At 37.5% G+C, this 72,089-nt stretch overlaps 2 protein-coding genes, 1 non-coding gene and 1 pseudogene across 3 annotated transcripts; 1 reads left to right on the forward strand and 3 right to left on the reverse strand.

Annotated features, from left to right (window-relative positions):
- Positions 1-10,032: 10,032 nt before the first annotated feature.
- LOC148586367 (uncharacterized) lies at positions 10,033-28,384 on the reverse strand (annotated as a pseudogene).
- LOC132180152 (small nucleolar RNA R71) lies at positions 25,346-25,452 on the forward strand. Its single transcript, XR_009440046.1, has one exon. It is a non-coding gene; the product is annotated as a small nucleolar RNA R71 (small nucleolar RNA).
- A 15,224-nt stretch (positions 28,385-43,608) lies between the features above and the next one.
- BRL2 (BRI1-like 2) lies at positions 43,609-47,322 on the reverse strand. Its single transcript, XM_059592537.2, has one exon. It carries the CDS (start codon positions 47,225-47,227, stop codon positions 43,820-43,822), a length of 3,408 nt encoding a protein of 1,135 aa, XP_059448520.1. The 5' UTR covers positions 47,228-47,322; the 3' UTR covers positions 43,609-43,819.
- A 21,345-nt stretch (positions 47,323-68,667) lies between these two features.
- LOC148586368 (uncharacterized) lies at positions 68,668-69,165 on the reverse strand. Its single transcript, XM_088515591.1, has one exon. It carries the CDS (start codon positions 69,163-69,165, stop codon positions 68,668-68,670), a length of 498 nt encoding a protein of 165 aa, XP_088371717.1.
- Positions 69,166-72,089: the final 2,924 nt, after the last annotated feature.

Genomic DNA, 72,089 nt, shown 5'->3' on the forward strand with positions numbered 1-72,089 from the left:
GGGCACTTGAGCCACAATCTGGGGAGTGTTAAGTTCTAAACTATTCAAATTTTCAGCCCTTAACTTGCATGTTTTAATCCCTTGGTTTTAGTTAATTAGGTCATTTTAATTCTGTTTTGTGTTTTCCATACTTTTGAAAGCTTTTGGAAGAAAATGAAGTAAATCTGGAAGATTTAGGCTCAAAGAGAGAAGAAGGGAAAAATGAGAGCCCCTGACACTGCGATCAAGCGCAGTGCTTGAGAAGACACAGCACGAAGCAGGCCACGAGCGATCGAGCGCATAACAAAAGAGGATCGATCGTAGACCTATGATCGAGCGTACACGGGTTGCGATCGATCACACCTGTGCGTAGGAGACATATCAAGTGGCGGCCAGAGTGTCTTTCTTTCCATATTAGGGTTTTCCAACTCCTAATTGTAATAGGTTTTGAAACCCTACGAAATCCCTAGGTTTACTAGTTTGTCAAGGACTTCTAAAGCCTATAAATAGACCCTTATAAAATAAGGAAGCTTTCAAAAGGAGAAGAATAGGAGCTCTTCAAGTTCAAGTCTCGGGTTTATTCTTTTCTTTTATTTTATGAAGATGTTTAACATCAATTTTATGTGTAGCTAAATTATTTAGTAGGGCTAGATTGAAGCCCTAGTTATGTTTTGTTAATATTCACTATTGGTGCCTTTGTGATGATCTTGTTATGATATCTAACTTGGTTAATACCTAGTTTCATGAATTCCTCATATGTGTGTGCCTGATCAACATGTGCATGTGGTATAGACTAGTTATTTAAATCAATTTGGATGACCGAGTCCTGGGTTTAACATAAGTGACAAAAGAATCCACACCGCGATTCTTGGGTTAATCAACATGGGGAACCGGGAGTATACACCGATGCCCTAGGCCTCATGTGTTTGTCGATTTCCATAGAACATATATTCTTTTCTAAAGAACAACTTAGTATATACCATGCTGAATCCTTTAGGAAAGAAAAGAGTTAGAGTATACACCCACGCCTAACTCGTTGCTTAGGGAAATCTATAGCTTAAGGAGTATACACCCATGCCCTTAGATACACATAACTTGATCAAAACATTGGCATATTGATATATTAACTTAATATAATTAGTGGCGGATATCAAAGCCCTACCTTTTTATTATTATCAATTCAAATCTAATCCTTGTTTTATTTTACTTTGGGAATTTAATGTAGACAAGATTCAGTAGTCCTCATGGGAATGACTCTGTATTTGCACACTATACTACTATGTTGACCTCGTGCACTTGCGGGTAAAACATCCAGTTATTTGCCTATTAGTTTAGGTGGGTAATTGTGGAACAACAAGTGTTGGGCGCCATTGCTGGGGACTACGGCGAATTTTGTTTAAATTTATTGTCCTTTAGTTGTGTTATTTTAATTTTCAATTTTAAATTTAGTTGTTATTAAAAATCAAAAAGATTTTTCATTTTCCCTAACTTTTCTGTTTTCTGTTTTAGGTTTCGGATTAGCATTCTATGATTGCGATCAATCGTCAGCCAAGTACGATCAAATGCACCATCCTGCGATCGAGCACAGTTCCAAGGAGCATCTGGACTAGCAGTACTGAAGCTGCCCGACTGAAGAAGCAATTCAGTTGATGCAAAGTTGTCAATCTCAAGCCTCAACCGTTATTCCACTCAATCCTGAAATTGAGCGGACAATTCGACAATGACCTAGAGACAAAGAAGAAGAGGAAGAAATTGAGATGGAAGATTTACAGAAGAATCCAATTGGACCAAGACCATTAGAGGCAAATCCACCATGGGTGAAGAGACCGATGAAGCAGGCATTCATTCCAGCAAATCTCCATCAACCCTCATGCATAGCATATCAACCGGAGGTGGAAAGCAGCTATTATATTTCTACTCAAATCCTTAATGCATTGACTCACTTCAGAGGCACAACTACTGAGGATCCCAACTTACATCTTAAAGAATTCGTTGATTTATGCAAGTTGCAGCATGTCGAAGGCCTAACTCCAGAGGGACTCAGGTTTGTCCTCTTTCCCTTCTCTTTGAAAGATAATGATAAACTGTGGTACAATTCCTTGCCTACAGATTCTATCCATACTTGGGAAGAATTAACCACCAAGTTTCTGAAGAAGTTTTTCCCAGCCCAGAAGACAAAACAACTTAAAAGGGAACTTCAAATGTTCCAACAACGAGATGGAGATATGTTCTTTGAGGCCTGCGATCACTTCAATTTCTTGCTTCTAAAGTGCCCACATCACAACATCCCTCAAGATGAGCTACAACAAATTTTCTATGAAGGATTAGATGATACTAACAAAGGGATGGTTGATTCAGCGTGTGGAGGAACACTATGGAGAAGAGTAGTGAGGAAGCAATAGAACTTTTTGAGACATTAAGTGAGCATTCCCAGCAATTCTACTCAAGAGGAAGGAGAGGGGTCAAAAGCAAGGGCATGTATGAAGTAAACCTTAGGGGGGGATCGCCCAATCAGATGGCTGCTGTAGAAAAGAAGTTGGACATGAATGTCAAGGCCATGACTGCTCAGAAAATATCACCTCTGCAACAGGACACACCAATCCAGGTATGTGCTATTTGTTCTCATCTAGATCACACTACTGAGATGTGTCCATTATCTTCATTTGCATAGGAAGAAGAGGTGAATTATGTGGGACAAAACAATTACCCCCACAAGAACAATCCATACTCCAATACTTACAATCCAAAATGGCGCAACCATCCAAATTTCTCTTGGAGTAATAATCAAGGACAGTAGAAAGGGCCCCAACAAGCAAGCCAACCAACTCAAGAGTCAAAGATGAACCAATTGGAGAATATGATACACAACTTGGTGACTTCACAACAGCAATTCACGGCTGATCAAAAACAATTCAATACAAAGACTGATCAAGCCATTCAAAGACTGGAAGTGCAAATGGACCAGATGGCAAAGGAGTTGAGTGAGAGGAAGTAGGGAGAATTTCCAGCTCAAACTATACATAACCCAGGGAGTCACCAGCAGCTGAAAGCAGCCACAGTTCTTAGAGGTCCTGTTCCTGCACCACCAAGGGCACTTCAGCCAAATTCTGAAGAGCTCAAGTGCAGTTCTTCACACTAGAAGACATTACAGTCACAAGTAGAAGTGTTTGAGCAATCCAGGAGCTCAAGCACATCTACTCAAAACAATGGTACTGGGGCCACTGAAGGTGGTACAATTTTCTCTCTTGTTTTTCATCATATCAATTTGTTTACTTTACATGTGTCTCGATTATCTTTTGTGTTTCGTTTTCATTATTGACCTTTATTTTTTTAAAAAATAAATAATAAATAATAAATAATAAAAAACAAAAAATAAATAGTTTCTGTTACTACGATCGATTGCAACAAGTATGCGATCGAGCGTAGTAACCGAATGTTGGCTCTACACATTCTGTAAGTGCGATCGAACGCACCTTAGGTGCGATCGAGCGCACATCACTCACACACGCACACTCCTGGCCGAATGCGATCGATCGCACCAAGTGTGCGATCGAGCGCACTCGGATAGAATAGCACATGACCCATTTTAGGTCAGTTTCCCCCTAATCCCCCTCATAATCACCCGACGCCGTACAAGCTACCCAAACACCCAACTCCGGCCACCTCCAATACTACCACACTACCACCATTTTCCACCACTTTAACCACCACCGACGCACCGCACCACCTCTTGCACGGCCCCACTTGGCCCCACAGCCATCAGCCGTACGCACCTCTTCCCATCAACAACCCAACTCCGACCACCCCCATCTTCACTTCCCTTTTCAATTTTTAGCATAGTGTGGGTGTTGATCCACCCACATTGTCGCTCTGTGTTGGTTTTTGTGTTTTTGCAGGGGGTTTTGAGTGGTGTTGTAACGACCTAGATTTTAAAACTCTTATTTAAATAATATTAAATAGATTAAAAATATAATCGATAAATTAGAACAATGATATGTGGATTAATGATATTAAATAACTATTTAGTGTTAAAGGTATATTACATTGATTTCTGACCTCTTATGTATATTACTTCAATTCTAAAAATTTAGCTTCACTAATATGTTTATGGGCATAATCAAACCCAATCTAGTGAATAAATTATTTATATCGGTGTTTAGCGAAGTCATAAATTAATTTGAAGCTTTTCAGTTTTTTAGCCTAAAAAGCAGTGTCTTAATTTTCATACTGTCTAAATGAGATTAAAACTGCTAAAGAAAGATACCAAGGCTAGCCACCTTTATTGAAAGCTTAAAGTCTTCTAGTAATGATGATTATAGTAGATATCATGATTATAATGATTTAATAAGACAAGTGGCCAAGTGGGAATGCAAATAGTTAAAGCCTAAGTTGAATTAGAAACTTTGTGTAGGCCAAAAATAGACTTAAACGAACTCGGATGAAGTCGAACCAAAAATATAAAATGTTTGTCTTGGAGCCCTCTATCTACTCTCAAAATTTCATGTCAATCGGAGTATGTTTGGACATTGAAAAATGGATCGGAATACACTGCCCTCATTTTGGACGAAAATTCTAATTAGTATAGAGCATGAAATATGGACTAGGTTCATTCTTTTGGTTAAATCCATCTCAACCCTTAGATCAAATGTGTAAAAATAAATCTTAACCATTCATTCTCTTATAAATAGAGCCTTAGCTAAATTCACTTTCACTTAAGTTTTTACAATCTTAGAACAAGTAAAATTGTTTGCTCCTCTTTTCATTTTACTTCTTAGTTCTAGTCAAAAACCATATAGCCTAAAATCTTTCTTGTAGTATTCAAATGTTTTTCTAAACTAGCTACCTAGAGAAGATTTAGTGGAGTTTTACTTCTAAAGGATTATTGGGTAAGTGTTTCTTGTATAAATATCATGATTTATTGCTTTTATTACTTGTCCTCATTTAATTGTTTAAAGACCCAATAAGCGTATAATGTAAAATAAAGTAATGGATACAAGTGAATTAATAATAAAGAGTTAGTGGACAAAATCAATTAAGGACTTATAATATTATCTATATATTATTTACTTTACAGTATTTACATTCAGTCATTTCTTTTATGTCATTTAAATTTCTGTTCATATTTCAAGCGGTAAGGACCATTTGATGCCATCCCCGAAATATGCATTATTTACATTCAGTTATTTCTTTTATGTCATTTAAATTTCTGTTCATATTTCTGGCGGTAAGGACCATTTGATGTCATCCCCGAAATATGCATTATTTACATTCAGTTATTTCTTTTATGTCATTTAAATTTTTGTTCATATTTCTGGCGGTAAGGACCATTTGATGTCATCCCCGAAATATGCATTATTTACATTCAGTTATTTCTTTTATGTCATTTAAATTTCTGTTCATATTTCTGGCGGTAAGGACCATTTGATGTCATCCCCGAAATATGCATTATTTACATTCAGTTATTTCTTTTATGTCATTTAAATTTTAATTCATATTTTTGGCGGTCATCCCCAGAATATGAATTCAGTATTTACATTCAGTCATTTCTTTTATTGTCATTTAAATTTTGATTCATACTTTGGTAGGTACGGACCATTGGTCTCATCTCCAAAATATGAGTCATGTTTTATATATATTATTTATAATACTTGTTTGTATTTAGTGATACTGGCCATTAGCCTCGTCACCAAAAATGAATTCAGGCATAAAGCTTGTTATAAGTAATTATCTTAGATTAATATAATAAAATGAGTAAGTAAAGATGAAGTGACGGATAATAAATAAATATAAAAAGATTAGGGTCTTTAAACAATGATATTATTGGAGAATGAACTAAGTATTGTTTGTATGTATGTATTATATGCAGAAGTGGAGCAGAATACTACACTAAGGAGAGTAAGTATGGATATACTTACTGAGTACTAGCTTTGTTTTATTGTTATAGGAATTCTTATTTTGTCTTATTGATATAATTTTGCAATACAACTGCTGCATAATGTGTCTAATAAAATGGGCTGATAAGATAGCCACCTTAAGAACAAGCTGGGTGGATTGCCGCGAGGAACTGTCGGTATCTCAGTGGATGGGGATATATAACCGTCCAACAGGCCTAATATATAACTAAGCTGGGGCGGTGTAGTTGCCAGCACCAAACAGGTAAACCTCTAAAGTGTGAGGGACATAACGGACGTAAGCGGGCTGAGAGCTCATGAGAAGAGGTCTGAAGAAAGATTATCATAAAACACAAACTAATCTGTCATTACGCTGCATTCACAACTCATTCATTATTATATATTTTAGTCTTTAATCTTATTTGTTCAAACTAGTCTTTTTAGTCTTTATATCTAGGAAAATAGATTACTCACTTGTTTGCCTATGTAAATATGATAACGTCATCTTTACATAGATCTTGATGCAGGGATAGAAAGTGAGGACGATGGCCCTTTTACTGGTTTTGATGGTTGATAGACCATCTGCTGCAGGATTTATGCTTACTCTATGGAGCAAGTCTCATTTATGTTAATCGCTTTTATTATGTATGGTGATGTGTGTAAACTTAATAGATATTACTATGTTAATTTAGGTGCCGTCTGTGGTATATATTTGGTACACCTAGTGTGTACATATGTTGTAATGAAAACCATGTTTCTATTTTATTTAATAATATATCACCTCGAGGTATTTCAGTCAGCTCAACTGTGTTGTGTAAGTTATTCCTAGGTCATAGAAAAAGAAAAAAATATACATACTCCACTGTAAGATTGTATTTTCTAAAGTTGCAGCGTCACGACTTCAATATTTGCTAGTTCAAATATCGGGGCGTTATAGGTGTTGCCTTCTGTTGCAAAGTTGACCATCTCCAGTGCACACCAACTGTTTGATAAAAGTCCCCACTCAAGTTCAAAATGCCTAGAACCTGTGCTTCATCCTCCCGGGGGTCCGAGGCCCAAGCTATTTTTCCTCTGCCCACTTTTGAAGAGCAAGAGCTACTGTTTGAGACTACCTTCGCCATTCGCGAAGACTTTCAAAACCATGAGGCGACTCAATGGGCGATTGCCGAGTTTAAGCGAAGGGGACTCAAGAAGCTATTCAAATCGGTCACCTCCACCGCCTACCGGAAGTTGGTCATTCAATTCTATGACAAACTTTCCCACGACTGTAACAATTCGGCTGCTCTCTCTTCAAAGGTGCAAGGCCAAGCTATTGATGTGACTAGTGTTGTGCAAATTTATTTAACTCGCAAGTTCACAAATCAATTGTAGTTAATGGATTGCAAGTGCGAGATCGAACCCATAGGGAATTGTATTCTTGAAAGCAATTTTAAATCTAAATTAATTAAACCCTAGTCTAGTTCCAAATTTTTGAGAGATTTTTTTGTTTGAATGAAAAAGCAAAAGCATGAGCAATTTAAAGTGATTGAAATCTTATAACGAAGCACTAAGGTTTTGGAATCCGCACCCACAAATTCATAACAACATAATTTCATGATCTATAATATTCCCCAAAGTTCTCACATATAAATCTTAAGTTTGTTTGACTATTGCTTCAAAGAATTAATCAAAAGATCTCATGTGTCCATTCATAACCCAAATCACAAAAAAAATCCAATATTCGATCAAATCATTAATTGTATCCGTAAATCACAAGAAAATATCCAATCTTTATCAAAACATCAATTGTATCCAGAGAATAAATCACAAGGGAAATCCAATTTTTAACAAAGAAAACCAAGCAATCAATTGTATTGAATAATCTTAAATCATCAAGTGTATCCTTGAATCATAAAAGATATCCAAGAGTTATTCAATCCAATTGATTAGAAGTAAAACAATAGAGCAATTAAACCATTAAATTGGGAAATATTACATACATGAAACAAAGTTGCTAATCATAAGTGAGGCTTCATCTTCAACCTTAGTTGAAGGTTTAGCCTCTCATGTTATTGAAAGACAAAACAAAATTGATTGAATTCATAATGTAAAATCGAGTACTTACAAATAAGAATCACAAAATAGAGATCCAAAAGCTAGGAAAACCTTAAACTCTCTTCTTTCTCCTCTGCAATCTTCAAATTCGTAGCCCCCCCCCCCCCCCCCCCCCCCCAACTAATCTGATAATTCCCTATTTATAGACCTAAAACTTAGGGTTTACAAGTTGAAATCGGATACAATTCGTCCAGGTTTGTACCATTTAATTGCAGGACGATTTTGGAATAGTAAACGTCCGAATTAGGAAAACCATATTTCACAATGAATTGTATTATTTTGAGTTAGCTTTCCAACACCACTTGAATCACCTCAATCGAATATGTGAGTGAAAAGTTATGATCAAAATACTGAGACGTGTAGAATCTGAATTTGAATCCAATTCGAAATTTTATCCAATCTTATCCTTAATCCGATTTACCCATTTCTTGGATTTGGTTCAACTTAACCACATCATCTAGGTCTTCTCAAAGTATGTTTTCTTCCAAAAAGTAGTTTTTCTTCAACACCTACAAAATACTAAAAACATAAAACTAACACAGAACATCAGATAATAACACAACTAAAGGATTAACACAAGTAAATTAAGGGGTCCAAATATGCAATACTTGGCACACATCAAACACCCCCAAACTTAACTTTTGCTAGTCCCTTAGCAAAACAAAATGAAAAATAGAATGAAAACAAAACAAAACAAAACATAAATCCTCTTTCGTGGGAGAGACGATTGCATTTAGCATATGCAACAAGCCTTTTAAACCCCTAGGCATCCCTAGAGGACGAGTGAAGTCTTGTGAGGGCTTAACATGAATGATACCCACAAACATTGTAGTACTATGTTGTTAACAAGAAAGAAGTTTCACATAAACCATGGTTCTTATTCATGAGCAAACTTAAAAAAAAACAAACACCATCATCACTGTCAAAAGGAAATCCAGAATCAAATCACTTATAAATGGACAATTTAGACCTCATATGTTCTGAAAAGTGTAAAGTGTAATTAGGATACAATCATGAAGCTTCCAGCTTAAACTCAAGACAAGTTCCATAAAATTTGTAAAAAACTCTATCAAATGAAACAACCAAGGCAAGATATGCATTTTTTTTTTCTTTTTTTATTTTTTTACAGGCTCTGCAATGTCTAACTCCCTTAAGCTTTCTAATTGACTCATGTAACAAGTGTTAAGCCAATGACTCCCAAGCCAGGTGGCTTTAGGGCACTAGATATAGAACATCCCTAAGGGCTTATTAACTTAAGTCAAAAAGGCTACGAAGTCAGATTAGCCATATCATAAATCAACACTGAGTTTTACACCTTTTGACGAGAACACTCAATGCTTAATGAGGCAAGAGGTTCGGTTACTCAGCGGAAAACTCAACATGATCTTTCTTTTCTTTTTCCTTCTCTTTATTTATTTATTTATTATTATTATTAGTTTTATATATCTTGCAAGCCAATGGTTATTTATCAATAGGACATCCCACAAATCTCAAAGAGAACAAGCTTAAGCTCAAACATCATACCTCACAGAAAACATGATAATGTGCTCATAAAAATTTATCTCAAAACAAGTGAAAACTCTTTTACCCAAAAATAAGTCAAAGGACTCAGACTCCAAATGACATAATGATGTGTTCAACCCTTTAAGCAAGCTAATGAAATGCAAACCATAGTCACAGTTTAACTCAAACTTGACAAAAACATAGCATAATTTTTTTTTTTTTTCAATTTTTTTTTTCTTGTTAACACAAAAAGACAAATAAAAATAAACAAATAAAAAAATAAATAAATAGACAAAGTGTTTTTCCATACCCCCAAACTTGAATCACACATTGTCCTCAATGTAGGCAGAAACACAATACCAAGAGGTATAAGGAACCAGAGTGAGCAAAGAGACGACCCCCCAAACTTACTCGTAATAACACCCGTCCTGAAAAACACAAAAATAAAACAAAAATGAAGATAGACGAAACAACACAAAAAATGACTAAAAATACCAAAGAAAAAGGAATGCCTCCCATAAGTGCTAAGTTTACAGTCTTTAGCCAGACTTTTCACCGCTGATGATTAGGTAGACAACGTAGGATCTTCCAAAGGCAATTCCTCACTCTCCGAAATTTCCAGTTCCAAGAACAGCTTCAACCGCTGACCATTGACCTTGTGAGTACTTCCATTCTTAGGATCCTCGATTTTGATGGCTCCATGAGTAGAAACTGCACACACTATGAATGGTCCAGTCCATCGGGATTTGAGCTTTCCTGGAAACAGATGCAGACGTGAGTTGTAAAGGAGGACTTTCTGACCAACTTCAAATGATCTTCTCAAGATGTTTTGGTTATGAATCTTCTTCATCTGAGCTTTGTATAGCTTGGCACAATCGTAGGCATCATTCCTCAATTCTTCTAATTCATCTAGCTGTAGCTTCCTTTGATCACCAGCCTTGGTGAGACTGAAATTCAGCTGCTTTATAGCCCAATAAGCCCGGTGCTCTAATTCCACAGGGAGGTGACAAGCCTTGCCATACACGAGTCGGTAAGGAGACATGCCAATTGGAGTCTTGAATGCAGTCCGGTATGCCCACAGAGCGTCATTGAGTCGAAGAGACCAGTCCTTCCTCGTCGGGTTCACCATTTTTTCTAATATCCTCTTGATTTCTCTGTTGGATATTGTTGTGCAAATTTATTTAACTCGCAAGTGCACGAATCAATTGTAGTTTAATGGATTGCAAGTACGAGATCGATCCCACAGAGAATTGTATTTTTGAAAGAGCAATTTATATCTAAACTAATTAAATCCTAATCTAGTTCCGAAACGGTTTTGATTTTTGAGTTTTGAAAATTAAAGGATAAACATAAACTAAATAAAATAAGTAAATCTAAGGATAAAGGTACTAAGGTTTGGGAATTCACACTCACCAAATCATAACAACATACTTTATGTTCATCAATATGAATCCGAAGTTCTCACAAATTAAATCATAGATATGTTTTACTATGCTTCAAAGAATTAATCAAAACCATCCCATGTATCCATTCATTGACCAAATCACAAAAGGAATCCAAATTAAATTGAAACACCAGATGTATCCGTAGAACAAATCACAAGGGATATCCAATTTTTATGAGTTAAAAGCCAAGCAATCAATCATATGAAATTATCTCAAATCATCAAATGTATCCATGAATCACAAAAGATATCCAAGAATCACTCCATACAATTGATTAGAAGTAAAACAATTGAAATATAAAACCCAATAAAATCAGAATAATAAAAACTTACATAAAAGTATTGATGTTCTTCATCGGTGAGGCTTCATCCCCAACCTTAGTTGGGAATTTAGCTCCACATAAAAATAAAATCTAAACCTAAACCTAAACCTAAAGAAAAAACTAAACAAAAGAATTTTGCTCTCTGGGATTGTGTATATTTTCTTGAATGCAAAGAAGTCTATTTATAAGCTTAGGGAAGTCCTAGAAGCCCAAGTAAACTTAGATAATTCGGAGGTCTGTCTCCCAGTCAAAATAGAAGTCTGAAATCGGAATAGGATTCGTCCAGATTTGTGTCTCTTAATTGCGGGGCGATTTTGACATAGAAACTGTACGAATTAAGAAAATCCTATTTCACAACAAATTGTAGTATTTTGAGCTAGCTTTCTAATGCCGTTTGAATCACTTCAATCCGATATTTGACCAGAGAGTTATGGTCAAAATACTAAGATGTGTGCAGAATCTGAATTTGAATTTGAATCCGATCCGAAATCTTATCCAATCTGAACTTTAATCTGATTTAACCTTTTCTTGGATTTGGTTAGACTTAACCACATCATCTAGGTCTTCTCAAAATATGATTTCTTCCAAAATTCGTATTTTTCCCTTTAAAGCTGTAGTTTTTCTTCAATGACCTACAAAATACTAAAAACACAAAACTAACACAAAATATTAAATAACGACACAGCTAAAGGATTAACTAATGTAAATAAAGGGGTCCAAATATGCAATATTTGGCACTTATCAGATATCTCAACTTGCCCACTTGTTTGAGGATGATAAGGAGTTGCAACTTTATGTGTAACAATCCTAAGTCCCTTTAGAGTATTTTTAGTTGACTCATAGATTTTTTTTTTAAAAAAAAGGGTTGGCTTAGGTTAACAATGAGAATGGACAAATTAAAAATATATAATAATAATAATAATAATAATAATAATGATAGTAATAATAAGTAAATAAAATAAAAGAGTAATATATATATATATATGGAAAGCCTAGGCACCGACTTAAAAAAAAAATAAAAAAAAATAAAAACCCTAAGCTCCTCAAAACCTATTTTCTATCTCTTTTCTAAAGCCTATATAATGGTATGGGACAAACTCTTGCCGCACATCAAGAAAGGAAGAGAGAAAGGAAGAAAAAAAAAAAGAAGAAGAATCTCCCTGCCCTGTTGTGCGTCAGGTATGGTTTTTGCCTCACATATTGTTTCTTTCTTCTTCTTATATATATATATATATATACTTAATGGAGAGCATTAGTGTTTTGTCAAATTTAGTGTCTTCTTGCCTTGGGTGCCGTGTGGTCTTGTAGTGGGAAAGAGAGGTTTGTTTTCTTCTTGTTTTACTCCTCACGTGCAAATAGTGCAACTATATATATATATATATATATATATATATATATATATATATATGGTCATTTGAAGAATTTATAAATATATATACATGAGTACTTTAAAGTATATATATATATATAATGATTTGAAGGATTTCAAATATATGTACATCTGAATGTTTCAAAATATATATATATACATAGCATGCTAACGGACGTGTATATATATATATATGGTATTCAAGTTATTCACCTATATATATAGATGGGGTAGTGGGCAGTATATATATATATATAGTATGGAAGAACTTAAAGTATATATACGTAAAGGAGTACTACTAAATAAAATAAATTCTGAAAATTTTATGAGAAAATATACCTAAATACTTAAGTAAGTTCATTCTCAATTTATTAGCAAGCCAACTCATAATAGTAGTAGAATGTTTTGTTGTGACGTGTATGAGGGTAGTAATGTGTCTGTATTTCCTTCAGGAGATTAGTTAGCAGTCAGAGGAAAATTTTACTGCAGTCAAGAGGTAAGTGAATTTATTATCCCTTCCATAAAAATTATCATGTCATGCTATTTATGCAATTTTGTTTTCAATTGCAAATGATTATTTTGTTTATATTATGGAATTTTGCTATATGCATGACAAGTTTGAGAAAAAGAAATATTGTGAAAATAGTGATGTTTATAAAGAGAATTTTGAGACAATGATCATAAACCCTCCTACATGTTGCCCTAGAAAAGTACAAGCAATGAGAAAAGAATGTTATAAAATCAGAGCACATGTAGGGAGGAGTGTATTTTTGGCCCAAGAGAAACAAGAGAAAAGCTCGGTACCGATGCTAAGGATGGAGGCGCAACCGCTGAAGGAGGCTCTGCCAGAAGGTGGTTCCATCATAGTTTTATTTTTGCCATGCTGAGTGCACCCAGAGTTAATCAGCTGGCCAGGGGACGGGGCTGCGGCCACAGTATCTCATCCCAGGTCGCAAGGACCGCGCAACCCTAGTATATGGGGGTAACAGTATACATGGGCCCTAGTATGAGATAAAAACTCATAAATTTTATTGATGAAAATATATTTTAATTGCTTTCTGTTTTCTTTAAAAATATACTGGGAATATATGTAGTTATGAGTTCCATTTTTCAAAACGGGACAAGGAGTAAAACTGCTCATGGTTGTGGATTTCACTTACTGGGCCCCCTTTGGGCTCATCAGTTTTTATTTCTTGTTTCAGGTGGTGACCAGGCTGCACTAGGAGGCCGGAATGGGGGCGGGCGTATTTAGGATTTCTTATGATTTCATATTAGTCAAGTTAATAAGTGCGTTGGCACAGTTTTCTTTCAGAAATTGATAGATTTATTTTAATAAGGATATCTATCTCGTTGTGAGACATATTTCTGTTAAACAAGAATATTTCAGTTTAGTTATCATTTTTTAGACATGATATTCTAGACTTTCATGCATTCATTGTTATACTAGTATTGTTTAGTTGATAAACCTTATGGATCTTTGCGAGTAAGAAAATCATTAACAAACCTAACCCTAACGGGCTGGGGATGTTACAATTTTGGTATCAGAGCAAAGGTTATAAGGTTCTGTAGACTTTAAGAATTAGAACTATTGATAGAAGTAGTGGGGTAATGGGAAGCCACATTCCGGCCAAGTAGAGTCTGTCTTTGTAGTCACTTATAGATAGTACATGAATACATTCTAATTGCTTATTATTTTCTTCTCTTTTGCCTCGGTCGTAGAGCAATGGCACCCCCGACTCGCAGCCGTACTAACAACATCGAGGAGGGTCATACCGAGGGCAACGAGGCTAGGAACGGAGGAAACACCACTGCCAACCAGCAACCGGAAGCTTTGACTGCGTTGGCAGCGCAACTTGTGAGCTTACTGGCAATGGGTACCAATACCAAGGGAGGAACATCCAGTGAAGGGCAGCAAGGGTGTACTTTCGGAAACTTTAATCGGCAACGCCCTCCTGTTTTTGATGGACAACCCGATGCAATAGCTGCCGAAAACTGGGTCTTACAAATAGAGAAGCTGATGGATGTGATGAACTGCACCGAAGAACAGAGGGTCAAGTATGCTACCTTCTACCTCACTGAGGGAGCTGAACGGTGGTGGACCACTCAGAAGGAACACCTGCAACAACAACTAGGAGCAATCATTCCCTGGATGGACTTCAAGGAGGCGTTCTTGGAGCGATTCTTTCCTCAAACTACTCGACAGGCCAAGGCCCAGGAATTTACAGATTTGATTCAAGGATCAATGACGGTGGAGCAATATGCTGCCAAGTTCATTGAACTTTCTCGCTTTGCGCCTTACTTGGTGTCCACAGAAGAGCTCACAGCAAGAAAGTTTGAACGAGGGTTACAGCCGCGCATCATGAATCAGATTGTGGGATTCGAGATTTGCAAATTGACAGACTTGATCAACAAGGCGGCAGTAATTGAGCGGACACAGAGAATGAACTCGGAATACTTTAATCAGAAGAAGAGAACTGCACCGCAAGGAAACCGCTCAGGGGGACAATCATTCCATGCCAATAAGAGGAGACTTAACCAACCAGTAGAGAGGAGTTACACACCTCAGCAATTCCATAACCAAAGAGGGGGCGAGCAACGCCCTTCCTGCCAGAAGTGCGGTAGGATGCATAGTGGGAATTGCCTCTACGGGCAATCAGGCTGCTTTAAGTGCGGGAAACCTGGACATATCGCGAGAGACTGTAGGACTCCTGCCAACTACCAAGCCAATCAGAACCGCTCAGAGGGACAGAGAACCACGGCACCTGCTCGGGTATATGCTTTGACACCAAGCGATGCAGCGGCGTCAAACGACGTAGTAACAGGTACTCTTCCTATTTCGTCTGGTATAGCTTCTGTTCTTTTTGATTCAGGGGCAACACACTCGTTTGTGTCGTATTTCTTTGTTAAAGCCTGTTGTCTGGAGTCTGAAGCCTTAGATGTAAATTTAGCAGTTGCTACACCGATAGGGAGTACAATTTTATGCACCTTAGTAGTTAAGGATTGTCCTATTTTAGTTGAAGGCCATGTCATGCTCGCGAATCTCGTTATCTTTGAGATGAGCGGGTTTGATATTATTTTAGGCATGGATTGGCTATCCATGTATCATGCTTGCGTGGACTGCTTCCACAAGGAGATCGTGTTTAGACCACCAGGAGCGGCAGAGTTCAAGATTCGGGGGAATCAGAATACCGGCACAGTCAAATTGATATCTGCACTACGGGCGACCAAACTACTGAGAAGTGGGTGTTCAGGATACTTGGCTTGCGTGACAGAAGAAAAATCAGGATGCAAGCTTGAGGAAATATCTATAGTACGAGAATTTGCGGACGTTTTTCCAGAAGAGTTGCCAGGGATACCGCCGGGCAGGGAGATCGAATTCACCATTGACTTATTACCAAACACTGCACCCATATCCAAGGCTCCGTACAGAATGGCACCGTTGGAGCTCAAGGAACTCAAGGATCAGTTACAAGAACTTCTGGACAAGGGTTTTATCCGCCCTAGTGTTTCTCCATGGGGAGCACCGGTCCTATTCGTGAAGAAAAAGGATGGGTCGATGAGACTATGTATCGACTATCGGGAACTGAATAAGGTGACAATCAAGAATAGATACCCATTACCGAGGATTGATGACCTCTTTGACCAGCTCCAAGGGTCACAGGTATTCTCAAAAATTGACCTTCGTTCCGGCTATCACCAACTCAAGATTCAAGAGAAGGATGTACAAAAGACGGCGTTCCGAACAAGGTATGGGCATTATGAATTCTTAGTCATGCCTTTTGGGTTAACTAATGCTCCAGCAGCTTTCATGGATATGATGAATCGGATTTTTCGAGAGCTTGTCGATCGGTGTGTGGTGGTATTTATCGACGACATCTTAATCTACTCAAAGAGTCGGGAGGAGCATGAAGAGCATTTGCGGACGGTGTTGAGCGTCTTGAGGAAACACCAACTCTACGCGAAATTCAAGAAATGTGAATTCTGGTTGGACAATGTGGCGTTCTTGGGACACGTTGTTACCAAAGATGGAATTGCAGTAGACCCAGGGAAAGTGGAGGCGGTGGTCAATTGGGTGAGGCCGTCGAATGCCCATGAGGTGCGAAGTTTTATGGGTCTTACCGGCTATTATAGGAGGTTCGTCGAAGGGTTTTCTCGGTTGGCAGCACCATTGACCAGACTTACAAGGAAGAACGAAAAATTTCAGTGGTCGGAGGAGTGTGAACAAAGTTTCCAAGAATTGAAGCAACGTTTAGTCACCGCACCGGTCCTCACTCTCCCATCAGGATCGGATGGATTTGTAATTTATAGTGATGCCTCACACAAAGGGTTGGGTTGCGTACTAATGCAGAGAGGGAAAGTAATCGCCTATGCCTCGAGACAGTTGAAGACTTACGAGCGCAATTATCCGACTCATGACCTTGAGCTTGCTGCGGTAGTCTTTGCTCTTAAGATATGGCGACACTACTTATACGGGGAGCGTTGTGAAATCTACACAGATCATAAAAGCCTGAAATACTTCTTCACCCAGAAAGAGCTCAATATGCGCCAAAGACGTTGGCTGGAACTCCTAAAGGACTACGATTGTACGATCAACTACCACCCAGGGAAGGCGAATGTAGTTGCTGATGCTCTCAGTAGAAAAACTATTGTTGGGAGTGTATCTGCCATGTTCACCATGCAAAAGGAACTACTCCTTGACTTGGAGAGGGCCGGAGTAGAGATGATGGTGGGAGAAATCCAGTCTTACATGAGTAGCCTAAGCTTGGAGCCAACCTTAATGGAGCAAATTAGAACCGCCCAGTTATCAGATAACGAAATTATTAGAAGTCGTGAAGAAGTTGAAAAAGGGGTACAATCGGATTTTCACATTGGTGGAGATGGGATATTAAAGTTTCGCAACCGAGTGTGCATTCCCAAGGACGCAGAACTGAAGAGAGTCATCTTGTCAGAAGCCCATCAGTCCCTATATACAGTCCATCCAGGTAACACCAAGATGTATCGGGATTTACGTAGAAATTATTGGTGGAAAGGAATGAAGAAGGATGTCGCACGGTATGTAGAACAATGCCTCACTTGTCAGCAAGTTAAGGCAGAGCACCAGAGACCTGCGGGACCTTTGCAACCCCTACCTATTCCTGAGTGGAAATGGGAACGTATTTCGATGGATTTTGTGTCAGGCTTTCCTCGAGCTCCTAGTGGCCAAGATGCAGTATGGGTCATTGTTGATCGGTTGACTAAGACTGCGCACTTCCTACCCATCAAGATGACTTACAGTATGGATCGACTTGCCGAGCTTTACATCAAGGAGATCGTACGATTACATGGGATTCCTGTGTCGATTGTGTCGGATCGTGATCCAAGATTCACCTCTAGATTTTGGAGGAGTTTACAGGAAGCATTGGGAACAAAGCTAACCTTCAGCACAGCATTTCACCCTCAAACAGACGGACAGACTGAACGGACAATTCAAACCTTAGAAGACATGTTGCGATTATGTGTTTTGGACTTCAAAGGAAGTTGGATCCAGTACATTCCATTGATAGAGTTCGCTTACAACAACAGCTATCACACTAGCATTGAGATGGCACCCTATGAAGCCTTATACGGGAGGCGGTGTAGGTCGCCATTATACTGGGATGAAGTAGGAGAGAGAAAATTACTCGGACCAGAGATCATTCAAGACACCTGTGAGAAGATAGCAGTGATTAAGCAGAGATTAGCAGCAGCTCAGAGTCGACAGAAGAGCTACGCCGATGTTAGACGACGAGAACTGGAATTCGAAGTCGGCACAAAGGTCTTTCTCAAGGTCGCCCCTATGAAAGGAGTAATGAGGTTCGGAAGAAGAGGAAAGCTGAGCCCCAGATTTGTGGGCCCCTTCGAGATTCTCGAGAAGATTGGCACGGTGGCATATCGCTTGGCACTACCACCAAACTTAACAGGAATTCACAATGTATTTCATATATCCATGCTAAGGAAGTACGTACCAGATCCCACACATGTATTGGAAAGCGAGCCCCTGCAGATTCAATCCAACATGACTTATGAGGAGACACCGACAAGAATACTGGATAGAAGGGAACAAGTCCTCAGGAACAAGACTATCTCTTTAGTGAAAGTCTTATGGAGTAACCACTCCGTGGAAGAAGCTTCATGGGAATTGGAAGAGAGCATGCGGGAGAAGTACCCGTATCTGTTTGAGTGAAAGCTGACAGGCCTTGAGGCAACTCTAACACATCAGGTACTTCCTATGGTTAGTGGATTAGTTGTTCACCAAATTCCGGGGACGGAATTTTTATAAGGGGGGAGGATTGTAACAATCCTAAGTCCCTTTAGAGTATTTTTAGTTGACTCGTAGATTTTTTTTAAAAAAAAAGGGTTGGCTTAGGTTAACAATGAGAATGGACAAATTAAAAATATATAATAATATTAATAATAATAATAATAATGATAGTAATAATAAGTAAATAAAATAAAAGAGTAATATATATATATATATATGGAAAGCCTAGGCACCGACTTAAAAAAAAAAATAAAAAAAATAAAAACCCTAAGCTCCTCAAAACCTATTTTCTATCTCTTTTCTAAAGCCTATATAATGGTATGGGACAAACTCTTGCCGCACATCAAGAAAGGAAGAGAGAAAGGAAGAAAAAAAAAAGAAGAAGAATCTCCCTGCCCTGTTGTGCGTCAGGTATGGTTTTTGCCTCACATATTGTTTCTTTCTTCTTCTTATATATATATATATATATATATATATATACTTAATGGAGAGCATTAGTGTTTTGTCAAATTTAGTGTCTTCTTGCCTTGGGTGCCGTGTGGTCTTGTAGTGGGAAAGAGAGGTTTGTTTTCTTCTTGTTTTACTCCTCACGTGCAAATAGTGCAACTATATATATATATATATATATATATATATATATATATATATATATATATATATATATATATATATATATATGGTCATTTGAAGAATTTATAAATATATATACATGAGTACTTTAAAGTATATATATATATATAATGATTTGAAGGATTTCAAATATATGTACATCTGAATGTTTCAAAATATATATATATACATAGCATGCTAACGGACGTGTATATATATATATATGGTATTCAAGTTATTCACCTATATATATAGATGGGGTAGTGGGCAGTATATATATATATATAGTATGGAAGAACTTAAAGTATATATACGTAAAGGAGTACTACTAAATAAAATAAATTCTGAAAATTTTATGAGAAAATATACCTAAATACCTAAGTAAGTTCATTCTCAATTTATTAGCAAGCCAACTCATAATAGTAGTAGAATGTTTTGTTGTGACGTGTATGAGGGTAGTAATGTGTCTGTATTTCCTTCAGGAGATTAGTTAGCAGTCAGAGGAAAATTTTACTGCAGTCAAGAGGTAAGTGAATTTATTATCCCTTCCATAAAAATTATCATGTCATGCTATTTATGCAATTTTGTTTTCAATTGCAAATGATTATTTTGTTTATATTATGGAATTTTGCTATATGCATGACAAGTTTGAGAAAAAGAAATATTGTGAAAATAGTGATGTTTATAAAGAGAATTTTGAGACAATGATCATAAACCCTCCTACATGTTGCCCTAGAAAAGTACAAGCAATGAGAAAAGAATGTTATAAAATCAGAGCACATGTAGGGAGGAGTGTATTTTTGGCCCAAGAGAAACAAGAGAAAAGCTCGGTACCGATGCTAAGGATGGAGGCGCAACCGCTGAAGGAGGCTCTGCCAGAAGGTGGTTCCATCATAGTTTTATTTTTGCCATGCTGAGTGCACCCAGAGTTAATCGGCTGGCCAGGGGACGGGGCTGCGGCCACAGTATCTCATCCCAGGTCGCAAGGACCGCGCAACCCTAGTATATGGGGGTAACAGTATACATGGGCCCTAGTATGAGATAAAAACTCATAAATTTTATTGATGAAAATATATTTTAATTGCTTTCTGTTTTCTTTAAAAATATACTGGGAATATATGTAGTTATGAGTTCCATTTTTCAAAACGGGACAAGGAGTAAAACTGCTCATGGTTGTGGATTTCACTTACTGGGCCCCCTTTGGGCTCATCAGTTTTTATTTCTTGTTTCAGGTGGTGACCAGGCTGCACTAGGAGGCCGGAATGGGGGCGGGCGTATTTAAGATTTCTTATGATTTCATATTAGTCAAGTTAATAAGTGCGTTGGCACGGTTTTCTTTCAGAAATTGATAGATTTATTTTAATAAGGATATCTATCTCGTTGTGAGACATATTTCTGTTAAACAAGAATATTTCAGTTTAGTTATCATTTTTTAGACATGATATTCTAGACTTTCATGCATTCATTGTTATACTAGTATTGTTTAGTTGATAAACCTTATGGATCTTTGCGAGTAAGAAAATCATTAACAAACCTAACCCTAACGGGCTGGGGATGTTACATTATGAGTAATACCATACTTCTTCATGAGTTGCTCAAAATATCGGTTGCAGAAATGCTTCCCCCCATCACTGATGATGGCACGTGGTGTCCCAAAACGTGCGAACACATTTTCCTTCAAAAATTGCAACACGACTCTGTGATCATTAGTCTTGCAGGCAATAGCCTCCACCCACTTGGAAACATAATCCACCGCCACAAGGATGAAAAGATACCCATAAGAATTAGGGAAGGGACCCATGAAATCAATGCCTCAAACATCAAACAGCTCCACAATAAGGATCGGGTTCAGCGGCATCATATTCCTTCTTCCAATGCTCCCCAACTTCTGGCATCTAGCACAGGTTGAACAGTAGGCATAGGCATCACGAAAAATGGAGGGCCAATAGAATCCACTTTGAAGAATCTTCGCCGCGGTCTTTTTAGAACTGAAGTGGCCTCCACATGCATGATCATGGCAAAAAGATAGGACATTTTGCTGGTCATTTTCAGGAATGCATCTCCTTATAATCTGATCTGGGCAGTATTTGAACAGGTAAGGATCATCCCGAAGGAAGTACTTCGCCCCAGCCAAGAATTTTGATTTGGCTTGCCTAGTCCAATGTGATGGCATTTGGGCAGTGACAAGGTAGTTCACTATGTCTGCGACCCATGGTGCAGGATTTTGAGAGATGTGCATAAGTTGTTCATCAGGGAATGTCTCAGCAATCGGCACAGCATTTTCGTTGAAGCCCACAACCAGCCTGGATAGATGGTCAACTACCACATTCTCGGAACCCTTCTTGTCCCGAATATCAATATCAAACTCTTGCAGCAACAGAATCCACCAGATGAGATGAGATTTAGCATCTTTCTTTGGCAATAGATATTTCAACGCAGCATGATCCGAGTAGACTAAGACTTTAGATCCTAACAAGTAAGATCTAAATTTATCCAGAGCAAACACTACAGCTAACAACTCCTTTTCAGTAGTGGAGTAGTTGAGTTGTGCATCATTTAGAGTCTTGCTGGCATAGTATATGACATGCGGAATCTTCTCTACTCGCTGACCCAAAACGGCTCCCACAGCATAATCGGAGGCATCACACATTATCTCAAACGGAACCCCCCAATTAGGTGGCTGAATGATTGGTGTAGAAGTTAAGATCTTTTTCAGAATCTCAAAGGCTGTCTGGCACTTGTCATTGAAATCAAAAGGAACATCTTTTGCCAATAGATTACATATAGGTCTTGCTATCTTGCTGAAGTCCTTGATGAATCTTCTGTAGAACCCAGCATGTCCCAGAAATGACCGAACCTCCTTAACTGTCCGCGGGGGCGGAAGGTTAGATATCAGATCAACCTTAGCTCTATCAACCTCAATACCTTTGTGGGAAATTACATGCCCAAAACAATTCCTTGTTTCACCATGAAGTGGCATTTTTCCCAATTCAGAACCAAATTCTTCTCCTTGCACCGTACTAGTACCAATGTGAGATGATGTAGACATTCCCCAAATGATGAACCAAAGACCGAGAAGTCGTCCATGAAGATCTCCAGGTGACGTTCAACCATATCTGAAAAGATGCTGATTATGCATCGCTGAAAAGTGGCGGGTGCATTGCACAATCCAAACGGCATACGGCGATAGGCAAACGTACCGAACGGACAAGTGAAAGTAGTCTTCTCTTGATCTTCGGGGTCCAGTGGAATTTGGTTGTAGCCGGAGTAACCATCAAGGAAACAGTAGTACTCATGGCCTGCCAATCTCTCCAACATCTGATCGATGAAAGGTAGAGGAAAATGGTCTTTTCTTGTCACGACATTTAACTTCCTGTAGTCAATGCACACTCTCCATCCTGACTGCACACGAGTGGGGACCAACTCATTTTCCTTGTTCTTGATAACTGTAATCCCTGCCTTCTTCGGCACCACATGAATGGGACTCACCCATTTGCTGTCAGAGATTGGGGATATGATTCCCGCATCCAGAAGTTTAATTACGTCCGCTCGAACTACCTCTTGCATGGCCGGATTCAACCGTCTCTATGGCTCGCGAGAAGTTTTAGCATTTTCTTCCAGATGAATCTTATGCATCACTACTGCAGGGCTGATTCCTTTGATATCTTCTATTGACCACCCGATTGCTTCTTTATGCTCTCTTAAAACTTCTAGCAGCTCATGTTCCTGATCACTATCCAAGTCGGCAGCAATGATCACAGGCAAAGATTCTATAGGATCCAGATACTTGTACTTCAGGGTGTCTGGTAGAGGCTTCAACTCTCGCTTGACAGGCTCAGCTGCTAATGAAGATGGATTAGGGGACGATGTCAAAGTAATTTCTGTAGTCTTCGTCTCTATCTCAGGAGTTAAGTCTAACAAGGCGTCAGCTTGTTCCAATAAAGTGTCCAGTGCCATGTCACTTCGCAGTGCAATCAGGCATTCTCCCAAGGGGTTTTCAATATCTGGTTCATTGACAGTTTTCTCTACTATCTCCTCAATTAAGCATGTGCTTCTGACCTCCTCATACTCAAATGGCTGCTTGCTGATATCAAAGATGTTCAGTTCCACTGTCATGTTTCCAAATGATATCTTCATGACTCCCGTTCTACAGTTGATTAGGGCATTAGCCGTAGCTAAAAAGGGACGCCCTAATATGATTGGAACTTGAATTTCTGCATTTTCCGTCTCTGTATCTAAGTTGATGAAGTCCACAGGGTAGTAGAACTTATCAACTTGGATCAGCACGTCTTCAATAATTCCCCTTGGAACCTTCACAGATCTGTCAGCCAACTGAAGTGTAATTGAAGTGGATTTCAACTCTCCCAATCCCAACTGAACATATAATGAATATGGCAGTAGATTTACACTGGCCCCCAAATCCAACAGAGCTTTCTCAACTCGATTGTCACCAATCTTGCAAGTAGTGGTAGGACATCCAGGGTCCTTATACTTTACAGGCATCTTGTATTGCAAGATAGAGCTGACCTGCTCAGTCAGGAAAGCTTTCTTGGGGACGTTCCTCTTTCTCTTGATGGTGACCAAATCCTTCAGAAATTTGGCATAAGAAGGCACTTGCTGGATGGCATCTAGGAATGGAATGTTTATCTGCACTTGCTTGATCACTTCCAAATATCATCGAACTTCGAGCTCTTCTTTGGCGGTTTCAGTCTTTCTGGATACGGAGCTTTGGGTATATACTTTTTGGAAGGATCCTTAGTAATCGGAATGGCAATGTCCGGTCCTGTGTCTTCCGCAGGCTTGTCCAGGTTTTCCTTCTCTTCTGCAGCCTTAGTGGCCTCTTCAGGCATGACCACTTGATTATCCACCTGTTTGCCTGACCTCAGAGTGGTGATGGCTTGTACATGCTCCTGACCATGCATAGTGGCGGAGGAACTTCCAATCACAAATTGCCCTTTTGGGTTAGGCACGGGTTGACTAGGGAACTTCCCTCTTTCTCTTTCCCCCACCTGATTTGCTATCTGGCCAACTTGTCCTTCTACCTTGATCATGGCCTGCTTAAGTTCTTGTATGTCTCTGCTATTATCCATGTTGGAATTCCTCAGCTCCTGTATGGCTTGATTGGTGAAACCTTTTAGCTCTTGTATAGCTTGGGAGTTGGAATTCTTGAGCTCTTGTATAGCTTGGGAGTTGGACCGGTCGACTTTTTCTATTAATGTTTTCATCATGTCTTCCAGTGATGACTGTGGTGCAGGCACTTGAGTGGTAGACTGATAAACAGGGGTTTGAGCTTGTTGAGATGAGCTGAGCTGATTCTGAGCTTGAGTGGTATCTCTTTGGTTCAATGGCTGATTATGCTTCCAAGAGAAATTGGGGTGATTCCGCCACCCTGGATTGTAAGTTTCGGAAAACAGTCCAGTGGTGGGTTTTTTGTACTCATTGAAGGCATTGACTTGCTCAGTTGGGTACTCTGTTGACAGAGTTGGGCAGTTTTGAGTGAAGTGCGTTTGACTATCACATAACCCGCATGCATCAACGTGGTAAGTATCTGCTGCATTCACTGGTTTGTTTAAGACCATAGTGTCAAACTGACGCCTGAGAACCTTGAACTCCTCCCTTAATTCAGCATCGTTCCTCACCTCATAGATGGTTACTGTCTTGGGAGCGGGTTGTTGTCTGTCCCAACTATCTTGAAAATCCCATTGTTGTGCTCGTTCAGCCATTTCATCCAAAGTTTTATAAGCTTCATCCCCAGTAAGACTTAAGAATTCTCTACCATTCATCGTCTCAAGCGAGTTTCGCTCACTTGGTGTTAGTCCCCTGTAGAAAATTTGAACTAGCACCTCATTCTCAAACCCGTGGGGTGGGCATTTTATAGTAAGCTCTTTAAACTTCTCCCAGCTATCGGTGAATCTTTCCCCTTCTTTTTGTCTGAAATTGGTGATCTGTAGACGGAGGGCATTGATTTTGGAAATTGGGAAGAACTTGTGGTAAAACTTGCTTTGCAACATATCCCAAGAAGTGATAGATCCAGGTCTATTGCTGAGTAGCCAGGATTTCGCCCTATCATGTAGGGACAGAGGGAATAACCGAAGGCGCACCGCTTCTGCTGGGACATTTTGCGTATTAACAATGTCGCAAATTTCCAAAAAAATCCTCAGATGAACATATGGATCCTCATTCTCTAATCCTCTAAATGCAGGAAGGTGACCTATTGTACTTGGCTTCAGCTCGAAGCGAGTAGCTGGCAACACTATACATGACGGTGTGTTGGTAATGTTGGGTACGAACAGCTCCCTAAGGGATCTAGGTTGATTTCGTTCTCCCATCTTAACAGACTTTTCCGAATCAGACTCGGAACTTTGAGAATTGGTGGGTGAGTTTGGTGGCTGTCTTAGATTCTCTCTCGCCGTTCTTTCAATTTCAGGAACAAAAGTGTTTAGCTCCAAATTTAAAGATCTACGACCTAACATGCAAAAAGGAACTAACAAACTAACAAACTAACAAACTAACAAACTGAAATTGAATTGAAGTAAATTAAATTATATTAAACTAACTAAACACAATTGCAAGCAGAAATTAATTTAAACAGAAACTAAAAACTCACGAAAAAGGACCAAAAGATTTTGGCTAAAATCTACTGAACTGTTGCAGTTGCTATCTTGGCCACAAGTGTGCATCGATCGTAGCAAGGCTGTAACACAAACAAAACAACAACAAAAAAAACAAAAAAGAAAAATCTTTTTTTTTTTTTTTTTTTGTATTAGTAACACAAATAAAACAAAACAAATTGCAGAAAAATAAAATCCTAATTATAACTAGTAGAAGAATAAAACCGATCTAGAAATAAATTGGTTTCAAAAAATAAACAATTCCTCGGCAACAACGCCAAAAACTTGTTGTGCAAATTTATTTAACTCGCAAGTGCACGAATCAATTGTAGTTAATGGATTGCAAGTGCGAGATCGAACCCATAGGGAATTGTATTCTTGAAAGCAATTTTAAATCTAAATTAATTAAACCCTAGTCTAGTTCCAAATTTTTGAGAGATTTTTTTGTTTAAATGAAAAAGCAAAAGCATGAGCAATTTAAAGTGATTGAAATCTTATGACGAAGCACTAAGGTTTCGGAATCCGCACTCACAAATTCATAACAACATAATTTCATGATCTATAATATTCCCCAAAGTTCTCACATATAAATCTTAAGTTTCTTTTACTATTGCTTCAAAGAATTAATCAAAAGATCCCATGTGTCCATTCATAACCCAAATCACAAAAGAAATCCAATATTCGATCAAATCATTAACTATATCCGTAAATCACAAGAAAATATCCAATCTTTATCAAAACATCAATTGTATCCAGAGAATAAATCACAGGGGAAATCCAATTTTTAACAAAGAAAACCAAGCAATCAATTGCATTGAATAATCTTAAATCATCAAGTGTATCATTGAATCACAAAAGATATCCAAGAGTTATTCAATCCAATTGATTAGAAGTAAAACAATAGAGCAATTAAACCATTAAATTGGGAAATATTACATACATGAAACAAAGTTGCTAATCATAAGTGAGGCTTCATCTTCAACCTTAGTTGAAGGTTTAGCCTCTCATGTTATTGAAAGACAAAACAAAATTGATTGAATTCTTAATGTAAAATCGAGTACTTACAAATAAGAATCACAAAATCGAGATCCAAAAGCTAGGAAAACCTTAAACTCTCTTCTTTCTCCTCTGCAATCTTCAAATTCCTAGCCCCCCCAACTAATCTGATAATTCCCTATTTATAGACCTAAAACTTAGGGTTTACAAGTTGAAATCGATTACAATTCGTCCAGGTTTGTACCATTTAATTGCAGGACGATTTTGGAATAGTAAACGTCCGAATTAGGAAAACTCTATTTCACAATGAATTGTAGTATTTTGAGTTAGTTTTCCAACGCGGCTCGGATCACCTCAATCAGATATGTGAGTGAAAAGTTATGGTCAAAATACTGAGACGTGTAGAATCTGAATTTGAATCCAATTCGAAATTTTATCCAATCTTATCCTTAATCCGATTTACCCTTTTCTTGGATTTGGTTAAACTTAACCACATCATCTAGGTCTTCTCAAAGTATGTTTTCTTCCAAAAAGTAGTTTTTCTTCAACACCTACAAAATACTAAAAACACAAAACTAACACAGAACATCAGATAATAACACAGCTAAAGGATTAACACAAGTAAATTAAGGGGTCCAAATATGCAATACTTGGCACACATCAACTTGGGCCGACATTGCAGCAACACTTCAATGCAATGATGAGCACCCTCCAGAAGCTGCACATCTTGGCGAGCAACCACCCCGATACTATGTGGCGGAAATCATTGAGGATATGTGCCAAGGGCACTATGCTGATGCCCACCATAATCCGGCAGCCAATCCAAGCTACCTTAAAAGCTTTGGTTTGTGGACTCAATACTACACCGCAATGCCTTCCCCTTGGGACACAAAACTAAAAGGCGTGATCAATTTCTCCAAACCCTCTATGCCTTCCACAAAGATGCTTGGTACTCCATTCCCGTCATCATTTGGAACCAAATACATAAATTTTGGAATGGAGTGCACATTGGGGGAGCAGAGTCCACTCATTCATGGGGGTTGCTTTTCCCATACCTCATCCCGTATATTCTTCGGAAAAAGGGCATCAAGGGCACCTCAGCTGATGAGCCAGTAACTACTACTCCTATATTTGGCATTCGCCAATGGAAAAAAAGCTGCTCCCATATGCCCCAGATACTCCTAACACCAGCAGCTGGTGAAAGAGAGAGTGAGGCCGAGCCAATGGCCGAAGATGAACCGGCAGCTGAGCCAGCAGCAGCAGAAGAGGAGGAGGCTCCAATCATTTTTCAATCCGCATAGTACTGCTCCATTAGTGAAGAGATGGCAGGCCTTCGAAGGGAATTGGCTAATCAAAGAAGGGAAGCTTGGGAAGACAAAGCATTAATGGATAAAAGACTAGCTACCTTGGAAGAATTGATGCAGACCATAATTAACCGTTTACCACCACCACCATCTGGAGAATCTACTTCTGGACAGCAATGAGCAGGGACCACAGTCTGGCTGAAGACATTAAACTTAGTGCTCATGGGAGGAACCCCATAGTTTATCCTTTTTGTTTGTTTTGTTTAAATATGTTTTCAGTTAATCTTTTTATTTATCTTTAAATTTTGTCCTTTTTTACTTGTTTGTGTGTCTTCTTATTTTGCAGGGACAAGTGTGTTTCACTTCAAGTTTGGGGGCGTGCTAGGGGCCATGCTTTCCAAGATCCTATCGACCATCTCCCGGGTACATTATTTCCTTTACTTAGACACATTGGGGACAATGTGTCATTTAAGTTTGGGGGTATGGGCACACATGATTGTTCACACACTTTGTCCCAATTTCAAGTTATTTGTTTGTGTTTTTGTTTGTTCATTTTAAAAAAAAAAATTATGCATGTTCATGTTTGCTCTAAAATCTTAAGTTGATCTAAAAGAATTGTGGCTTGAATTCATCTGTGAGCTTAGCATTTTGAACACATGATCTGATGAGTGAATCTGTTAGTTGGTTACTTGTTGAGGACAGTTGAAAATCACATGTTTGATCTGATCACACAAGCACATTAGCACATAATCTGTGAGGTATGACATGAGGTCTGATATGTGTGTTTTTGCATCTTGGATGAAATTGGATGACTTATTAGATGACACTATGGCATATATTGTGATGAAAAAAAAAAAAAAAAAAAAAAGGAAAGTGAAATAAATGATCATTGATGGCTTTTCACTGAGTAACTAGACCACTTGCCTCAAAGTATTGAGTGTTCACGTCAAAAGGTGAAAAATGTTAATTTGATCATTGTCATGGTTAGTTGGTTTTGTAGCCTTTTTGACTCGAGCTAGTAGGTCCTTAGGGGTGTCTCTACACCTAATGCCCTAAAACCACCTAGTTTGGGAGTCATTGACTTAACACTCGCTACAAGGGTCAATTAGAAAGCTTAAGGGAACCAATATTGCACAACCTGACCCAAAAAAAAAAAAAAGAAAAGAAATATGCCATTGTGTCATTCTAATAGGAATTTCAGTGAATTTTGGGATATGGAGACATTACACATTGGAAAGATTTGGAAGCCTCATAATTTTGTGCTAATTCACTTTGCACTATTTTCAAACTTGTGATGTTTTAGCATGTCCTTTGTAAGTAATTGCACTTTGAGATTCCAATTCATTGTGAAGATGGAGTTCATCTTTTTAAGCTTGCTAATGAATGAAAATCATGATCTTGAAATGATACTTTAATTTTTGGGTTAACATGAACTGTGCATGATGTTTGTGGGTAACATTTCTGAAAAACCCTCACGAGACTTCACTCGTCCTCTAGGGAATTCATAGAGGTTTAAAAGGATTATTGCATATGCTAAATGCAATCGTACATCCTACAAAAGATGGATTTATCTTTTTGTTTCTTGTTTTTCCATTTGTTTTTAGTTTTGTATTGCGAAGGGACTAGCAATATGTAAGTTTGGGGGTGTGTTAAGTGCTAAAATATTCACATTTTTAGCCCTTAACTTGCATGTTTTAATCCCTTGGTTTTAGTTAATTAGGTCATTTTAATTCCTTTTTGTGTTTTCCATACTTTTGTAGGCTTTTGGAAGAAAATGAAGTAAATCTGGAAGATTAGGGCTCAAAAAGAGAAGAAGGGAAAAATGAGAGCCCCTGACATTGCAATCAATCACAAGTTCCCTACGATCGAGCCCAGTACCAGAGAAGACACAGCACGAAGTAGGCCATGAGCGATCAAGCACATAACAAAATAGGATCGATCGCAGACCTGCGATCGAGCGCACACGGGCTGCGATCGATCGCTCCTGTGTGTAGGAGACATATCAAGTGGTGGCTAGAGTGTCTTGCTTTCCATATTAGGGTTTTCCAACTCCCAATTGTAATAGGTTTTGAAACCCTACGAAATCCCTAGGTTTACTAGTTTGCCAAGGACTTCTAAAGCCTATAAATAGACCCTTAAGCCTCTAGAATAAGGAGGCTTTCAAAAGGAGAAGAATAGGAGCTCTTCAAGTTCAAGTCTCGGGTTTATTCTTTTCTTTTCTTTTCTTTTCTTTTATGAAGATGTTTAACATCAATTTTATGTGTAGCTAAATTATTTAGTAGGGTTAGATTGATGCCCTAGTTATGTTTTGTTAATATTCAATATTGGCGCCTTTGTCATGATTTTGTTATGATATCTAACTTGGTTAATACATAGTTTCATGAATTCCTCATATGTGTGTGCCTGATCAACATGTGCATGTGGTATGGACTAGTTAGTTAAATCAATTTGGGTGACTGAGTCTTGGGTTTATCATAAGTGACAAAAGAATCCACACCGCGATTCTTGGGTTAATAAACATGGGGAACCGGAAGTATACACCCATGCCTTAGGCCTTATGTGTTTGTTAATTTCCATAGAACATATGCTTTTCTAAAGAACAACTTAGTATATACCATGCTAAATCCTTTAGGAAAGAAAAGAGTTAGAGTATACACCCATTCCCTTAGGTTGACAAACATTAGATAGACATAACTTCATCAAAACATTGGCATATTGATATATTAACTTAATATAATTAGTGGTGGATATCAAAGCCCTACCTTTTTATCATTATCAATTCAAATCTAATCTTTGTTTTATTTTACTTTGGGAATTCAATATAGACAAGATTTAGCAGTCCTCGTGGGAATGACTCCGTATTTGCACACTTACTACTATGTTGACCTCGTGCACTTGCGGGTAAAACATCCAGTTATTTGCCTATTAGTTTAGGTGGGTAATTGTGGAACAACAGGGAGCTCAAGTGCAGCACTCCACACTAGTAGCACTAAAGCTACTAGTAGAAGCGTTTGAGCAGTCCAGGAGCTCAAGCACATCTACTCAGAACAATGGTACAAAGGCCACTAAAGGCGGTACACTCTTTCCTTAATTTAGACACATTGGGGACAATGTGTCATTTAAGTTTGGGGGTATGGGCACACATGTTGTTCACACACACTTTGTCCCAATTCCATGTTATTTGTTTTGTGTGTTTGTTTGTTTATTTGAAAAAAAAAAAAAAAAAAAAAAAAAGTTTATGCATGTTCTTGTTTACCCTAAAATTTTAAGTTAATCTAAAAGAATTATCGCTTGAATTCATCAGTGAGTTTAAAATTTTGAACACATGATCTGATGAGTGAATCTGTCGTTTGGTTACTTGTTTAGGACAATTGAAAAATCACATATTTGATCTGATCACACAAGCACATTAGCACATAATTTGTGAGGTTTGACATGAGGTCTGATATATGTGTTTCTGTATCTTGGATGAAATTGGATGACTTATTAGATGGACACTTTGGCATATATATGATGAAAATATATATATATATAAAATAAATGATCATTGATAAGCTTTTCACTGAGTAACTGGACCTCTTGCCTTAAAGCATTGAGTGTTCACGAAAAAAGGTGAAAAATTTTGATTTGATTAATGTCAAGGTTAGTTTGGTTTTGTAGCCTTTTTGACTCGAGTTAGTAGGTCCTTAGAGGTGTCTCTACTCCTAATGCCCTAAAACCATCTGGTTTGGGAGTCATTGACTTAACACTCGCTGCATGGGTCAATTAGAAAGCTTAAGGGAACCAAGCATTGCACAACCTGACGAAAAAAAAAAAATGCCATGGTTGTTCATTCTAATAGGATTTTCAATGAATTTTGAGATATGGAGACAGTACATATTGAAAAGATTTGGAAGTCTCATAATTTTGTGCTAATTCATGTTACACTGTTTTCAAACTTGCGATGTTTTAGCATGTCTTTTGTAAGTAATTGAACTTTGAGATTCCAATTCATTGTGAAGATGGTGTTCATCTTTTTAAGCTTGCTAATGAATGAAAGTCATGATCTTGAAGTGATGCTTTAATTTTTGGGATAGCATGAACAATGCATGACATTTGTGGGTAACATTTCTAAAAAACCCTCACGATACTTCACTCGTCCTCTAGGGAATTCCTAGGGGTTTAAAAGGCTTGTTGCATATGCTAAATGCAATCATACATCTCACGAAAGATGGATTTATCTTTTTGTTCTCTGTTTTTCATTTTTGTTTTAAGTTTTGTATTGCTAAGGGACTAGCAATATATAAGTATGGGAGTGTGTTAAGTGCTAAAATATTCATATTTTTAGCCCTTAACTTACATGTTTTAATCCTTTAGTTTTAGTTAATTAGGCCATTTTAGTTTTTTTATGTGTTTTCTTTGATTTTGTAGGTCATTGGAAGAAAAAGAAGCAATCTCAGAAGTTTTGGACTTAAAAAGAGCTATTTTGGATTTTGGATGGCTCTGGTAGAGTGATCGATCGTAGGGGAGCTGCGATCGAGCGCACTACAGGCGAGGATGGCACATTGCAAGGCAACCACGATCGAGCACAAGCATCAAGAGGATCGATCGTAGACCTGCGATCGATCGCACACGGGCTGCGATCGAGCGCACCCGTGCATGATGGCCAAGACAGCCGCCAGCCTTAATAAGGAAAGAGCAATTTCTAGGGTTTTGTAGCTTAGTGCGAACTAGGGCTCAAATCCTACGATTTTTAGGGTTTCTAGAGTATTCCTAAAGGCCTATAAATAGACCTTTAAGCCTCTAGAATAGACACACTTTTTCCAAAGAGAAGAATTGGAGCTCTTCAAGTTCAAGTTTCGGGTTTATTCTTTTCCTTTATTTTATTTTATTTTACGAAGATGTTTAACATCAACTTCATGTGTAACTAATTTATTTAGTAGGGTTAGATTGAAGCCCTAGTTATGTTTAGTTGATATTCGATATTGGTGCCCTTGTGATGATCTTCTTGTGATATCTAAATTGATTAATTCCTGTTTTCATGAATTCGTCATATGTTTGTGCCTGATCAACATGTGCATGTGGTATGGACTAGTTAGTTAAATCAATTTGGATGACCGAGTCCTGGGTTTAACATAAGTAACAAAAGTTATCCACACTGGATTCTTGGGTTAATCAACATGGGGAACCGGGAGTAGACACCCATGCCCTAGGACTCATGTGTTTGTCGATTTCCACAGTTTTATGCTTTCTTAAAAAACAACTTAGTAAACACCCATGCTAAATCCTTTAAGAAAGTAATAATTAGAGTAGAGACACATGCCTAATTCGTTGCTTAGGAAAATCAATACCTTAAGGAATAGACACCAATGCCCTTAGGTTGACAAACATTAGATATTCATAACATGATCAAAACATTGACATATTGATATATTAGCTAATTATAATTAGTGGTGGATATCAAAGCCCTACCGTTTTATCATTATCAACTCAAAACCAATCTTTGTTTTATTTTACTTTTGAAATTGATTTTAAGCAAAATTTAGCAATCCTCGTGGGAATTACCCCGTATTTGCACACTATGCTACTGTGTTGACCTCGTGCACTTGCGGGTAACACATCCGATTATTTGCTTTTTAATTTAGGTAGATAATTCTGAACAACAGTGGTAAGTTTAACGTCTTCAGCCAGACGGTGGTCCTTGCTCAATGCTGTCCAGAAGATGATGCTCCAGATGGTGGTGGCAACCGGCTGAGAATGGACTGCATCAATTCTTCTAAGGTAGCTAGTCTTTTGTCCATCAATTCTTTATCCTCCCGAGCCTCCCTTCGTTGATCAGCCAACTCCCTTCGAAGGCCCACCATTTCTTCACTGAGTGAGAGATACTGTGTTCCACAAAAAATGATCAAGGCCTCCGCCTCTACTGCGGCTGGCTTGGCTATGGGGTCATCTTCTGCCATCAGCTCGGCCTCACTCTCTTCTGGGCCATCTGCTGGTGTCGGAGGTATCTAGGGTATGTTGGAGCAGCTCTTGTTCCATTGGCGAATGCCAAATATGCGAATAGTAGTGACTGGCTCATCAGCTGCGGTGCCCTTGATGCCTTTCTTTCGAAGGATGTAGGTGATTAAGTATGGGAAAGGCAGCCCCCATGAGTGAGTGGACTCAGCTCCTCCAATGTGCACTCCATTCCAAAATTTGTGAATTTGGTTTCAGATGATATCAGGAATGGAATACCAGGAATCTTTATGTAAGGCGTAGAGTGTTTGAAGAAATTGATCCTACCTCTAAGTTTTGTGCCCCAAGGGAAAAACATTGGGGTGCAATATGGAGTCCACAAGCCAAAGCCGTTGACGTTGCTTGGATTGGTTGCCGGCATTATGATGGGCGTCGGCGTATTACCCTTGGCACATGTCCTCAATGATTTCTGCCACATAGAATCTGGGCGGTTGCTCAGCAAGTTGGGCTGCTTTTGGAGGGTGCTCATCATTGCATTGAAATGCAGTGGCGATGTCGGCCCTTGTCACGTCAACAGCTCGGCCCTGCACGGTGGAAGAGAGGGCAGCCAGCCTGTTGCAATCATGGGACAAGTGGGCTTAGAATTCGATCACCAATCTTCTATATGCAGTGGAGGTGACCGGCTTGAAAAGCTTCTTGAGCCCCCGACGCTTGAACTCGGCAACCGCCCATTGAGTTGCCTCAAGGTTTTGAAAATCTTCTCTTATGGCAAAAGTGGTCTCAAACAGCAATTCCCGCTCCTCAAAATTGGGTAGGGGAGAAGTGGCATGGGTATCAGACCCTTGGGAGGACGAAGCTCGGGTTCTTGACATGATGAGCTTCATTGGGGACTTTTGTCGAACACCTGGTGTGCACTGTGATGACCAAGGTTACAAAACACAACCACAAATGCCCAGAACCCCCTGCAAAAACAACAAAACCCAACCACAAGAAGGCAATGTGGGTAGATGAACACCCACAATTGCAGAAAAATGATGAAAAAATGGAGGTTGGGAGTTAATCGGAGTTGGGGTGTTGAAGGGTGATGTTGTGTGTGATATGGTTATGGAGGTGAGGTGGCTGGAGATGAGAACTGTTGTGGCGGTGGTACGGCAATGGTAGTGAAAAAAATGGTGGAGGAGCGATGAGATCTAGGGGTGTGCTAGTGGAAGTGTGGTTGTAGGTGATGGGGGGGAAGAGAGTGAAGTCTGTACGGCCCTGGGGAGATAGGAGGTGAAAGTGGGTAAACAGTGACCTAAAATAAGTCACGTGGGCTTCTGCCCGAGTGCGCTCGATTGCACTCGCGCAGTGATGTGCATGTGTGGGTGCTGTGCGCTCGATCGCACTAACAGAATTTAATGTGTCCTAAAGTGGGGAACTGCGCTCGATCACATGCAGGTTGCGATCGATCGTAGTAATAGAATGTGAATTTTTTTTTTTTGTATAATGTACAACAATTTTCTGAAAGGAAACACAAAAGATAAGTGAGAATACTAAGAGTCGGTCAGAAAATCTTGTAAAGTATGGAAATTAACATGATGGGAACAAAGATAGAAAAGTGTACCGTCTCTAGTGGCCTCAGTACCACTGTATTAAGTAGATGCGCTTGAGCTCCTACCCTGCTCAAACGCTTCTACTTGTAGCTGTAGTGCTACTAGTGTGGAGATCTACATTTGAGCTCCACAAAATGTGGTTCAAGTGCCCTTGGTGGTGTAGGGACAGGACTTTCTTTATAGGTCAATAATTTTAGTTCCACATAGGACTCCTTCTTGACATGCTTTCTGTGATGATGGTCCTTGGGTCTCTTGTTGTGGAGCTTGGTGTCCGTAGTTTCTTCATACTTCATTTAATCCTGTCATCCAGCTGCAGCTTCCTCTTAACACTTGGATATGGTGGGAAGGTTTCAAGGGGTTGCTTTTCTCCACTGATGTCCTCAGGAACATCTGCATAGACTGGCTCAGTGCCTTGCCTTGTGAACTTATGAGTGAGGGGGGTCTTGAGCAGCAATGAATTGAAGTGATCCCCTGTCTCAAAGAAAAGATCTCTGTCTCTTTGTTCGAACATTTGAAGTTCCTTTTTAAGCTGTCTTGTCTTTTGAGCTGGGAAAAACTTGTTCAGAAATTTGGTGGCTAATTCTTCCCAAGTATGGATAGAATCTACAGGCAAAGAATTATACCACATTTTAGCATTATCTTTCAATGAGAAATGAAAGAGGACTAACTTGAGTCTCTCTGCAGTTAGGCCTTGGATGTGCTGCAACTTGCATAGATCAAAGAACTCTTTAAGATGCAAGTTGGGATCCTTAGTAGCTGTGCCCCTGAAGTGAGTCAATGCATTGAGGATTTGAGGAGAAATATAATAGTTGCCTTCCACCTCCGGTTGATATGCTATGCATGATGGTTGATTGAGGTTCGTTAGGACGAACGCTTACTTCAACGGTCTCCGCACCGGTGGCAGATTTGCCTCTAGTGGTCTTGGCACTATTGGTGGATTCTCTTGCAAATATTCCATTTCAATTTCTTCCTCTTCATCTTTGTCTCTAGGTCTTTGTCGAATTGTCCGCTCAATTTCAGGATCGAGTGGAATGACGGTTGAATCTTGAGATCGACAACCATGCATCAATTGAATTACCTTTTCAGTCAAAGCAGCTTCAGTGCTGCTTGTCTGGATGCTCCCTGGAACTGCGCTCGATCGCAGGTAAGTGAGCTCGATCGCACTCGGCTGACGCTCGATCATAGTAATAGAATGCTAGTCCGCAAACCTGAAACAGAACAAAAACAGAAAAGTTAAGAAAATGGGGAAAAAAAAAATTTTGATTTTTGATAAAAACAAAATTTAAATTTGAGAATTAAAATAACATAACTAAAGGAAAATAATTCTAAACAAAATTCGCCTCAATCCCCGGCAACGGCGTCAAAAACTTGTTGTCACAAATATCTACCTAAATTAATAAGCAAATAATTGGATGTTTTACGCACAAGTGCAAGAGGTCAACATAGTAGTATAAGGTGCAAGTACGGGGTCATTCCCACGGGGATTGCTGAATTTTGTCTAAAATAAATTCCGAAAGTAAAATAAAACAAATATTGGATTTTGATTTGATGATAATAAAAAGGTAGGGCTTTGATGTCCACCACTAATTCTATTAAGTTAATATGCCAATATGTCAATGCTTTGATCATGTTATGAATATTTAATGTTCGTCAACCTAAAAGCATGGGTGTGTACTCCTTAAGCTATTGATTTCCCTAAGCAACGAGTTAGGCATGGGTATATACTCTAACTCTTTTCTTTCTTAAAGGATTTAGCATGGGTGTATACTAAGTTGTTCTTTAAGAAAGCATAATTTCTATGGAAATCGACAAACACATGAGGCCTAGGGCATGGGTGTCACTCCCGGTTCCCCATGTTGATTAACCCAAGAATCCGGTGTGGATTTCTTTTGTTACTTAAGTTAAACCCAGGACTCGGTCATCCAAATTGATTTAACTAACTACCACATGCACATGTTGATCAAGCACACACATATGAGGAATTCATGAAAGCAGGCATTAGTCAAGTTAAATATCACAACATGATCATCACAAGGGCGCCAATATTGAATATTAACTAAACATAACTAGAGCTTCAATCTAGCCCTACTAAATAAATTAGTTACACATGAGTTTAATATTAAACATCTTCATTAAATAAAAGTAAGGAAAAGAATAAACCCGAAACTTGAACTTGAAGAGCTCCAATTCTTCTCCTTGGAAAGTGTGTCTATTTTAGAGGCTTAAGGGTCTATTTATTGTCCTTTAGGAATAGTCTAGAAACCCTAAAAATAGTAGGGTTTAAGCCCTAGTTCGCACAAAGCTACAAAAGCCTAAAAGTTGCTCTTTCCATATTAAGGCTGGCGGTTGACTTGGCCTTCACGCATGGGTGCGCTCGATCGTAGCTTGTGTGCGATTGATCGTAGGTGTGCGATCGATCCTCTTGTGCTGGCGCTCGATCGCGGGTGCCTTGCGCATTATGGTCCTCGCCTGTAGTGCGCTCGATCGCAGCTCCCCTGCGATTGATCGCTTTACCAGAGCCTCCAAAATTTCCAAAATAGCTCTTTTATGCTCAAGACTTCCGAAATTGCTTCTTTTTCTTCCAATGACCTACAAAATCAAGGAAAACACATAAAAGAATTAAAATGGCCTAAATTAATCAAAACTAAAGGATTAACATATGTAAGTTAAGGGCTAAAAATATTAATATTTTAGCACTTAACACCAGTGTACCATGTCATACGATGCAACTAATCATATCCATCTTTCACATGCATGCTTTTACAACTCTCATCATTTAATTATCTTGTTAATTAACATGCATTTTCACAAAATAGAGTTCACAATAGTCCAAATTGTAATTCGTTAGAGTTGTAAATATGCATGTTTGATATATATAAAATAATCATGCAATGCGGGAAAAGTAACAACAAGTATTCATGTGAGTTTGTACTCACTTGGGTCGTAAGGCTCCTCCATAAAATCCTCTTGAGGCTCCACAACCTCGAATACTAAGAAAAGACCTATCATTAGTTCTAAACCCCGAGCTAAAACGAGTCATAGACTTAAAAATGTCTAAAATAGAGTTCTTGCCTGGCTAGCGACTTTTCTGCCAAACAGAGCGAACGTTTGGGCTCGAAGCTGAGCATTCAGCCATAAATGTGCGAACATTCTCAACTGGGCAGAAAACTTATTTCGAACTCTAATCACTCCTAAGCATGTTCTAAGGACACAAAAAGGTTCCTAATATATTCTTAGTCCAAAATAACATCTCCATGCAGAATAAGACACATCCAACAAGAATGAAACGCTAACCCTAGCTTAAATCAAAATTAAGGGCAATAACATAACTAGAAGCTCAAAACTACAACTAAGCTAACTATGAAAAGCACAGCATAACAACTAGGTAAGGAACAAGCTAGGCTTAGAAGATTACCTCATTGAAGAAAAACCTCCAAGAAATCTCTCATTCTCCTTCAAGAACTCTCACAACTCACAAAATCACTCAAGTGGAGGTTCTAGAAGGCAATAAAGGCTAAATGAAGCTTAAGGGTAGAGTGGGGAGGGGTATTTAAAGGATTGGAAAAGCTGTGGACGCTACTATGATAGTTCTGCAGGTCAGTGAACGTTTGGTACTTATGGGCAAACATTCGGGTACTATACACAGCTTTTGTCGGGTGTTTGGTCAATATCTTGCGGTCCAAAAGTTGGTCAACGAATGTTCGCGTGGTCCCCTAGCAAACATTCAGTGTACTTTTAAACTTACGCCTGAAAATCTTGTACGTACCGTCCTAACACACTGTTAGCGAACGTTCGATACTTCTCAACGAACGTTCGGTGGTGTGCTTCTTGTCGAATGTTTGGTACTTCTTGGCGAACATTCGGTACCAGTGAATGTTTAGTACTTCCCAAAGAACATTCCTTACTTCCTAACGAATGTTTGCAGTTGACTTTTGCAACAGTTTGACCGACTGTGCAGTGTTTAGTAAAATAGGCATAACTTTTGCTACGGGTCTCAGAATTGTGCATGCGACCCCATTCTAGAAGCTCTTTCCGAGAAAAATGTCATGATATCCATTTCAATATTTTTTTGAGTGTCTTATTAGGATTCTAAAATCTAAGATTTTCCAATTAAGACGATGTTTCCAATGCTTTCTCGTCCTTTAGGAAGTATTCCTTAACCTTCACACCGTAATCGATCCCATACTCACTATTCTAATCATTACCATTTGGTACCTCTGTCAAACGTTCAGTGCAACAATAAATTCTTTAAAAAGTCTAGGTCTTACACTTTATCAAATGAGAACCAACCCTAGCATCATAATTTGAGTACTTAACCCTAATTTATTTTTGGGGTGTTACAACAATGTCAGTATCCCGTCATGCGAAATGGTGAATGTTCTTGAAGCTTGTATTTTGTTTTGTTAATATCATGTTAGGATTCCGTCTTGACGAAAGTAGAAAGATCCAAGACAAAATCTCTCTATGAGGTTTCATCATGATAGTGTCAATATCCCTTCATGACGAAGTGATACAGAAGCTATTGGCCTTTCTTCACCATGATCTTGTCATGAGAACATTTGGACGAACTTAGCTAGAAGGTGATAAAACCCTAGTGTTTCTTCCTAAAGTCCCTGCAGTCGTTCTGACGAAATCCCAAATTCTCAAATAGTTATCATCTCACCAACAGAGCGTCCTGACGAAAACTCAGATCTGGATATTCGTTGTCATTTCGTCCTAACGAAATGCCTCTCAATTGAACAATATTGAAAAATTTATTAAACTGTTAATAAGGAAGGTATATATAGTTAATCGATGCTTCTTTCTCAAGTTAAGAAGGAGTATTGTATTTTGCCTAGATTGGACTCTAGAGGTTTCTTGCTTCATTGTTGTGTATTGTGGGTGTATCTTTGTTGAAATTGTTGAAGAGCTTATCAAGGGAATCGGTAAGGAAATGGGCTAAGTGAAGATTGTCGAGTTTGGAGGCGTCTCGGAAGGGTTGTTGTCTTACAGAGTCTAGGGAGTTGCATCAGGTTGTAAGTTTCCCTTGTGCTTGTAATCTGGGTCTTCATTATAGTTATTTATGGGGTTTGGCTACCCATAGTGGTTTTTCCCTTTGACTAATTCAAAAGGTTTTCCACTTCGTAAACAAATCCTTGTTTTATGGTTGTGATGTGCATGCTCTATATTGCATTCATTTAACTTGATAATATTGTATGTTTATTGCTCTTGGAAATATTACACGATCCTTGTAACCATTCATTGTGGAAAGACAACTCCTTCGTCCGTTTAGTGCCTTAGGGTCTCAGAACTTACACGTCGATCCGAAGTCACTGCTTCGCTTAATCAAGGTAGATCATGAAGATCCAATGTGTAACGATATTTCTTAAAATAAAATGTCCCTGTTTCATTTATCGACTACGAACTTTATACGTTTAAGATTACAAGGACTATGGACTAAGACCTTGTGTGACAATGTTAACTCACACCCATAGCCATATTCAATGTTATTTTAGGACCTTTCACATGCATATTAAATATGAACTTCGATAATAAACATGTAAAAGATATTTTATATGCCATATGCTCAAATCATTTAATTAGTGAATAGAACATATATTCATTAAAACATTTGAATGTCAACATGGATATAAAATCACTAGGATTTGGGGCATAATCTCCAACACTTAGATCATAGAATGAGAAAATTCGTTAGAATGAAGATGCCAAACGAATGATTTTCATAATCAGGTTTGGTCAGGGGCGAAACCAGAAATTTTTGTCTGGGGGTCCAAACTTATATAAATAAATAAATATGTAAATAGATATACTTAAAAAAAAAATATGTGTACGCGTGTGTTTATGTAAATAAAAGCAAACATGTTTTAGACTTAATTTCATACTAAGTCATAAGTTGATACAAAAATTATATGTCCATAAAATCATGTTTAAAAAAAAATTGGCTTTCAAATACAAAAGTTTTTTTAAATTTATCATAGACATAAAAACTAAAAATAAAAAAAATAAAAAAACAAAAAACTTTGGCATCTCCATTGCTATGCCATGGCATGAAGTGAACCCAATCATTCTGCAAATCAGGGGTTGGGGGCGAGATTGGAGATTGCATAAAGAGGTTTGAGAATTGAGACTGAACTGCAAGTATGAAATTGTAAGTATAAAACAATAAAAATCCAAGAAAATTACCCATATATGTCCACTTTTGATAACATTAGATTTGTAAGAAGGGGGGCAAATTCGTCTTTAAATGCCCCATACCCATACATAAGTCAACTTTTGCACCCCCCACCCAAAAAAAAAAAAATAAATAAATACAGCCAGCTCAAGGAGAAGATTTGAGTTGGGAGTGACGTGAGGAGGGCAATTTGTTAGCGAGGTGGGAATAAATTAATGTTTGGGGGTGACATACTTATAAAATCAAATTTTTATATGGCTAAAAATCAATTTTTACAAAGCTTTGGGGTTGCCAAGGCCCCCCCCAAAAAAAAAAAAAAATACAGCCAGCTCAAGGAGAAGATTTGAGTTGGGAGTGACGTGAGGAGGGCAATTTGTTAGTGAGGTGGGAATAAATTATTGTTTGGGGGTGACATACTTATAAAATCAAATTTTTATATGGCTAAAAATCAATTTTTACAAAGCTTTGGGGTTGCCAAGACCCCCACAAGCATGCACATAGGTCCGCCTCTGGATTTGGTTAGGTATTTGTTTCATGTTCATATGAGTCTGTAATTGATGATATATATTTCTATTAATCGGTAATTATATTTAGCAATCTCACATAATGTATTTTCACTTTTCGTATGTTTTTACTCTATTAGGTTTATGGGTGATACCACTATTCGGTTACCAGTTAATCAATCTGGAGGCATTGCCAGTAGCACTCTCCAAGTCAATTGAATTTGATCAGTTTAAATTTGAGGGCATTATAGTAAAATTGTTTGGTTAGAGTCCAAGGGAAATAACATCATAGCTATAGGATCTTAAAGAAAACCTAGGTTGTGAAAACCTTAATAAGACTTTGTTTGGCTAAGTGAGGGTGCATGCATGAACACAAGCAACCAAATTCAAATCGAGTCAGGAGAAAGGAAATAATCCGAGAATAGGCTAAGCAAGTGCTAAAGTCCCTTAAGCATATTCTCAAAATAATATCCCAAAGGGAACTAACTAACCCATCAGAGAAAGAGAGGGAGATAAATCACTCTTCCAAAAGAACAAGGTAGGGGAGGAGTGACTCACCCACATCCTATCTCCCTTACTCCCTACTTTTTCTTATTTCGTGTGTACTTGTTGAGTTCATGCCATTGTTCTTTTCACTGACTTCCTTTGTTGAACCATATTTTCCATGTCATTGAAATTATTGCTGGCATCACTAGTGAACTCATTATTACATCACTATTCATTGCATGAGTATTCTTGTCTGTTTGTGAGCCTTCACGCCTGATTGATTTAATTGCAAGCCTTTAGTACCTCCTAGGCTGATGTGAGTGTTGGGCTTTAGTTTATAAGCCAAGTTTGATGCCCACTCGATATCTCTGGACAGCACTCCAAAAAGAAGAAAAAGTGCCCCAAAACATTTCTAATTCAATTAACCAAATAATTTCATTATTAATAACTCACTTGATCAAATACTAGTCTCTTCATATTAAGATGCAGCAACACTTTGTGTCATAATAAGTTATCAATGTCCTAGACAAGTCTTTCTCCATGACTGTAAGGCATTTGCATTAGTTTTAAGCCACAAATATGCTCTCTCTGACTGGTACAGTAATCAACCAAACAACAGAGATAAGAGTGGTAAAATAGGTACAGGAAACACTTTCAACAGCTGATCAATAATTCTTACAAGCCTTATCTGCATACACTAAACATAATCAACGGAAACAAAGCCATGGTTCAACCGCTGTTGCTGCTTCCATTGGCTGATCCAGGCATGAGCTCTCTCAGCATGGCCACAACCTGCAACATGTTAGGCCTCTTGGAAGGGAAATCATCCACACACTGCAATGTTATTTCCAGATACCTCACCATCTCTTTGACTTCTTCAGCTTCTGCTTCATCAGTACCTTTTGTCACTGAAAGCAACTCTGGGTCTATCACTTCCATTTGCTTCCCTTCTCTTACTTTTATTTTCACCCACCCTACTAAGTTTGTATCTCCAAAATCATCCTTGTCGGTTGGGCGTTTTCCTGTCAAGAGTTCCAAGAGGACAACCCCAAAGGAATAGACATCACCTTTCGCTGTGCAGCGGAAGCTTTGGTAGTACTCTGGTGGCACGTATCCAGGTGTGCCTGCAAGAGTACTTACACTGAGGTGGGTGTCAAGTGCACTTATGAGCCTTGCCATTCCAAAATCGGAAACCCTTGCTTCCATTTCATGGTCAAGCAGGACATTGCTCGACTTCATGTCCCGGTGTATGATGTGTGGGATGCAGTTGTGATGCAGGAAACAGAGTCCTTTAGCTGCACCTCTAGCAATCTTTTTTCTTTCCTCCCATGTCAGAATCTGTCGATCTCTTGTCTTTATTCTCCCATGGAGCATTTCTTCTAGGCTTCCATACTCCATGAATTGGTACACTAGGAGCCTCTCCTCTCCAATTTTGCAATAACCTAACAGAGGCACAAGATTTCTATGCTTGATCTTCCCCAGAGTTTCCATCTCGGCCATGAATTCTCGGTCTCCCTGGCAGCTCAGTCGTATGAGCTTCTTGATTGCAACACTTGACCCATCCTTCAACGTGGCCTTGAACACTTCTCCGAACCCTCCACACCCAATAAGGCTTGCTGCTGAGAAGCCATTGGTAGCCTCAATGAGTTGGGAGAACTTAAGCTTCCTGAGCTGCCTTTGGAAAGTTGCCACATTAATGCTCAAAGGCTCTTTCTCTTTGTCAATCTTCCATGTGGTGGCTGCATGGGTTGCTTGCAAGCTGTTAAGCATCTTGACTTCCTCTGTCTCCCTCCGCCTCGCACGCATTGCAATTGCCCACACAATCAGAATGCAGACAGAAGCAATTGAAATGAGAATCCCCAACACAATGCTATTTGCCCATGACACAGCTGCCGGCTTCCGACTTCCACTGTTACCATCCCCACTTTGAATTGATGCAGGCTCGCTGTTGTCATTCTGGCATTCAGGCAACGGAACCCCGCAAAGTCCCGGGTTGTTCGCATACTGGGTTGCAGGAAGGGTGCTTAGTTGACCCCTTGTTGGAATTTCTCCGGTTAATTCATTGTTGGATAGATCAATTTGCACCAAGAATGATAGGTTGGAGAAGGAATCTGGTATATGACCCTGCAATCTGTTATGTGATGCATCAAAGACACCTAAATTTTTGAGCTGGCCAAGTGACGCCGGAATCTCACCAGATAACTGGTTGTGGGCTATTACAAGAACTTGCAAGGCTACCATGTCCCCAAATTCGTCAGGGATTTTCCCACGAAGCTCATTGTAAGAAAGATCCAAATACTCCAAAGTTTGGTACTTCGTAAAGAGGTTTAGGACTGCACCAGAGTACAATCTGGTGAAAACACAAGTCCTCAGACTCGGGATCTGCTGTAGTCTTTCAGGTCGAATTCCGGAAAATTCCAACAAACCTCCGACTCCTTTGCATGAATTTCCCACATTACGCACAAACACCAAAGTGTTGCCAGAAAGAATTCCACTCAATGCCTTTGCGCCTTGCTGTCTCCCAAGCCGAGATGGGATCTCCCCAGTAAGCTTGTTGCTGTTCAAGTCCAGCCAAACCAAACTGCTGCAATTCGCTAGCTCTCTTGGTATCTGCCCACTCAAGCTGTTGTTTCCGAGTTGCAAAGCAGCCAATCTTGTCAACTGGCCGAATTCCCTTGGGATTTCTCCTGTGAGTCCATTACTTGTGAGTGATATCCATTCCAGATTACTGCATTTGAACAATTCAAGTGGAATTTCACCGCTCAGTTGGTTATTATTGAGAATAAGATTCTTGAGATTGCTGCAGTTGCCCAACTCTGGTGGGATTTTTCCTTCCAATCCATTGAACCAAGCTATCAGCTGCTCAAGATTTTTAAGCTTTCCAAGCTCTGGCGGGATTGAGCCATTGAGATAGTTTAGGCTAAAATCAATTCTCTTCAGCTGTGAACACAGAGATAGCTCGGCCGGGATTTCTCCCGTGATGAGATTATCCGGCATTTTCAATTCCTCAAGCAAGGCAGCTCCTGGACATATATCTGGCGGAATGACACCAGAAATCCTGTTGGAGCTGAAATCAACAATTCGCAAGCTCTTGCAAGATGATACAGAAACAGGAAATGATCCAGAGATGAGATTATTACTCAACAACAATTGTTCCAATGAACCAAGGTTCCGAAACAAGGAATCCGGTAAGGCACCAGATAGATTGTTGTTAGACATATCAAGAATCTGCAGCCAAGAACAAGAGGAGAAGGAGGCTGGAATTGAACCTGAAATGTTATTATAAGAAAGCTGAAGCTCTAAGAGTGAGTCGCACACATTTCCCAGTTCTGAAGGGATCCAGCCTGTGAGCTGATTGTGAGAGAGATCCAATCTCTGTAGACTGTTGAGCTGGCCAAACGTTCTTGGGATTTCCCCTGTGAGGGTATTGAAAGATAGGCTCAAAATTTGGAGACTGCTGCAGTTTGAGAAGGAGTTTGGCAGGGAACCAATCAAACGGTTTCCAGACAGATCAAGGTGCAGCAAGGAACTGCAAGACTTGTCAATTTTCAAACCAGCAATCGACCCCGTTAGATTGTTGTAAGAGAGGTCAAGAAGCTGCAGCTTATCAGAATTCAACAAAAGAGTTTCAGGTAAAGAACCTGTCATGTTGCTAAACGACAGATTCACGACAACAAGATTGGGACACTTGGAGAAAAAATTATCAGGGACAGAGCCAATAACACCATTAAAAGACAGATCAAGCTGTTTCAAAGCATATGGAAGCTGAAGCAAAGAAGTGGCATTTATGGCAAACGAATTGTAAGATAGTTTTAGAACCGACAACATATCTAGAGAAGTCAAATGGTCGAAGGAGATACTCCCGGAAAGGCTAGACCCGGTAAGATCGAGCTGAGTCACTCGGCCTAAAGAGCATGAAACTCCATGCCAGCTGCACGGATTCTTATCAAGCTCCCACCCTGATAAAACTCCATTTGGGTCCTTCTGTATCATCTTCTTGAACATAAGAAGAGCTTGTGCATCCGTCTTGATCGTTGACGAGAATCCGTCTTGTTTAGTCCCAGGAGCGAAAACAGACAGCATGAAGAGAGCTGGTAGAATAACATGATAGAAAAGCTGAGGTGGTTTGCTCTCCATGGACAGACAAGTTGCAGGAACACAACTGAGGAGAAGGAAACACAAGAATGGAGAGGGATTGTGTTGTGTAATAGTGTGTAGAGAGAGAGAGAGAGAGAGAGGCTGGTGGCTATGATGAGAATTTGTTGTGCAAAGCAGAGGGGGAAGCTTTTGGAAAAGAAATTGCTTTTTTTTTTTGTGATTTACAAAATGGAAAAAAGAGGGAACGTGGGAAGGAATAAGAAAAGGAAGGAATTGGATTAAAGTTGTTGGTAGGTATGTAGTGATATGATACGGGGGGGGGGGGGGGGGGGGTTTTTTGAGTACTAGAATTTGTAGAGGGAGAGGGGGGAGAGAGAATTTAGTGAGAGGATTGATTTGACTTTTAGTCAAAAGGGAAGGGACCCACAGACAAGGTGTATCTGAGATCGGTGCTTTATAGCAAAAACAATATTGTTCTGTGCTTGATCCAAGGGCCACTGTCTGTCAGTGAGCGTGGGAATGTTTCCCTGGTTGATGGTTGTGAGGATATTATGAGAAACAGTGCAGGCAGCTTTCCATTAAACAACTCCGGTGCCGATCTCGTACGTTTTATTTATCAATTTGTCTCTCATTTTCAGACTTGGTTCATGCATATCGAGCATCCTTGGGGAAAGTTGGTTCATCTCATTTTTTTTTTGTTTTTTTCTTCTCTTTTCTAGGCTCCTTGTCAATTCAATTGAGCACTAAATTTCCTTTGCATTTATCAAAGACTAGGCTTGTTTGGGAAGGAAATCCTTCCCAACTTATCTTAATTTTCTTTTTTTTCTTTTTTTTTAGGTTAATTTGACACCACTTGTTCTTAACTCAACTCAAAATTTTTTAGCTTTACTCAATATATTTCAAATTAAAATTTTAAAAAAATAAATAAAATAAATAAATATTTAGGAGTGGTGACCAGGCCACCCCTAAGAGCCTCGAGGTGGCCGATCCACCCCCAAAACCCTGACTGGGTTTCGGGGGTGGTTCAAAACCACTTTTTTTTTTAATTTTTTTAATTTTTTTTTAATTTGAATTTGATTTATTATTAGGGTTTAATACTAAATACCCCAATGGGGTTTAGTTGCTTTATTTTTTCTCCTCTAGAGTTTGATTTTTATCACAGGAGGTCCCTGTGGTTTTGATAATAGACCAAAATTAATCTTTCTGTCAGTTGACCGTTAGTTGACTTAACGGAACTCCACATAGACCAATCAAATGTTAACACATAACACCTATTTTAATTTTTTTAATTTTTTTTTTAAATTTAAAAAAATGTACTTTAAAAAAAAAAACAAAAAAAATTGGGGGTGGTTCAATAGGTGGCAATTTTTTTTGTTTTTTTTTTTTAAAAAAAAATACATTTTTTTTTTTTTAAATTAAGTAGATGCCACGTGTCAACATTTGATTGGTCCACGTGAAGTTCCGTTAAATCAACTAATGGTCAACTGACAAAAAGACTAATTTGGTCTATTATCAAAACCACAGGAACCTCCTGTGATAAAAAATCAAACCCCATGAGGAAAAAAATAAAGTAATTAAACCCCATGGGGTATTTAGTATTTAACCCTTATTATTATTATATTTTATATTCTTCAAACAACCCAAACATAATCTCAACTCTTTTCTCATCGATGTTCACAATTTTGAGTTTAATTGAGTAAAATAGAAATTAGAAAGAAAAAAAATGCACACCCAAACGAGCCATTTTTGTTATCCAAACACATTCTTATATGTGTCTCTTGTATAAATCTAAGGAGCAATTATCTTTTTCCCCCATGAACTACCACTCGATATACATATACCCCATCAACTACCAACTTTACATTACGATTCCATTAAACTACCATTTCGTTACCAAAACCCTTCTTCTGTCAGTCAAGTTCGTTAAATCGGACAGTCAACCCTTTACGTGTGCATCACATGCCTTGAATGCGTATGCATTTTTTTTTTTTTTTGTAATTATCATTTTCCCCCATGAAACTACCACTCGATTACCATATACCCTCATCAACTACCAACTTTACGTGTACGTGATGGGTTGAATGTTCGACTTAACGACCTTAACTCACGGAATGAAAGTTTTAGTAACGAAATGGTAGTTTGATAGGGTCGTAATGTAAAGTTGTTAGTTGATGAAAGTATATGGTAATCGAGTGGTAGTTTATGGGGGAAATGATAATTACCCCTAAATCTTTTAGTTTTTGTTTTCAAAAATACTTTTCAAAATACAAAAAATAAATCACTTTTTATAAAAGAAAACACAAAAGATTTTCAAAAAAAATCTTCTATAATTATTTAAGATTGTTTAAAATACATGCTCCAATTTTTTATTTTTTTTTAATAAAAAAAAAAGAAAAAAAAAAGAAAAGAAAATTGGAAGGTGCCATCCCATTGACAATTTGACAGCGAGCCCCCATCACTCACACACGGGTGGCTACCTTTATTATTATTATTATTATTATTATTATTTTTGATAAATGGTGTAGTCGTAATTATTAGTGCTTTGAAAAAAATTGACGAAATTTGTACAAAATATGATGGAATGATGGATTTGATAATCATAATAAACTCAAGATGTTAAAAGATAAAAAAAATAAAAAAATAAAATAATTCATGGAGTGATTTGATAATTTATAAAGGATCAAAACTCAATAGGTTTTTCCTTTTTGTTTTTTGAAGAAATGCTTTTCAAATATAATTATTTAAAAAAGTTTTCATATTTGGCACCCAACGAAACATTTCTCAGTTTTCAAAAACCGAAAACATTTTTCAAAATACAAAACTAGGAACACTCAAAAAGTCATGATTCAAACAGTATTTTTGTCTGTGGTTCCTCCACATTAGGAGAGTGAAATACACGAGTCTCAAGTTCTCATCCGCTTGGTTTTCGTTTTATTTCATAGGGTTTTTAGAACAGTTTTCTTAATTAACAGCTTGGGCATATCATATTGATAATGTTTTTAATTCATTTTTTTGGGTTTTTAACATTAATGTTGACCCGTTATCTCCAATTTTTCTTTTGTCCTCATGACACTTAATTTGAAGAGAGGTTAGATATCCATTTCTTAACCATCTCTTTTTTAAAATTCACTAATAATTTGTAGGACGATAAATGATAAAAATCATTCTCCATCTCATTTTTCATTCATTTCCGTATAGTAAAAGGGTAGATTTCCATTAAATTTGTATTAGACCCACATAAGTCTACAAATCCAATAATTTTAAAAAGAAATAATTAAAAAATAGTTAAAAAAAATGATGTATAACATGAATCTTTGTAGAGCCCACATGTAGGTCTCACAAATTTAATAGTAAATTTGCTCGTTTTTTATACCGAGATGAACAAAAGATAAGCAAAAGATGAAAAAATAAAAAAAATAAACATTTCTCTAATTTGAATTCATTAACTATAAACTTTGTTCTTTTCTTTCCTAAAGATTCATATTGCACTCCTATTTCTAAGAGTAATACACTCGAATGTCAGATTCCTGCATATGATGGTACTTAAATTAAATTAGGAGTACATGCAAGGGATTGCTGATAGTCTTTGCCCCACGCACAGCCTTATATATATATATACCCATCAAACTTGAACAAATATATCAAAAATATATTGGGTTAATAACTTTTTTGGTACTTGGGTTTTAATGTTTTTTTTTTTTTTTTTTTTTTTTCATAGGTTTTAAAAAAGACAAATCTAGTACATCAGATTTTGGAAAAGACCAAATCATCACCTCTGTTAATTTCCGTCCATTCCTTTGGCCTTGAGAGTGGCCCAAGGGCCTTGGGGTGGTTTCGGCCACCCTTTTTTAGCCCTTGGGGTGACTAAACCACCCCATTTGGCCTTGGGGGTGGCTGAGGTCAAACTGGGGGTGGCCGGTCACCCCATATCGTTAATTGGGATGAACGAAAATTAACGGAAGTGATGATTCGGTCTTTTCTAAAATTTGAGATACTAGATTTGTCCTTTTTAAAATATAGGGAGGAAAAAATAAAAACATTAAAATCCAAGTACCAAAAAAATTATTAGCCCAAACATATATACATGGAAATAATGAATAGAGAATAAATTACAGATGACCCTCTTATGCACTCACTCCCTGATTAATCCTTAAATCATAATCACAATTAGGCAGAATGGGGGAGATTTTTAACAAAGGCAAAGATGGTGCACTGTGGGGCCCATGTGATGAAATTTGAAGTGGAATCATTACACAGATCAATTAGTGCAAATGTTGCTTCACTAAAAAATAAAAATACGCATTGTTGGAGGGACTAAACAAATGGAGGCCCACATAGGAACCGCATCAATAAGCTGTGTGTTAATGGCATGGAAGGTTATGATGCCCCCATTTCCTTCCTTCCTTTGCTTTTTTTTTTCTTCTTCTTGCTTACCAAGCTGGGCTGACCACCCTCTTATTCAATCTTCACCCTCTATGACTCTTAAGTGGTTCAAACCATCTCTATCTTAACGTTAAAGGTCGACTTTTTAGCTGGTTCTGGGCCCACCATTTGCTTTAACACCTTCTTATCAAACTCTCCTCCATGGAGAAAAATGTGACATTATGAAAAATTAGTCTCATATTAAAAAGGTAAACTGCTTATTTTGAGTGAGTAAATTATTAAAGTACTTAATTATACGTGCAAGTTGTTTAAGGTGCCAAAGTGCTGCATTGCTCACGTAGATGGCTCTTAGAACATGCTTTGCGGATTGCGAATTAAATGCCATAAAAGACTTTGACTTCTCTCATTGGATACCAATTCGTTTTCAGATGAAATAATCAAAGACTCGATCTAACACAAGTCTTACATTGATTTCTAAATAAGTGAGATTGTATTTTATAAGTGATTATATATGGGAAGCTCCAATTGCAAGTTCAACTAGTCCATTTAATGTGGTTAACGTTTTTTTGGATTGTTATAAATGGCATCAAAGCAACTTAGTAACATGATACGGTGTTGAGGCACTTTATGACATGGACCCTGACGAGAATGTTAGGGACTTGAGTGGAGGAGGCTGACAATGGTATGACAAATTATGATATAGAAAGATTGCAACATAGTTATAATTAAAAAAAGGGGCAAAAACATCGAAGGCATTTAAATTCAGTCATTGCATTGTGGCGGTATATGTGGTCTAGTTTAGTCTATATGGGACTGGAACTGTGATCGAATAGCATGAGTCGTGCAAATGATATAAAATGTCCTTTTATGTCAGCTTGGGTAAAAATCTTGAAGGAATAAGATGGCTTCTATGTGGGTGTGAATGATTATGAATAAAATTACAAGTCCTTTCAACTCTTTTTTAGGCTTATGAAGTTGCAGGTGTGGAAAAATAATTGAGGGATAAAAAATGTGTTTTTATTGTAAAAGATGTTTTAGACAGGTGGTCAAACAATCAAAGTGATAGTTAATTAATAAATTTTGATATCCGATTTCATTCATTTTTGTTTAAAATAAAAACAACAATTTTATTTTATTTTTTCTTTCGATAATTTAAGACTACGTACCAACCTTGATTTTTTTTTTTTTTTTTTGGGAGGGGGGGGGGGGGGATGTTGAAATAACAAAAAAAAAAAAAAAAAACAACAACAACAACTACTACAATAAGAAGAAATCGAACAGGATATCATGGTATACATTTACAATATTTCTAAATTTTTCTCGAAACGTCATCGAGTTTCTCGCTTACTACAAAGAATACGTACTCGTTGCGACAATAAGTATAAAAACAATTCTTTAGACCCCTATGCAATCAATAATAATTATGCAGCAATATATATAAAATAGTTATGCGGAAGTAAAATCATTATATAAAACCACAAGACAGTCAGACACCAATCACATATAAAGATGTCATCGAAGTGGAAATCTTTAAAAATAATAAAAATAAAAACTTTAAAAATAAAATCAGACAATTAAATCCAAAAAATCAATTAATAAGAAGATTAAGTTGTACAACCATTGAATGCATGAGGTCACTAGCTATAGTACCACGCATAAGTGGTTCTGTTAAGATGCCTCTTGGATTTTGTGTGTCTTAGTAGTAAATTAAATGTAACACTATGAAAAATTAATTAACTAATAATTAATTTCATGATACGCCTCCCCATGTTACTTACGGAGAAATAAGACCAAAGGATCTTAACACCCTCGTCAAAGCGCCTATAGTGAAATGCGTTAACACTTGCGTAATAAGATAATTAATTCTGAGTAACATCAAAGATGTGTTCATAATCAACTGTGTCCAAACAATTCTCCATGCCAGGGTCACATTATAGGATATACACTACCAATCATTAAGTAATCAGACAAACTTGGATTGAACTACTCAAAGATCAGCCTGGCTAGATCCTCTAGGCCTTCGGGAAAAAGGGTTTCTTTTTCCTTAGTTTCTACATCATAATAAAGGTCAACATAAAATAACACATGTTTTACAAGCGAAAAGATAAAAGCATAAATCCACAACTTAGTGAGTAATATACACATGGAGAACATGTTTTCATAAGCTGAACACGGTTACTTCATAAGAGATTTATAAATCATAGGCTGTAATATGAGATGAGGTCCTCTGTTATGCTCCGACCTGAGCTTAAGAAAGGGAGCCAATCCGCGTCTATATATATATATATATATATATATAATCATAGTTATCTTTCATATGGTCTATCTAAGCCCTTAACCCCTAATTGGTAGGGTTGTCGCTGTCCCTTGGGACATGTGGTGGGCTCTATCTCCCTCATTAAGGAGTGTCTTAACTCCTTCAAGGAGATGTCCGACCTCACTCCTAACCCGGATAAGAGCAACATTTTGACCAATACTTGTGTCCCGAATATTATACACATACCATCAAACCTCGAGTATGATACCCCAAAACTTTAAGAAATATATTTTAAAAATCATCATTACTCAATTCTATAAAACACCTACAAATTTTGATGGCATGGATCATTTTTAGAAAATCCAAATATCAATTTTGGCTTTACCTCCTAACTGAATGTTCGCTCGTTGACCACCAAATGTTCACTGAAACCCTAGCACTCAACGTTCCCCTAAGGCCCACTGAACGTTCAAGGAAAAACCCTAGAATTGTAGTACAATAGTACACCGAACGAATACAGTACACCGAACGTTCGACGATCTCTTGAAAGCAAATTTAACTATTAACCACATCTTCCATTCTTATCCACTCACCACCCCTATATATATGCCCCTCACATGACCCTTCAGACCACACCTAGCTTCCATGCTACACCCCACTCCAATTTTGGTGAGTGGAAGGAATCTTAGAGAGAAAAATGATTGATTTTTGCCCAAAAGTAATCCTCTTCGAGGTAAGCTTTGAAACTCATTTCATATTCATGCTATGTGTGTTCTGCCCACATGATTTCACATGCTTTATACAAGTTTTAAATCTGCTTGAATAGTTTAATAGAGTTTCTCTTATTTTGAAGTAAATAATTTTCCTAAAAAGTCATGCACACACCCTTGATTTTTAAGGTTTGACACATTAACATGGTTTAACATGTTTGGGTTTGATTTATTGGTAGCCTTGTTGGAATAGAACATGGGTTAGGAAGGAGTCCTATAGCTTTTCCATGCATTATGTGCACACCGAACGTTCGTCCCTTCGTACTCGAACGTTTGATCATTTTAAGGACCGAATGATCGATGTCGAGATTGAACGATCAATGTCGAGACCGAACGTTTGATAGTGTCTAGAACTAATAACTCAGGGTTTTATCAATGGTTTAGCATCACATGCATGATAGGTTCCTGAAATATTATGAGTAACGTTAGACTATGCTTCATAGTAGGCAAAAGATTAGAATATCGGATTCTAAGGATGAGTGGATGAGGTAAGTAAATACTTACAATTGTTTTCAAGAAAAACGTGCGATATATCGACTAACTAAGCATGCGTATGTTATGAGCATGTTTACTTTTCAAGAAATTTGGTAAATGCTTTCCTAATTGATTAATGAGATGCATTATATGATATGGTACACTAGTACTTGTGATATAATAGCCATGTGCTTACTATATAGGCTCCACTCTTTGGTCAAATGTGTGTGTGTGTGTGTGTGTATGTTTATATGGGCCTCAGATCCAATGGCTGTTCGTGACCAGTGCAACCATGTTTGATTGACGGGTCATTACCGAATGTACATCATTAGTAACGTGGGTCACCCTAGGTCAAACTCGATCGGGCTGCTAGTGTAATGGATGGTAGCGTTCAATAGCCGGGGCACTAATATTGTATTACAAGTCCCTCGGGATAGTGTCAATCTTGCTGAGAAGGGGTAATATCTCGAATACACCATACAAGATAGCTATGACGTATTAAATGTTGTGATTATGCCCTAAATCTCAATGATTTTATATATCTATGTTGACATTCAAATGTTTGTTATGAATATATATGTTATATTCACTAATTAAAATGAATTGAGCATATAGCACATCAAATGTCTTTTACACGCTTATTACTATGTTTATCATATTTGTTATACATGTGAAAGGTCCTAAGATTACACTGAATATGGCTATAGGTGTGAGTAACGTGGTTATCATACAAGGTCACAGTCTATAATGCTTGTATCCTTAAAGTATAAAGTTTGCATTCAGTAAATGGAACTAGGCATTCCATTTTGAGTAAGATTGTTACACATCGAATCTTGGTGATCTACCTTGATCAAGCGAAGCGGTGTCTTCAGGATTGATGTGCAGTGTGCTGAGAACCTAAGGCATTGAACGGACCAAGGAGTTGTCTTTTCATAAAGATACTCTATAATGAGAAAAGACAATAAACTCCTTAATGGCTATTTAGACTTTGATTCTAAATCCTGAGAAGTTTGTGAACTCAGATGTGAAGTGATGATCACTTTGATATTTCATAAAGTGAAACCTATCATTGGTCAACATAACTCAATATGTTGGGTAATCACATCTAACATTGTGGGAACGCCAACTTCAAGAGAGAATCCAAATCCTTTGTTGGTAAACAAAGAGACAAGAAATTTCTCATTGAAATAGATTTTATGGATATTATTCTCAGAGTTTTTGGCCGAAGTTTCTCATTGAAATAGATTTTATGGATATTATTCTCAGAGTTTTTGGCCGAAGCATTTTGGTTGGCATACCAAAATATAAATACATGTGTTTATCATGTGTATGAGAATAACATAAAATCAGTGACTCAAGGGCAAAGAGGTAGAGAATTAAGTGACAATATCCTAAGCCTTAATTCTGATACGGAAGATTTCATGGAGAAATCATAAGTCAAAAAGTCAAAGGGATTAATTGTTTTAAATTAAAAAGGAAAATACATTTTACGGCCTGAACTATCCACCCATTCGCACTTTGACCTCCAATGTTTAAAAAGTGACACTTGACCCCTCCCTCCCCAAAAGAAAAACTTCCAAATTGTTGCAATTTGACCATTCTAACTTATTTTTTCCTAAAATGCCCCCATCCCAAGTTTAAAAAAATAAATTAATTAATTAAAATAAAATAAAATAAATTAAATTAAATTAAATTAAGGGGTGGCTGGCCACCCCAGTTGGGCCTAGGGGTGGCTTCGGCCACCCCAGACCGGACACTCCTTAATTTAATTTGATTTAAAAAAAAAAAAAAAAAAAAAAAAAAAAAAAAAAAACTTGGGATGGGGGCATTTTGGAAAAAAAAAAAAAAGCAAATGGTCGAATTGCAATCATTTGAAAGTTTGCGGGGGTTAAGTGTCACTTTTTAAATATTGGAGATTAAAGTGCAAATAAGTGGATAGTTCAGGGGGATAAAATGTATTTTTCCCTAAAATATTTATCGGAGTTATGTCACATTCATTCAGTGAAATTAATTTTGATTAGAATATACTTTTGTAACAAATGTCGGGGGGACACGATTACGGACATATTCAAGCCAATAATATTTTTCCCTTCAGGTCCCTCACCAAGCTGATGTAATTTAACCATAAGGTTTTCTTATTTACTGAGCTAAGTGTTTTATTTAATTAAAACATTGGGCAAAAGAGTTTAGATGTAATTGGACTTGGGATAAAACCTAGAGACCCAATGAGCATAAGTGGGATACATAAGGCTAGAGTTTATTCACTTGGCCTAAGTATTAGTGACAAGGGAAAAGGCTTGAGGTGAAACCCAAGCCAAATCCAAGAACATATAATTGTGTGGCCATAGCATGGAGGCTAGGATTAATCCTAGCTGTCCATGCTACTCTACTATCAATCATTGGATTGATATTACATAGTTCTAAATGAATTAGAATTGCTAATTTGTCCCACAATCCATAAATCTGATTCTCTGCCTCCTTGCATTGCCTATAAATAGAGCCTAGAGCTCTCAAATCATTCAATCAAGTATTCTTGATCATAATTTTCAAAAACTTTCTGAAAACTATATTAGTTCTTTGTGTTAACCCACAAAGCACAAAAGTTTAAGATTTGAAGAGCCGAGTAAGAGTCCACACTCTCTTGGTTATTATCAGTCATTGGTGAGAAGATCTGGAGGTCTTTATATCCCCAAGTTTTTTGTGTTCTTGAAGAAAGAAGAATTTGTTCTTTGAGATAGAAGAAACCATCGTGTTCTTGAACAATAAAGAACACGTTCTTGGAGAAGCAAAAAGATTTTTGTCCAAAGCCAGGAGTGGCCGTTTATATCCAAGTAAGTGTTATTCGTTCTTGCAATTTAATTTTAAATAGCAATGGTTCTTCACATGTTCTTCGTAAAGAATCTTTGCAAGGGAATTTGATTCCTTCCACTGCGCAAATACTTTGATTTGCAATCATATTCCCAACAATTGGTATCAAAGCGAGCTTTATTGAAAGCATGGGGAAGAACGTAGTATATAGACAACTGGTTTTCAGTTTTTTATTCGCTAAATTTGGAATTTTTCCTGGGACTTCCAATGACTGAAATTTTTCTGTATGACCTGGAACATGTTCTATAATGTGTTAGGATCTGAATTGGAAAATTTCGAATCATTTGGAATTCATTTTCTATGTTTAATTGAATTTGGCGTTCAAGGCAAAGTTGCAGTTTCTACTGCTAAGCCTGTAGGGATTCCGACTTTAAACTGTTGTTTATGGAAAGTCATAAAACTTTATTAAGACTTGTTCCTGCAAGTAAAAGTTGTGTTTGACATTTTTGTCTTGGCAGAATCACAGTTCGATTTTTATCAAAAGAGACATTGCCATTTCTGCAGATAGGCCTGTGAGAATTACGATTTTAGATCTACTACTATAGACAAGTCCTAAAAATAATTGGGCACTTTTTTTCGCATGTACAAATCGTTGTTGACTGAATGGTCCAAATGGATTTACGTTTCGAGTTATATCGAAAGAGTTATGCTTCGTTGAACATTCTTTGACATATTTAGAAATTTAGAAAAATTCTGCAAGCAGTTTTGTTTTGTTAAAAATCTATTTTGTGTGATAATCAAAGATTTATGAAATTTTGATTATGGAATATGTTGTAGATATGCTATAACGTATTGGGAACACAAAAGAAAGTTTTACAAGATCAATTTCATAAAGTTAAGCTATTCTTGAAATTGAGTTTCAAGTTTATGCCTAAAGGGTATGAAATTATACAAAGTTTTCTTATGAATTCTTTGGTTGGCAATAAATGTTTTTATTCAGTTAAATTCATTTGATTGTTTATGGGTTATAGATATGATTGAAAAATCATATCAAGATAGTATCTTGATTGAAAAATCAAAATACTATAATTATCCATCTGACAGATAATTAAAGCAATTCAACATGATAATCATGAATTTCATTCATGGATTTAATGTTGCCTTGTAGACTATGATTCATGGTGAAATTCTCTTGATATAGTTGGTATGAATGACTATCTTGTTAATAGATAAACTATCAACTGGATATTGATGTTTGATCTATTGATATCAAGAAATATGAATATAGTAATATTCCTATTAGTTAGGAAAAGTTGTTTCTTTTGAAACAAAGAATAACAAGACTTAGAGTTGTAAAGGAATTGCAACTCTCGAAAAAACCCATAAGTTTTTTTTTTAAAAAAAATATCAAGTAGGAGATTCAAAAATGAATCTGGCAGTTTTCTTCATAGATCTATAAATGATGAAGTAAATTGGCACCTTGCCTTGGCCATGGGCCCTGCTCCCAATAGAGGGTGTCACTTTACCTCATGGATTATGATTTCCGAAAGGATAAAGGAGATGTGTCTTCGAATTTGTAATGATCACACCAATGTGGAGTTATCATTGGACAGTCGAATCTAATTAACGATGATACATTTGATTGGTCTTAAAATACTAATCTCCCCAAGCAGCTATGTTATCATAAGATTAGCAACTGCAAAACATGGTTGTTATCATAAGATTCAGTCTCGCTTAAGTCCAAGTAATTAAGGACGCCTCGCCTTGGCCATGGGTCCTGCTCCCTAAGGAGGGTGTTTCTTAATTATGGATTAGGCAGCTGAAGCTTTTAATATTATATGTTTTAATTGGGCATCCATATTCTATTTATTGCTTAAATATATATGCTCATATTTTATTAGAACTAGAATGTCTTCATTTAGCCTATTGCTATTGTTGATTTGACTGAACCAAGTTACGTAGTCTGGAAACGTAATTTGGATAAAGTGCTCACGGCTGAAAGAAACACGAGTGTTGTCTTAGCTGTATCCAGATATTCTAATTTTGGAGGTCTCTCAAAATGACAAGCAATGATATACTCGTTGGTTAAAAGTCAAACAGAGATGACTCAATGTTACTTGTTGACTACTATGTCAAATGTACCCATGCAAGAAAAGCAGGAGATCTCACTATTTCAGAATCCTTGGGATGTCTAAAAGATGTGTTTGGTAAAAATTCATGTTGCATTTAGTTGCAAGGAAATTGAAGTTGAAGGATGATGAGAACTTTGTTGAAGAACAAAGATGAATGATGGTATTGGGTGTAGAGATTTATGGAAATCTCATGCAGATTGCATTCTACACTTCCTACTGAATTCTTTCAATCAATTAGGGCTACAATGTGTTGATGAACACACATTAGCAAAATTGATGAATGAGTTGAACACAGCGGAAAGCCTCCTAAAGTCCATAGTCATAGTCAATACTTCTAAGTCGAAAGGTTGAAGGAAGAAGAAAAATCCTACCAAAGCATATTGGCAAGGTTAAGTGCCAAGTGAGTAAAATTGGAAAGAATCAAAGGTTGAACCAAGTGGAAAGTGCACCCACTGTGGTGATTCAGAGCTGTGGAAAAGAAACTGCACCAAGTTTCTAGCATGTAATAGTGAAGGTAATCGTCCTATTTAAAAGGAAAGATGTACCTAGACACTAGGTGTTGGACAAGGGTTCTTATCCACTCCAGTAGAGTTGTTCAACTTTATAAATACAAGAGTTCATTAGACTATCTTATAAGATGGTTAGTTAATAATAACTCTTGATTTATAGTATGTTAACAATTCTAGATTTAGAACCTAAGAAATATTCCTTCAACTAATGAAGCGTCCTTTTGGCGTCTACATCTTGGACATAATAACTCAAAGAGTATTCAAAGACTGGTTAATGATGGGCTTCCAAGTCCATAAAATTATCCAATCTATGAGTAAAGTTTGAGGTTAAAATGACCAAGAGTCATTTTCTTTTCTGCAAAAGGACTTAGAGCCAAAGAGTTGCTAACAGTTAGAGCATACTAATGTATGTGGTCCTTCCTTATCCTTGTTTAAATGAAAATATAAATAAATCATCATAATGATGATGATTATTCAAAGATATACTTCACAAGAGATCTGTAGACATTAAGGGATAGAATCCCAGTTGATAGCATTGGAAGCTTCCCAACAGAATGGTGTATCAAGAGAAGGAATATAATGCTTTTAAACTAATAAGAGCTATCATAAGGTCAACTACTCTACCTATGTTATTTTGGGATATAAGCAACAATATACTTGCTTAAATTGGATCTTTTTAAGTCTACTTCATGATACCCGCTGGATTGTGGTTGGGGTGAATCCCAACATGAGATGTATCCACATTTTGGGTTAAATGGAAAGACAGATCAATGGAATCCAAAATAGAAGTATGATTGTTTGTTAGATATCCAATTGGGACAAGGGGTTATTTGTTTTATAGTCCTAAGATTAAGTAAGTGTTTGTTGCTACAAATGCTTAAGTACTTAAAGGAGGACAATGTAAACAAATTTAAACCACAGAGTAAAATGGTTATAGAAGTAATGCTAGAAATTGGATAAGGATCATCTCCAAAAAGTTCTTGAAGATGATGTGGTTATATCAAATGCACAACAAGTTACGAAAAAGACACCAAAGTACCATCGTACTGCTTCTCAGTGGGAGGATTGTCAGGATACTTGACAAATTCATGTTATTAGGAGAAGCTTGAGGGCTATACCTAATGAACTTGAAAAAGGATCCACTATCCCAGGAGGTAGCATTAATGGCATGGACCATTAGGTCTAAGCTATGGAAAGTATGTTGGAATTTTAGTATTGCTAACTATGTCTGAACTCTTGTAAAGATGCATAATGGCATTTAACCTATTGGTTATAAATAGGATTTACAAGAAAGGGAGGAATGGATGGGAAGGTTGGAACCTTCATGGTAAGACGGTAGCAAAATAATTTTGCCAATAAGCCATGCTTAAGTCCATTAAGAAACTGTCAACCTATGCCACTCATGTTATCTATGAGTTTTGGCAAATGATAGTCAATATTGCCTTTATGAAAGAGCAACTTGACATAAGCATCAATATGATGCAACAAGACAGCTTTATAGCTTAAACCATACATAGATACTTGGTTAGGAAGCAATTCCTAAGTCTATCCAAGGTAATTCAAAATAACTAAAGATATACTAAAGTATCTAGTACTTACCATATTGTGAGTAGGAGTTGAGGTTCATTAAATGAATCAAACTCCAAAAGACAATAGAAGTGGTAGGATGCAGATTTGTGAGATTAGGCTAAGTTTAGATGGCAAATCCAAACTAAAGTCTGACAAAACTTGTAAGAATACCAAAAAGGTATTATGTGAATATGATATAATCAACAAGTAGCACAGACAAGGTTGGATCCTTCATGCTTTGATCTAAATGAGATCAAAGCTGTGACAAGGCCATTAGTACAAGAGAAATGGTGTCAACCAAATTCCCTGAATCATCATGGATAATATGGAATACTATCAGTCAAATCGTGATTCGAAAAGAACCGTAGAGTATGTCTATACCCTAGGTAGATGAGCCATTTAGTGGGAGAATTAACAAGCGATCTTGGATTGCTGACTCCACTGTGGAAGTTGATGTGTCATATCTTATGAGACTGCGAAAAAGGCAACATTGGCTCAGGATATTCCTGGTGGATCTTAGTGTCATCGGGATAGAGCAAACTCCTATTACGATGTTTCACAACAACAATGGAGTACTTGCAGAATTCAATGAACTAAGGAACCATAGGAATAGAAATCACAAAAAGAAAGAGTATCTATCCGATAAGGAAGATAGTATCTTAATGAGATACATATACAATTAAGATTCCATTGGCTAAGGTTTTGACTGACCCGACCATGCCATAAGAGATTTTACAATCTCGTTTGGGAGGAATGGGAGTCAAATGTGTGCCTAATTGGAGTTTGTTGGGATTATGCCCAGAATCTCAATGATTTTATATATCTATGTTGACATTCAAATGTTTGTTATGAATATAGATGTTATATTCACTAATCAAAATGAATTGAGCATATAGCACATAAAATGTCTTTTACACGCTTATTATTATGTTTATCATATTTGTTATACATGTGAAAGGTCCTAGGATTACATTGAATATGGCTATGGGTGTGAGTAACGTGGTTATCACACAAGGTCATAGTCCATAATCCTTGTATCCTTAAAGTATAAAGTTCGCAGTCAGTAAATGGAACAGGGCATTCCATTTTGATTAAGACTGTTACACATTGAATCTTAGTGATCTACCTTGATCAAGCGAAGCGGTGTCTTTGAGATTGATGTGTAGTGTGCTGAGAACCTAAGGCACTGAACGGACCAAGGAGTTGTCTTTTCATAAAGATATTGTATAATGAGAAAAGAGAATAAACTCCTTAAAGGCTATTTAGACTTTGATTCTAAATCCTGAGCATTTGGTGAACTCAGATGTGAAGTGATGATTATTTTGATGTATCATAGAGTGAGACCTACTGTCAATCAACATAATTCAATATGTTGGGTAATCACATCTAGCATTGTGGGAGCACCAACTTCAACAGGGAATCTAAATCCTTAGTTGGTAAACAAAGAGACAAGAAATTTCTCATTGAGATAGATTTTATGGATATTATTCTCAGAGTCTTCAGCCAAAGCATTTTGGTTGGCATACCAAAATAGATATACATGTGTTTATCACATGTATAAGAATAACATAAAGTTAGTGACTCAAGGATAAACAGGTAGAGAATTAAGTGGCAGTATCCTAAGCCTTAATTCTGCTACGAAAGATTTCATGAAGGAATCATAAGTCAAAAAGTCGAAGGGATTAATTGTTTTAAATCAAAAATATTTATTGGAGTTCAGCCACATTCATTTAGTTGAATCAATTGTGATTTGAATATAGTTGCGTAACAAATGTCTGGGTGACACGATTACGGACATATCCAAGCCAATAATATTTTTCTCTTTAGGTCCCTCACCAAGTTGATGTAATTTAACCATAAGACTTTCTTATTTATTGGGCTAAATGTTTTATTTAATTAAAACATTGGGCTAAAGAGATTAGATGTAATTGGGCTTGGGATAAAACCTAGAGGCTCAATGAGCATAAGTTGAAATACATAAGGCCAGAGTTTATTCACTGGACCTAAGTATTAGTCACAAGGGAAAAGGCTTAGGGTGAAACCCAAGGCCAATCCAAGAGCATATAACCGTGTGGCCAATGAATAGTGCTCCATGGACCACATGACCATAGCATGGAGGCTAGGATTAATCCTAGCAGTCCATGCTACTCTAATATCAACCATTGGATTGATATTACAGAGTTCTAAATGAATTAGAACTGCTCCTTTATCCCACATTGCATAAATCTGATTCTCTGCCTCCTTGCATTGCCTATAAATAGAGAGGAGCCTAGAGCTCTCAAATCATTTAATCAAGTATTCTTGATCATAGTTTTCAAAAACTCTCTAAAAACTATTTTAGTTCTTTGTGTTCTTGAAGAAAAGAAAAACTTGTTCTTCGTGTTTTTGAAGAAAGAATAAGTTGTTCTTCGTGTTCTTAAAGAAAGAAGAACTTGTTCTTCGTGTTCTTGAAGAAAGAAGAATTTGTTCTTCAAGAAAGAAGAAATCGTTCTTCGTGTTCTTGAACAATAAAGAACATGTTCTTGGAGAAGCAAAGAGATTTTTACCCAAAGCCAGGATTGGTTATTTATATCAAAGTGTTCTTCGTTCTTGCGATTTAATTTTAAATAACAACGAAGAACATTTCACTATACCAGGTTTGACTGGTAATTTTTCCTTACAAGCTCTGATTCAATAATGGATGATTATGCTTATACATTTCATGAATATAGAAATCTCAGATCATGTCAAAAACCTTCCACATTGTATTTACTCTAAGCAGTAGATGGGTGACTCCCTCAGTTAGTTACCAGTTAACTGTATTGAAGGAATTGCTAGTAACCTTGCCTGGATTGATTGATTTAATTTTGGGGCATTACAGCAGGTGGCCCACAATGCTAGTGACGTTTGTCTATAGTGACCACCAATCAATCTTTGTTGTGTCGGTTACAAACAACCATTATATCAAATGCAAAACATAAACAACAAACCTCTGTGACCATAGGGTTAAGCCCATATAGTAAGTCCATGGCTGTATCGGTGTACCATGTTATACGATACAAATATTGTTCATTTATTTAAAAAATCATATTTAAATATTCATTCATCTATAGAAAATGTAATAGGCTAAGAACATGTTATAAAAAAGTAATGCATGCTCAATCCTCTAACATATCGCATGTTGTTATTAAAGCAGTTTTGTAAGTATTTACTTGTCCGCTCATCCATAATATCAGATATCTTGGATTCCCGCTACTCTGAAACACATCCTAAATGATAAAAAAAATACCTTGAGAGTCTAATCCATGCATGTGAAAGCCCTAATATTATAAAATAGACACACTAATCCTCATTAAAACCCTAATCACTGGATACTCTTGAACGTTCGGTCTCGATATGAAATGTTCAACTAGATATTATGAAACCTTCGGTAGGTACCATAATACATGAAAAATCCAAACTTTTACCCATCACATATTAAACTTCAACAAAATATTTTAACAACTTAATAAAGACTTGTTAGACCATACCAACGTGATAAATCCTGAAAAACAGGAGTAAGTTTAACTATTGGAAGACTACCTCTTTTTTTTTTTTTTTTTTGAGAAATAAATCATAAACTCATCATGTTGGGCTTAAGAATTGTAAAAATCTCGGTAATTCACATTATTAGAATATGAACATCAAGAAAAATGAGCAAGTTCCAAAGTTTACCTTAATGAAGATAGAGCAACACCAAAGTCATCTTTTCCTCTTTTTAGAATATCTTTCTCTCTATGATTAGGGTGGCTGAAGTACATGGTTGAGGAATGATGTCTAAAGTGTGTATGTGGAGTATTTATAGTAGTGGGTGGAGTGGATAAGACCAAATTGTGTGGCTAATATGTTAAATTTGCTTTTTAGGTAATATTGAATAATCGATGTACTGTTGTACCAACGGTTGAAGGATTTTACTCGAATGTTCTAGAGAAGCATTTGAGTCTAGGGTTTGCTTCAAACATTCCAGGAAATCTTTTAAAAAATACTTTAAAAATAAAACCATTTCGAGACAGCTAAATCCAAAAAATCAATTAATAAGAAGATTAAGTTGTACAACCATTGAATGCATGAGTTCACTAGCGACATTAGGACGCTTAAGTGGTTATGTTAGGATGCCTCTTGGGTTTTGTGTGTCTCAGTAGTAAATTAAATGTAACACTCCAAAAAATTAATTAACGGGTAATTAATTTTATGGTACGCCTCCCAGTTACTTACCAAGTAATAAGACCAAAGGATCTTAATACCCTTGTCAAAGAGCCTATAGTAAAATGCTTTAACACTTGAATAATAAGATAGTCAATTCTGATTAACATCAAAGATGTACTCATAAACAACTATGTCCAAACAATCCTTCATGGCAGGGTCACATCAAAGGATATGCACTACCAATCATTAAGTAACCCAACAAACTTCGATCAAACTACTCAAAGATCAGCCTGGCTAGATCCACCAAGGCCTTCGGGAAAAAGGGTTTCTTTTTCTTTAGTTTCGACATCATAATAAAGGCCAACATAAAATAACACATGTTTTACAAGAGACAGATACAAGTATAAATCCACAACTTAGTGAGTAATATACACACGGAGAACATGTTATCATAAGGTGAACTCAATTACTACATAAGAAATTTATAAATCATAGGCTGTAATATGAGATGAGGTCCTCTGTTACAGGACAAGAATATATATATATATATATATATATATATATATATATATATATATATATATATATATATGATATTGAAAATGAACATGTCATAATCATACTCCATATACTTGTTGTGCAAATATCCACCTAAATTAATAGGCGAATATTTGGTACATTTTAACTCGTAAGTGCACAAGATCAAAACAATAGTGTAGGGAGCAAGTATAAGATCATTCCCATGGGGATTGTTGATTTTGCTTAGAATTGATTTTCTAAATTAAAATATCAACTTTATCACAAAATTGATATTATGAAAAAGAAATAAAGATAAATGAAAAGCGTTAGGGATTCGATATTGTTAAGTGCAAAAACATTCATATTTTAGCCCTTAAACTTATATGTGTTAATTCCTTAATATTGTTAGTTTGTGCTATTTTACTTCATTTTTGTATTTTCTTTGTTTTATAGGTTTTTGGAAGAAATGAAAGCGTTTCTGGAAAAGTTCCAAGCTTAAAGGGTGAATTGGGAAGACCTAGAAGATATAGTTAAGCTTAACCAATCATGGTTAAGTTTAATCAAATAAAGGAAATGATTAAATCGAAATTTCTCAAATTAGAGTCAAAATCAGATTGAATCAAAGAGCTCACTTGCTCTGTAAGAATGACCTTCTTGGGGATATGTTTCCAAATCTTCCTCTTCTGAGTACACAAATCCCTGAGAAATTTTGAATATGCCAAGATTTGCTTGATGGCATCAAGAAGTGGGATGTTGACTTTGACCTGCTTGAAGACCTCCATCATGTCTTGTATCTTTTCTCCTTGCTTCCCAAAGTGGGAAGGTGCCTTGAGACTCTCTGGGAATGGGACCTTAGTCTCATATGGTACCTTAGGAGTGGGGGCAGATGATGAAGATGCCTCAGTGCTTACTTACTTACCCTTGTCCTAATGCAGATTCTATGGGGCCCCAATTTGCTCATCCTTCTTTTCCTCCACATGATTGTCAACCAGTCTTCCACTTCACTATGTGGTGATGGCTTGAACTTGCTTCAGACGAGAAGTGCTTCCTTCTACCATGTATAGTCCCCTAGGGTGGGTCACCGGTTGACTTGGAAGCTTTCCTTCGTCCCTCCTGTTGAGGGCATTGGCAAGTTGTCCGACTTGAGCTTCTAATTTGGTGCTACTGCCGATTCGGGCTTCTATATTGGCGATGGACTAAGAGTGAGAATTCACTGTCTGAGTCAACTCGCTCACCTTGTCGGTTATCTCACCCACCTTACGAGTTCTCTCGCCCATCTTGCCGGTCAAATCGTTCATCATTTACAACATCCAATCCTCAAAGTTATAATCTGACCGAGGAGGTGGTGTGGCCTGGTATTGTTGCTGTTGGGACCGGTATGTGGAAGGAGGTTGGTAGGGCTGCCTATTGGATTGAGCTTGATTTCTCCATCCCGGGTTGTAGGTATTGGAATATGGATCATTACCCGATTGTGAGAAAGCTGCATTGACATGCTCATTAGAAGTATCAGCATAATTTCCAGCAGTAGGGCAGTCATTTATATGATACATAGGACTAGAACAAAATGAGCATGGTTCAGGTCGTGTGTGCATGTGAGCAAAATTAGGAGCAAGACCAACAACCAATAATTGATCTAATTTCCTAGTGATAGCATCAAGAGCTTGGGTAGCGACATCTAGAGAATGTCCTACTCCAAAAAGAACATTGGCCTTTGGTGCTTTAGGTCCAGGTGCCTTACGTCTAATGGAAGCATGATGAACAGAATTGCTACTCAAATTTTCAAACAAGGCCCATGCTTCATCCTCACTTTTTAACGTAAATGTGCCCCACATGATGCATCTACCATTTGTCTATGAGGCTCGGTCATGCCATCATAGAAGCTTTGCACAAGCTGCTATTTCGGGACAGCGTGGTGTGGGCATGATCTAAGAAGGTCCCTCAGTCTCTCCCAGGTCTCATGGAATTTTTCTCCCTCATATTGGGAGATACTAGTGATAGCTCTCCTAATGTCGTTGGTCTTTCCAATGGGGAAGTACTTCTTCAAAAATTCTTGTTGTAATTCAGCCCAAGAAGCAATGGAGTTTGGTGCTAAGGAATTAAATAAATGTTTGGCTCTTTCCTTGAGGGAGAAAGGGAAGAGACACATCCTTAGAGCATCCTCAGTGAATCCAGTCAATTTAATGGTAGAACAGATTGCTAAGAATTCATTGAGGAATTCATTGGGGAAATCATAGGGATTTTCATTGCTAAGTCCAAGAAAAGATGGTAGACTTTGTATAATGCTAGGCTTAATCACATAGTGGGCTGCCGTAATGTTCAGCAGCCTGAGACATGTGGGGGCAGTGTGTGTGGTAGGGAGATAGTGGTCTCTCAAAGCCACAGGGTCTCCCATCGTCTCAGTGGGACGCTCTCCTAGCAAATTAGAATTCCTTTCTGCCCTAAATTGTTTAAGAGTGCGTTCAATTTCAAGGTCGCAAGTAATTAATGGCAAAGACAAAGAACAGCAACCTAACATAAACTAAAAAGAAAATAAAAATAGAAACAAAATAAAAACAAAATAAGACAAAAAAAATTAAAGCTCACAAACGGCACGAAGGTGTGCTGGAACTTTGGATGCAGACTGCTGCTGATGCGCTCGATCGTAAGGTAGGGTGCACTTGAGCGTACTACCGCAAATGGGTGCGAGCGCAATCTTGGAGGGCTCTAGTGCAGCTGGCTGAATTAGTGCTGGAGTACGTACTTGCGCTCGATCGCAGTCACAGGGAAGGGCTTGGCAGCTACGGACCTGTGCGAGAAAAACTCAACAAAACCAAAATAAAACACAAAATAAAACACAAAAAAAAAAAAAAAGCAGAGAAATAAAAATTAAGCTAAACTTAATCCTTAAAATTTAATAGCTAAACCGTTTAGCAGTCCCCGGCAACGGTGCCAAAAATTGATGTGGTATTTTTGTGTCCAAAAATGTCAATAATAAAAATAACCACTCGCATTAGGACAAATCCTTGTAGGATAGCATAAAGAGAGGGTGTCAAACCTCAAGGATTGTAGAGGTTTTGTTATCAAATTTATGAGAATTAAAATTAACTTAATGTAAAGGGTGATTGATTTGGTTTGTAACTAAAGTGCATGAAATTAAAAGATAATTAAATATAACAGAAAGTATAGGGTATTGACTTCACCTATATCCGCACAACAATTGTTAATCAGATTTAATCTAGAAATTCATTTTATGCATGTTATAAATAAACAAGAAACTACCTTATTAAAGAATAAACATAACCTATTTTCAGTTGGCACAGATCATCCACCTAACCACTAAGATGTAGTACAACCCATCTTCCCTAGGTATAAATTATCAAATTTTTTAACAAGATACATACAATCAATGAATAACTGTAACCCATCTTCGGTTGGCACGGACTGTCTACCTAAATTACACTAAACTAGGGTGTAGTAGAATCCGTCTTCCCTTGGTATGACCTATCAAATCCTATTGACCATATGTCAATTAAACTCATTGTATAACCATCATCCTCATAATCATAGAAAACAAGAATGATTTGAGATCAACAAAAGTAAAATACTTTCTAAGACAAGAGAAGAATTTCACAAATATTGATTTTGAAATTTAAGAACAATTGCATTTAATAATTAAGAACATGATCAAAAGGTAGCAATTCTCACAGTTATACAATCAACATGCATAAACTAAAAATCTACAAATTAAATGCAATCAAACCATTGTGCTTGGATAGGGTTACATCAGCACCCCACGAAGGGGTTTAGCCACTCATAACTCCACTAAGCCTCCAAGAAGATTTTTGTATCTAAAACTAAGCACTCCTTTCTCTTGAAGTTTAAGGCCTATTTATAGGGAGCAAACAAGTCCTGGAAGCCCTAGGAAACCCAGAAAAATCGTAATTCACTCTCCTAGTCAAATTAGGAAGAAATCCTAGTACAAATCGGAATAGGATTCGTCCAGATTTGCGTTCTTTTATTGCGGGTTGATATTGGCATACAAACGTCCGAATTAAGAAAATCTTATTTCACAATGATTTGTAGTAATTTGACTTATCTTTGCAATGCCGCTGGAATCACCTCCATCCGATATTTGAACAGAAAGATATGGTCCAAATACTGAGACGTATGCAAAATCCAAATTTGAATCCAATCCGATTTTGACTCCAATTAGCAAAATTCTGATTTAATCATTTTCTTTATTTGATTAAACTCAACCACATCATATAGATCCTCTATTATGATTGGTTAAACTTAATCATATCTTCTAGGTCTTCTCAAAGTGTGATTTTAAGCCTAAAATCAATGGAATTAATTGCATCTTTGTTTAAAACCTGAAAACAGTAGAACAACACAAAATCAAACAAATAACAATGCTAAGGCATTAACATATGCGAGCTAAGGGGATCGAATGTGCAACATTCGGCGCTTATCACTCATCAACCATCTTTATGGAGTGCATCTCCTTACTAACCTTCGGTAAACTCTTTCACCTTGTATCAATGGGAACTGTTGTATATTGTGGAATGAAGATCAACCAACCAAGAGAAAGGACAGTCGGAAGCTTTCACCACATCCTCTCTTGTAAAACTAACTCTCAAGACACAAAGCTAAAAAGAAAAAAAATTTCAAACTGCTCACAGAAAAATTTCCCAAAAAGTCTGCTTTGAACAGTAACATGAAAAACCTTTTATAGGAAAACCATTTTAGTCTTCGCATCTTAACAAGACTCATTTCTCTTTAAGACATGATGAACAAAACTTCACAGATTCGAGGTCTGAAAATGTCCACGTCTTAACGTGAAAAGAGTGTCGTCATGAAGGAAAGAACAAAATAATTCATCTTCGTCATGAGTCTGTCCTGATTGGACATCTGACGAGATATCAGGGAGCCTCGTCTCAAAGCCCATGGGCCAAACAAAATGCTCAAGTGTGAACCCGGAGTTGTTTGGCCCAAAATTTTACGAGCTTGTGCAACTCTTCGAGGCGATCATGTCGACTGGTGGCACGAAAAGATTCGAGTCGTTCCAACAAGATCGGGGCTACCGAACTTCCAAAAGTTTTTTCATTCATTAGTGAACATAGGCGGGTAAACGAACTCGAATCACTTCGAGGCAACCACCGACATGATCGCCTCAAAGTTTTGCACTGGCTCGTAAGTTTTTGTGTGCCATCCTAACGATCCTTCTAGCATGAAAACAGAGAGACCAACTTCAGTCCCGTTACAAGCCTGTCCTAATGAAGCAGTTGACGAGAAAACATAGACTTCGGCTTCAATTTCGTTACGAGCCCGTCCTAT

This window comes from Corylus avellana, chromosome 4 (assembly GCF_965113065.1).
Source record: "Corylus avellana chromosome 4, dhCorAvel1.hap1.2, whole genome shotgun sequence".
NCBI lineage: Eukaryota > Viridiplantae > Streptophyta > Magnoliopsida > Fagales > Betulaceae > Corylus > Corylus avellana.

What these genes read in the sequence shown, in the direction of transcription:
- LOC148586368 (XM_088515591.1), bottom strand. Translation starts at nt 69,165, where the DNA reads ATGGGAGACCCTGTGGCTTTGAGAGACCACTATCTCCCTACCACACAC.
- BRL2 (XM_059592537.2), bottom strand. Translation starts at nt 47,227, where the DNA reads ATGGAGAGCAAACCACCTCAGCTTTTCTATCATGTTATTCTACCAGCT.